This window comes from Capricornis sumatraensis, unplaced genomic scaffold, assembly GCF_032405125.1.
Source record: "Capricornis sumatraensis isolate serow.1 unplaced genomic scaffold, serow.2 scaffold39, whole genome shotgun sequence".
Lineage (NCBI taxonomy): Eukaryota > Metazoa > Chordata > Mammalia > Artiodactyla > Bovidae > Capricornis > Capricornis sumatraensis.
Genome location: NW_027184649.1, coordinates 1 through 66696, shown reverse-complemented (window position 1 = coordinate 66696; position 66696 = coordinate 1). Strand labels below are relative to the sequence as shown.

The 66696-nt window shown below is 58.2% G+C and overlaps 9 protein-coding genes, 1 long non-coding RNA gene and 1 pseudogene across 10 annotated transcripts; 9 read left to right on the top strand and 2 right to left on the bottom strand.

Annotated features, from left to right (window-relative positions):
* Window positions 1–1058: 1058 nt before the first annotated feature.
* On the bottom strand, window positions 1059–3981 carry LOC138072441 (uncharacterized). Its single transcript, XR_011144321.1, has 3 exons — window positions 3552–3981; window positions 3268–3376; window positions 1059–3119 (listed from the first exon to the last, which is right to left on the bottom strand). It is a non-coding gene; the product is annotated as an uncharacterized lncRNA (long non-coding RNA).
* A 13482-nt stretch (window positions 3982–17463) lies between these two features.
* LOC138072442 (WW domain-binding protein 11 pseudogene) lies at window positions 17464–19344 on the bottom strand (annotated as a pseudogene).
* A 6495-nt stretch (window positions 19345–25839) lies between these two features.
* LOC138072440 (ubiquitin carboxyl-terminal hydrolase 17-like protein 6) lies at window positions 25840–27441 on the top strand. The gene has a single exon (XM_068963515.1). The coding sequence runs from the start codon at window positions 25840–25842 to the stop codon at window positions 27439–27441; it is 1602 nt and encodes a 533-aa protein (XP_068819616.1).
* Window positions 27442–30472: 3031 nt separating this feature from the next.
* On the top strand, window positions 30473–32074 carry LOC138072439 (ubiquitin carboxyl-terminal hydrolase 17-like protein 6). The gene has a single exon (XM_068963514.1). It carries the CDS (start codon window positions 30473–30475, stop codon window positions 32072–32074), a length of 1602 nt encoding a protein of 533 aa, XP_068819615.1.
* Window positions 32075–35103: 3029 nt separating this feature from the next.
* LOC138072438 (ubiquitin carboxyl-terminal hydrolase 17-like protein 6) lies at window positions 35104–36705 on the top strand. The gene has a single exon (XM_068963513.1). It carries the CDS (start codon window positions 35104–35106, stop codon window positions 36703–36705), a length of 1602 nt encoding a protein of 533 aa, XP_068819614.1.
* Window positions 36706–39734: 3029 nt separating this feature from the next.
* On the top strand, window positions 39735–41336 carry LOC138072437 (ubiquitin carboxyl-terminal hydrolase 17-like protein 6). Its single transcript, XM_068963512.1, has one exon. The coding sequence runs from the start codon at window positions 39735–39737 to the stop codon at window positions 41334–41336; it is 1602 nt and encodes a 533-aa protein (XP_068819613.1).
* A 3029-nt stretch (window positions 41337–44365) lies between these two features.
* Window positions 44366–45967, top strand: LOC138072436 (ubiquitin carboxyl-terminal hydrolase 17-like protein 6). Its single transcript, XM_068963511.1, has one exon. The coding sequence runs from the start codon at window positions 44366–44368 to the stop codon at window positions 45965–45967; it is 1602 nt and encodes a 533-aa protein (XP_068819612.1).
* Window positions 45968–48997: 3030 nt separating this feature from the next.
* On the top strand, window positions 48998–50599 carry LOC138072435 (ubiquitin carboxyl-terminal hydrolase 17-like protein 6). Its single transcript, XM_068963510.1, has one exon. It carries the CDS (start codon window positions 48998–49000, stop codon window positions 50597–50599), a length of 1602 nt encoding a protein of 533 aa, XP_068819611.1.
* A 717-nt stretch (window positions 50600–51316) lies between these two features.
* On the top strand, window positions 51317–55230 carry LOC138072434 (ubiquitin carboxyl-terminal hydrolase 17-like protein 6). Its single transcript, XM_068963508.1, has 5 exons — window positions 51317–51473; window positions 51622–51737; window positions 52168–52227; window positions 53539–53622; window positions 53788–55230. The coding sequence occupies exons 1-5, from the start codon at window positions 51317–51319 to the stop codon at window positions 55228–55230; spliced, it is 1860 nt and encodes a 619-aa protein (XP_068819609.1).
* Window positions 55231–58260: 3030 nt separating this feature from the next.
* LOC138072433 (ubiquitin carboxyl-terminal hydrolase 17-like protein 6) lies at window positions 58261–59862 on the top strand. Its single transcript, XM_068963507.1, has one exon. The coding sequence runs from the start codon at window positions 58261–58263 to the stop codon at window positions 59860–59862; it is 1602 nt and encodes a 533-aa protein (XP_068819608.1).
* Window positions 59863–60579: 717 nt separating this feature from the next.
* LOC138072432 (ubiquitin carboxyl-terminal hydrolase 17-like protein 6) lies at window positions 60580–64493 on the top strand. The gene is made up of 5 exons (XM_068963506.1): window positions 60580–60736; window positions 60885–61000; window positions 61431–61490; window positions 62802–62885; window positions 63051–64493. Exons 1-5 carry the CDS (start codon window positions 60580–60582, stop codon window positions 64491–64493), a joined length of 1860 nt encoding a protein of 619 aa, XP_068819607.1.
* Window positions 64494–66696: the final 2203 nt, after the last annotated feature.

Below are 66696 nucleotides of genomic sequence, written 5' to 3'. Positions count from 1 at the left end.
TCATAGTTTTACTGGAGAGCTTTACTGAAGCCTAGTATGGGGGTTTTGAGGGTTTGTCCAAGACTGAGGAACAAACAATAATCTTCAGATCTCCACCCACCCTGGTAAATAGGCATGAAAGTGAAAGGGAAAGTCCCACAGTCACGTCTGACTCTTCGCTTTCCATGGACTGCAGCCTGTCCCACTCCATGGAATTCTCCAGGCAAGAGTCCTGGGGTGGGTTGCTCTTCCTTCTCCAGGGGATCTTCCCAACCAGGGGATCGAGTCCAGGTGTCCCACATTATAGGCGGATTCTTTACCAGCTGAGCCACCAGGGAAGCCCAAATAGGCATGAGAGCGACCCAAACCGAAAATATCACCTCCAGTGGCATTTCTCCTAAAAGCACTGAAGTGGACCAATCAGCATTGCTAGATGGTAAGACGGGTAAGTGAAGGTCAAGGACATTGGCATCAAGAAGGACCTGGGAGAGGTGCGTGTGCAGGGCTGGCTCGTTACAGGGTTACACGTGTGTCACAGCCGACAGGCCTCTGCCTCTCGAGTCAGGACACTTCCTGACTGAGCCCGTGGGTGTTGGCGCTGCTGTGACCTACATGAAATCGATGCTCCAATTCCAAGTGTGGGTTAAAAAGCGGTCACTGTGGGTTGGTGGTGGTGTTTCCCAAATTAAGCTGCTGACCGACTGGAAGGTCACAGAGGAGGTGTCCATCAGCGGAGAGAAGGCCTGCTCCATCCATGGTGAGGAGATGAAAAGTGGCCTCGGGACACTCTTCCCCGCAGACTGCAGACGCTGGGCTTGGGGGGACCCGAGGGGCCTCCTCGCCTCAACCCAGGGCCAACCCGCCACCCTCCTTCCTGTAGCTGTCCCCACGCCCCCCACACTCCCCATGCCTGCCCACCCCTCCTCCACCCCCCACCCCGCCTTCCTCTAATCCAGCCACCCTCGGCCCATCCTTCCCTACTGGACCCTCCCACCTGCCAAGACCCCAGGGCCGGGCCTTCACCCTGCACAGCTCTGGGCCCGGGGATGTCAGGGGGGCCTGGTCCCCCACTCCGGGCCGCCCCCTCCCTCACCTGCGTCCCCTGCGGGGCACCAGGCCGCCCTGACCCATCACTGTCTGACCGTCTCCCTCGCGGGGTGGCTCATCCACTCCTGTGTCTCCCGCTGAGGACCCCACATTACCCCTAGGTGCCCAACCCCTGCTCACACTCCTGCTGACTGTGACTCTGAAATCCGGGGACAGCTGTCCTATGACCCTGCCACTCCCAGCTCCATGGTGTCACCAAACCTCACGGTGAAGTGGATGAACCAGTGGGAGGTGTTTCTCACTTAATCACAGACACGCCCACCTGACCATGTGTAACAAGACCCCACACAAGTTCTGATGATAGTTGAGGGTGAAATGCATGTTCTGGTGCCATTTTTTGGCATTTTAACCATTTTTCTCTCTCTTTCATCTGGGAGGTTTTCCTCTTCTGTTGACTTTTTCTCAGGTTCTCTCCAGATTCATCTCTGAGGGAGTGTCCTTTGCTTCGTGCTCTGAAAAGTTCCTCTGACTTTACTCTTTACCTCACTCAAGGTAGGGCTTGACGTCCGGGTTGGAGCAGGACTGTGGCCCTGTGGTCGCTCTGCCTGGGGTTTTCTGCCAATCAGGGCCTGTTTGGGCCGCTGAGACGATCCTGGCTTGTTTCCGCTCATCCATCAGGTGCTGCTGCCAGTTGACTGGGGTTTACGAGTAATGACGTCTGTGTTGCTCGTACTTGGAGCTGCCCCATCGTGGGGTGCAGCCCACTCTGTCCCTGGGGCCCCATTCCCGTTAGAATGTGTAGAATTGGTTCAACTGTCCCTGCAAAGAGTCGATGTGACTTAGCAACTGAACGGCAGCAAGAGGAGGGGAGCCCAGCTCTCAGCTGGTGTGTTTTTAGCTCCATTTTGGAAAAAGAAAGACAAGATGGAGAGAAGCATAGCTGTCACCCTGAGAAGTATCAAGGCAGCGATGGAGGTTTTAAATGACAGAGAAGTTGGTGTCCACACTGGGGGTACCACACGGCTGGCATTCAGAGGGAAGGTGCTGGAGACCATCACCCTCTTTGCAATTCAGCGACCCCACAGGCAGGTCAGCCGAGTGGCCCCTGCTTGCCGCTCACTCCTGCCGTCTGGGGTGAAGCCTGGGGCTGCAGTTGCATTTGCCCATCAGGCGGCCGTAACAGAGTGTTATGGATGTAGTGTGAACAACACACATTTCCCGTCTCCCGTCCTGGAGGCTGGAACCCAAGACCCAGGTGTGGGCAGGACCAGTCCCCCTGAGGCCTCTCCCCTTGGCCTGTGGACGGCCAACTCCTGCCCGTGTCCTCTCTTGGCCACCCTGTGTGTGTGGGTCTCTTATGTCTTGACCTCCTCTTCCCACAAGGACACCGGGTCTATTGGATCAGGGCCCACCTGAATGGCCTCATTTAACCCAATTCTCTGTTCAAAGACCTTGCTGTCACAGGCAGGCCCGACGGGAGGTGCTGGGGGCAGGGCTGCCACACATGTGTCTGAGGGGCAGAATCTGGGCATCACGCCAGCCAGAGGCATTGCAGCCTTTGTGTGAAAGTGAGAGACCGGTATCCCCCACGGTTCTGGGGTTGAGCTCCCGGGGCAGAACAACGGCCTGCCTGAGGACTGAAACACTTGCGCCTACAGCTCCTGGGGAAGGAAGTGGATTTGGAACACGAGTTGGGACCTGGCTTAGTGTGTGGATGGCACCCACAGGCCGAGCAGACCCGCTCCAAAGTGGCCATGTCCTGGCGCCCTGCACTAAGCCAGGGCTCCCAGAATGAAGCCTCTCCCAAGTTCCTGTTAGGGCATGTCTGCCAAGCAGAGGGTTTGTGATCCACGTGGTGATGGTTGGAGCTGGAGGTACAGTGCAGACTTGTGGGGACTGAGCACAGATGTGGGCAGGATGAGATGACACGCTCAGACGCGTCTATGCACAGGTCAGCACACGAGTGTCCCTTCAGGCATCGATGGCTCGCTCCGAGTATCTTGGAGGTCCTTGGTGTTTATTTACTGGACACCTTCCACCATTGCCTCAGACACATCAGCCGCAGCTGTGGGTGTTTGGGACCGCCTGATTTTCTGTAACAGCAAAGAACATCTGCGGTTCACGCTACTTCTGCGTTATTCCCACATCTGCCCCCTTTGCCCTGGGATCACTAGATCTTCCCTGCTTACACCTCGGCCTCCCTCGTCGAGGGGGTGCGTCTGCCCAAGTGAGCTCTGTTACCTCTGATCAGCCCGAGAGGCGGTGCGGTTCTGAGAACTCCGGCCCGGACAAGAGCAGTGGAGGGGTGCGGACGTGGCCTTGGATCTGTCATCCCAGGAACAGACGTTGACTGTGGAATGGTGAAAGTGCCTGACTTTGACCCGGACTCTGACTCTGACCCCAAGCCTAACCCTTCCGATCTCATCTGCCCCATGGACACACAAGCTCCTCTTTAGTGGGGAAGACTTTTACTTTGAAAAATACTCTGATAGTAGGTAAGGTTCCGTTACTCAAGAAATACCTGCCTTCAGGCCGTGTGTGAAGCATTTCGGGGGCGCATCAGGTGAGCCGGTGAAGCAGGCTTGGGGATTGCCCGGCCTTGTAATGTTCCTTCACTGGTCCAGGTGCGCGCCCAGCGTGGATGGGTACAGAGAGAGCTTTCCCGCAGAGGCTCCAGTTGGCGGAGGCGACTCACCGTCCTTGCTGGGCGGGCGGAGGGTGTTCAGGAGGGCGGGACGCGGCCGGGGAAGGCGTGCGGGCGGTCACAGGCCCGTCGGCCGGGCGCCCTCTCCCCTGACCTCCGAGTCTCCGCCGCAGACACGGCTGAGCTCACCCGCCCCTCCCGCCGGCAGGAGGAAGGCGCCCGGAAAACGTCCGCTTTGGGGAACTCTGTTTCTGGGGTCCGTCTACCTGAGGGCAGCCTCGGGGTCCGTCAGGGCTCTGTGCCCGCCCCCGCTTCCCTCCGACCAGCGCTCGGCCCGCCGGCAGCCGCGGCCTCTCCGCGGTCCGCTCCGCGCTCGCCCCGCCTCCGCGCTGCCGGCACCGCCCCTCCCCGCGCCCCCGGCTCCGCCCCCGGCTCCGCCCCCGGCTCCGCCCCCGGCTCCGCCCCCGGCTCCGCCCCCGGCTCCGCCCCCGGCTCCGCCCCCGGCTCCGCCCCGGCTCCGCCCCCGGCTCCGCCCCGGCTCCGCCCCGGCTCCGCCCCGGCTCCGCCCCGGCTCCGCCCCGGCTCCGCCCCGGCTCCGCCCCGGCGTCTTCGGGTGGGGAGGGAGACCAGGGGGCGCTTCTGCCCGCCCTGGGGTCTCGGCGTGAGTCTGGGCTCTCTCCCCGGCTCTGCGCCGGGCCTCCCAGCGCAGGGGCGGGCCGGCTCCCTGCGGCCGGCTCTGGGGGCCTCGCTGGCTGCTTCCCGCCCCTCAGGCCTCTCAGCTTCAGGGATGTGACATGAACGCCCTTTGTGGTGAGAAAGGAAGCGGAGGAGAGAGAGGAAAGGCTCACCCCGTGACCAGGAAAGCTGCAGTCGCAGGAGAGGGGAGGGGCCTCCCGGGAGGGCGGTGGGCAGGGGCGGGGTGCGGCCACGCAGTGTGGGCCCTGCCAGGCACCTGGCGTCTCAGGCCCCGTGCCCCTGCTGTGACGTCCGCTGGTCCCACTGAGACCCCACACGCTGCAGCCGTGGGCCCGGGCCAGACCGGGCGGGGGTGGGGGTCCCTCGGAGGGGCAGACCGGACGCTGTCGTTCTCCCAGGCTCTTGCTTCTCCTCTCGGCACTTCCCTCTGTCACCTGTTTATGAATCTTGTCTCCCCAGACCCCCTCCCCGCCCCCCGCACCCCAAGCCAAGCCCAGGCAGCATCTCAGGGAGGGGGCAAGGCCACCGGTTACCACAGTCACAGTACCCGCATCTCAGCTCAGCGGCCACGGTGACTGGCAACAAGATGACGTCATGACCTCTGACCCCTCAGCAGGAGGCCCTGCGTTGGAGGGAAGGAGAGTTGCTGACGTCAGTGGGCGGTGGTCAGGCTAACTGGCCTGGAAGTGAGCCTGGGGACCTGCAGGAAGGGGGAGCGGTGATCCCTGGCTCCCCTGAGCTGTAGACGCTCTCCTTGCCCACCTCCCGGTCATGTCCCCATCCCCCCCCCACCCCCCACCCCCCCATAACGGGCTGAACCTGGGCCTGTTCCACTTCCCCCGGCTCATGAGGCTCATCAGGGGCTCATATCAGCCCCCAAGGGCCAAGATCAGCAGAGGGGGGACACAGTCCTGCCTTTTACTAGTGAGTACACGTCAAATTATCGAGATGATTAAGTGCTCACAACAAATGCCTGGAGGATCGAGCGGCTTTCTGTAGGGCGCGTCCTCCTGCTTCAGGGGAGGAAGGCCCATCCCCGGCTTCCTGCTGCCCCGCATCTGTTTGTGAGCTTTGCACCTCCTCCGGGCTCTGGCATCTGTCACCTCCATGCAACACGGTACGGCACGCTAATCCGTGCCTAGTGTGATAATTTGTGCAGTTTTTTAAAAAGAATTGTCTGCTCGTGTCCTCTGCCCGTTTTCCACTGAGGATTTGTGCTTGCTTCACACTTGCACACGTGATTATAAACACCTGCTTCAAGGGCAGCCCACGATACTGCATTTGATGGTGAAACTCTTTAAACTTCATATTTCGAGTTGACGGTGACAGGAACACACGTGCTGCCCTGCTGACCTTGTCACTCGAGGAGAACAGGGTTTCTGGAGGCGATTAGCAAGTGAACACTGAGGGTCTCAGTGCATTTGAACTACCCCTGCACCCAAAAAGATTTGAGCCGGTTTTCCATAAAATGCTCCTGTAAATAAATACACAAAAATAGAAATGCATACTGAAAATTACTAGAGAGGGTGAGAAGATGCCAACATCAAAACCACGCCAGAAGCAGGTTCCTGCAGTTGACGTTCAGATTAGTTCTAAAATTTTTAGCTATCAAGGCAAAGACACATCATCCTCAACTGCAAGTGCATTCATTTCTAAATTCGTTGCACCAATGAAGCTTCGGCCCAATTCTCATAAAGACTGGGAAAGTGACTTTAATCCTTCTAGAAAGTATCAGAGCCACCATGCTCTCTGGTGTTTAACTTTTTCCAGGCAACGCAGCTCTCTGTGCCCTCTGGCAGCCCTCTGGCTTCATCTGACCTGAGCAGGCACACTGGTTCTTCAAGGGTGATTTTGTTTCTATTTATTTTTGGTTATATTATGTTGGCTTGAAGCACTGAGCAGATCTCCTGGGACAATTAAGCCATGTTCATTAAGAAAGATTTAGCTGAGTCACCAATATTCTTATCTGGGCTCTGAAAGAATGCGGACTATAGCACTATGTGGAAAAGGCTGAGGTCAGGATCGTCTAACAGGAATACTCGCATGAATGGCTGGCAACTTTTTTTACTAAGAATGAGAATGCATGGCCTCTGTCGCTGCATATTGTATGTTAATTATCACCTTTTTTTAAACTAAAAATGCTTGATTGTTAATGAAAGTAAAGAGACAAGACCCTTGGGTGTTATTAATGGCTCTGAAGAACTCATAATCTGTTGGTATGCTTACATTTTAAAGATCAAAACTTATAATGAAAGCAGATAAGAAAAGAGGCATATTCGTGTTTATCCAATTAAATCAATTTCTCTTTTTTGTCTTTAACTATCACAGGGGTCAAACCCTATGGTTTTCCCAGTAGTCACGTACAGATGTGAGAGTTGGCCCCTAAAGAAGGCTGAACACTGAAAACTGATGCTTTTGAACTGTGGTGTTGGAGAAGACTCTTGAGAGTCCCTTGTACAGCAAGGAGATCAAACCAGTCAATCCTAAAGGAAATCAACCCTGAATATACATTGGAAGGACTGATGCTAAAGCTCCAATACTTTGGCCACCTGATGGGAAGACCTGACTCATTGGAAAAAACCCTGATGCTGCGAAAGACTGAAGGCAGGAGGAGAAAGGGACGATAGAGGAGGAGGAGATGGTTGAATGGCATCACTGACTTAATGGACATGTGTGGGGCCCTAAATGGGAAACCTTGAAAAAAGAAGGGCTAGCTTTGCGGTTTAGAGCTAAGATGGCGCCTGGCGGAAGAGATGAGGGTGTGGCCTAAGTTATTTGTTAAAACTTTTGATTGGCGCTCTTGATTTCCATGCACGTGGACAGCTTGTGATCACCATAGACTCTTGTTACAATGAAGCACATAACGACTTGACCTTTAACGTGATTGGTGCAACTATGGCATATTACAATTTGACATTTAACTTGATTGGTGCAACCCTCGGAAAACCCCCTTGCTTGCCTATATAAAACAAGAGTTTGTGGCAATAAAGCGGAACTACTTAGACGGAACCCTGGTCGAGGAGGGGCTGGGTTGGCGGACAGCAGGCTCACTTCTCCTCGGGACCCCCCGGCTTTGCTGAGGGAAGTTCCACTGCCTCTCTTTCTGCGGAGCGCCCCCTGCAGACATGAACTTGAGTAAACTCTGGGAGATGGAGAAGGACAGGGAAGCCTCACATGCTGCAGTTCATGGGGCTCAGAGTCAGACATGACTCAGCAAGTGATCAAGCGTCAGCAAACTATGAATCCTGGCCTGAATCGAGTCCATCGGTATTTGTGTAAATAAAGTTTTATTGACACTCAGCCATGCTTGTTGGTCGTATCCCCTGTGCTACTATGAGCTTCAAGGGCAGCCCTAAGCTGTTGTGACCGAGACCACATGGACCTGGAGAAGTTTACACCTGGCCCTTTGCAAGAAACCGTGCTGCCCCAGCTTCATCATGTAGCTTTCATAGCTAATCTAAGATTTTCCTGCACTTACCCTAATCTAGCACTGGAAATACAAAGGTGAGGGAAAGCCCCTCATGGGCTCCCTCAGGCCCTGAGAGAGACACGGTCAGACCCCTCCCACATGCGGCTGAGCACAGTGGTGGTGAGCATGAGGAGCAGAGGGTCCTGGGTGGCACAGAGGGCTGACAGGCTAGTGAGGGGCTGGGGACACCTCTGTTTAGAGTTTCAGGGTGAGCAGGCATTCTCCAGAAGACGATAACAGGCTGGAGCAGAACGTCCCAGTGTCTCAGCTCTGGGGGCAGGGAGAGACCCTGGGGCACTCGAGGAGTGGAAGAGGGGAGCTGGAGCCTGGAGACAGCCTGAGCTCAGGGCAGGACAGAGATGGTAAAGGCTGAGGCTGAGTCCCACAGAGCCAACTGATCATGGTGAGGACATTATTCAGACCAAAAGGAAGTCATGGAAGGTTTTTAGGTGCAGGCCTGATGTGACCAAGCATCACTGTGAAGTGTTACTCCTCGCTGCAGTGAGAAGAGTGGATGGCGGTTCGTGAGCGCTGATACGGGCGGGTCGTTTTCTACTGCAGTAGTCCAGGCAGGAGGACATCATCCCTGGACTGAGCAGGCTCGGAGCTGCAGAGAGGGGATGACTCTTGCTGCTCATCCCTCCCTCCATCCTTTCATCATCCACATACCCATCTACGCATCCGTGGACCCACACACCGACCACCCTCTGTCCACCCACCCACCCATCCAGCTGTTCATAGTTTCACCATCCACCCACCATCCTCCATCCACCCACCCACCATCCTCCATCCACCCACTCACCCTCCTCCATCCACCCACTCACCCTCCCACCATCCTCCATCCACCCACTCACCATCCTCCATCCACCCACCCACCATCTTCCATCCACCCACTCACCCTGCTTCTACACTCACCCATCCATCCACCCTCCGCCCACCCACCCACCCACCCATCTATCCCCTAGTGCCAACCAGGTCCTCCCACATGAGCTGCCCACATCTGCCCCACATGGCCCTGGCACAGGGCCATGCACCTCTGTGGAGGGGGAAGGGGCTGAGGTGATGGCAGAGACCCAGAGGCTGGTGCTGGCCCTTCACGGACTGGATGGTGTCTGGGGTCAAACTGGAGTGGCCAGAGCCCACACCTCTGAGGTCAGCCTCTGTGCAGTCCCTGTGGGCACGTGTACTGCAGAAATACAGACCCAGGGCTGACCCCTTTGTCAGAGGCAGCAGGAAATAGGGTGTATCAGAACCAATAGGCTCTACTGTCTATCATCGATCAATTATCTATTATCTGTCTAGAGACTGCTTTATGGTAAGGAAATAGCCCACCCAACTGTAGGGCTGGCAAGTAAGAAATCTGCAGGGAAGACCAGCAGCTGGAGACCCGGGGACAAGCTGATGCTGCAGCTGGAGTCAGGCTGTGGTTGGGCACAGACCCCTCTTCCTTGGGGAAGCTCAGTGTTTCCTCATAAGGCCTTCAGCTGACTCGAGGAGGCCCCCACGTTATGGAGGATGACCTGCTCTACTCAAAGTCTGCAGACTTAATTATCAGTTCCATCTAAAAACATCTTCATGGTGACGTCTAGGTGGTGTTTGACCCCAAACAGTCCTGCGGTGCTACGGTCTGAATGTTCGTGTCCACCCAAATTCATACATTGGGCTCCTAACCCCCAGAGTAATAGTGTAAGGAGGTGAGGACTTGGGGAGGTGATGAGTCATGAGGATGGGGCCCAGTGAATGGGGTTAGTGCCCTTAGAAAAGAGACCCCAGGGAGGTTACTGGGAGAGGCCAGCATCTGCAACTGTGAGGCCAGCCTTCACAGGAACCCAACCAGGTCAGCACTTTAATCTCAGGCATCCAGCCTCCAGGTTGTGAGACTTAACTGCTGTTTATAAATATCTAGCATATATAGCTTGCCACAGAAAGACACACAGCCTAGCCAAGGTGACATAAAATAAACCATCAGGCATGGGTTTAATTGCCACCCGATTTTTACATTTTCCCAATGGATCAAAAGTTTTCTTTGGGCTGGATTATTCTCCAGCCTGAGGTTGGTACCTTGGCGGGGACACATCAGTGAAGTGTGAGTGACAGGTGGGGGGTGGGTGGTCCAGCCCTACAGCCACGGTCCTTCATGGTGATGCTCTCTTCCAGGACTGAGCTCTGAGCCCTTGGCCACCACCTATGGCCAGCACAGGGCGAGGGGAGGGGAAAGCCTGAGGAGACGCCCACCTGCCTGCACTGGGTGGAAGGGGGCCTGGAGGTGTGTAGCTGGGCCACACTGTCCTGTTCAGAACATCTCACCCCAGTGGTGCCTCTGCAGCCCACGTGGAACAGTGCAGATTCCAGAAGTTATAAACATATTTTGTAGCAGTGACATTTAGAAAGCAGGAGGCGTTTAGCTTGTGCTCACAAAGAGAAGATGCTTTATTGTTGATGATTATCTGTTCTCCTTTTTTTTTTTTTGCCAAGAAATAAAATAGGAAAGTATTAAAACCTTTCCAGTTTTGTATTTTATCTGAGGATTCATCTGTGAAGAAACACTGAATAAATTGTCTTTGCAACCAAAGGAAAGACTCCTTATCTCCTTGCGTTTGGAGTAATTACCCTGTGTCTTGCATTATGGTATTAGGAAATGGACCAGAAAGCATGCTGATTGAATATCATTTTAGAAACAAGCTCATAGGATGTGTTTGGCACCCAGCTCTGCTCACTGAAGCAGTTTGGCAGGAGGGACAGGACCTCCTCAAGGGTGGGAAGTCGTGGCTGGAGCCTGGGAAGGCCGCATGCAGACCACATGCTGGTGGGGAGGTTTCCTGAGGCTCTGGTTCCACTGCCATGGACAAGGGTGGGAGCCCGGGAACTCAGAGTAGATCCTCGCAGCCCTGGCTCCTAAGCCAAGAGACACAGAAGCACAGAGACAGAGAGAGTGAGACAGAGACAGGGAGAGGGGCTCCCAGGGGCTCTGTAACCAGGAGAGCGACCCCATTCGTGGGGCTCCACCCACACGACCTCCGCACCTCCCCAAGGCCCCACCTCGTGACAGCAGGGCCCTGCCCACCGCAGCATAGCTGCGGGTCCGGTGCCTCCCGCTGCCCTTGCCCGAGGCGTGGTGAGAGCCCAGCTGGAGAGGGAAGGCACAGCCCTGTCCCCAAGCTCACGCACGGCTGTGTCCCCAGGGACGCTCTCAGCTCAGTTTGCTCAGTCTGGAATCTGAGATCACGTAATTAAAAGCAGAAAAGCAGATGGTATACACGGAGATGTCAAGGGCTTCTCCCGTGGCTCAGATGGTAAAGAATCTGGCTGCAATGCAGGAGACCCAGGTTCAATCCCTGGGTCAGGAAGATCCCTGGAGAAGGGAATGGCAACGCACGCCAGTATTCTTGCCTGAATTCCATGGACAGAGGCATCTGTTAGGATACAGTCCGTGGGGTTGCAAGAGTCTAATAAAACTAAACCACGACCCCACCACACCAAGATTTCACCATTATTACACAGTTGAGGGTGTGGGTCTCTCAAAGGAAAAATATATGCAAAGATATATCTGACTTAAATGAAACCATTTTTTGTTTTCAGGGTAAAAAATGTGAGGTGTCAAAACATGCCTGAATTCACATCTGTAAGATCTCTTTTGAGACCTCAGTTTTTCTTGATTATTAAAGCTGTCACTTTAAACAAAGAATTAAACAAGAGATAAAGATTGAAATTTTGCCCACAGGGAAATAAAAGCACTCTGAAAAGGATTAAGAGACTCTTCTCTTCACACTTTGGTCTATTAGGGGCCAGGCGCAGGCGTCTGCTTCTGTGTGCGGGGTGGCCACAGAGGGTCAGTGGAGACGTGGCCCTGCCTGCGGTCCAGCTCCGCCCAGCGCAGCGGTGTGTCCCGGGCAGCCCAGGCTGGAGAACCGGGCTGCGGGGGCTGCGGGGGCTGCGGGGGCTGCGGGTGGGGTGGGGTGGGGGCAGGCCGGTAGGTCGGCCTCACCATCAGGACAGAGACTCTGACTCCCGGAGACAGGACAAGAATCGAGTCACTCTCAGGGGGTGACCGGCTTGGGACCGGGGGCCCAGGACTGGAAGCAGGGGAGGCAGGCAGCTCCCCCTCAGGAGGGGCTCCGGGCAGCGGCCCCGAGGGGGGTCGCCAGGGCTCCTGCCTGGTCTCACACCCTGCGTTCAACCCCAAGGGAGCCGAGGGCTGCCTTCCCTGCGTGTCGATGGCCGCCACCCTCTCCCCGCCCCGCTCCCCAGCCAGGCTTTCCCCCGGGGGATGGGGCGGGGGTCCACTGCGCACGGTCGCCTCCTCCCGGGACAGGCCTTTCCCTGGTAGGGACCAGCCGGCTGGCTGCTCCAAAGCCCCCAGGTGGGCTGGGACTGCTCCCACCCGGGGCAGCGGGGCGGGGAAGGCAGGACCCCGGCTGGACCGCGCAGCCGCCTTATCACTTCAGTTACTGTCAAGACTCTCCCAGACTCGGAGGCCTGGCCTGGGGTCTCCGTTGTGCTCGGGGTGGCCTGTGCCTCCCCGAGGATTGAGGAGCTGGGGGTTCCCCAGGCACCTGGACTCACCTGGAGCCTGACCACAGATGCCAGGTCCCCCCAGGCAGGGACCACAGGTGGGAGCTCTAGGTGAGACCCGCTGGTGTGGAAGGGATGCGGAGGAGCAGAGTGCAGAGCGGCCTGGGGCCCTCACTTCTCAGGGGCTCACACTAGTGTGTGAAGGCACACCGGTCACTTCCTAGGCCTGTGGAGAATCATAGGGAAAATCCCGCGCCTTGGCGGCTGGTGCTCCTCTAACTGAGTCCGCAAAGGGGCCTCACAAGGCCCTTCTGGCGGAATTCCTTTCTGCTTCTCCAGCAGCTACTCCACATGGCCAGGCTGCCCCACTCCCAGGTTCTTTCCCGACTCAGGCAGCGCAGAAGCCAGTCTCTCCTCTCACAGAGGAGATCGTCTGACCCACTGGCTCCATCTCCTCAGCCTGCAAAGACCTGCAAGCTTTTCCTCCCGGGCATGAGAGGCTGTTTCTGTCTCCTTCTCAAGGATACCTGTCCCACATCCTCTCCCACCCTCCCCCCATGCTCCTACCGCGGCTGACTCGCATTCTGTCTCTAATTGCACTTTTCAGTTCGGTCGCTGAGTCATGTCCAACTCTTTGCGACCCCGTGGACTGCAGCACACCAGGCTTCCCTGTCCTTCACTGATCCTGAAGTTCGCTCAAACTCATGTTCATTGAGTGTGTGATGCCATCCAACCATCTCCTCCTCTGTCGTCCCCTTCTCCTCCTGTCCTCAATCTTTCCCAGCATCAGGATCTCCCAATGAGTCAGCTCTTTGCATCAGGGGGCAAAAGTACTGAAGTTTCAGCTTCAGCATCAGTCCTTTCAATGAATATTCAGGGTTGATTTCTTTTAGAATTGACTGGTTTGATCTCCTTGCTGTCCAAGGGACTCTCAAGAGTCTTTTCCAAGACTCAGCCTTATTTATGGTCTAGCTTTCACATCCATACATGACTACTGGAAAAACCATAGCTTTGACTATATGGACATTAGTCAGCAAAGTGATGTTTCTGCTTTTTAATATGCTATCTAGGTTGGTCATAGCTTTTCTTCTAAGGAGCAAGGGTCTTTTAATTTCATGGCTGCAGTCACCATCTGCAGTGATTTTGGAGCCCAAGAAAATAAAGTATGTCACTGTTTTCATTGTTTCCCCACCTATTTGCCATGAAGTGATGGGACCAGATGCCATGATCTTAGTTTTCTGAGTGTTGAGTTTCAAGCCAACTTTTTCACTCTCCTCAGTCACTTTCATCAAGAGGCTTTTTAGTTCCTCTTCACTTTCTGCCATAAGGGTGGTGTCATCTGCATATCTGAGGTTATTGATATTTCTCCCGGCAATCTTGATTCCAGCTTGTGCTTCTTCCAGTCCAGCGTTTCTCATGATGTACTCTGCATATAAGTTAAATAAGCAGGGTGACAATATACAGCCTTGACGTACTCCTTTTCCTATTTGGAACCGGTCTGTTGTTCCATGTCCAGTTGCTTCCTGACCTACATACAGATTTCTCAAGAGGCAGGTCAGGTGGTCTGGTATTCCCATCTCTCTCAGAATTTTCCACAGTTTCTTGTGATCCACACAGTCAAAGGCTTTGGCATAGTCAATAAAGCAGAAATACATGTTTTTCTGGAACTCTCTTGCTTTTTCCACAATCCAGCGGATGTTGGCAATTTGATCTGTGGTTCCTCTGCCTTTTCTAAAACCAGCTTGCACATCAGGAAGTTCATGGTTCACGTATTGCTGAAGCCTGGCTTGGAGAATTTTGAGCATTACTTTACTAGCATGTGAGATGAGTGCGATTGTGCTGTAGTTTGTGCATTCTTTGGCATTGCCTTTCTTTGGGATTGGAATGAAAACTGACCTTTTCCAGTCTTGTGGCCACTGCTGAGTTTTCCAAATTTGCTGGCATATTGAGTGCAGCACTTTCACAGCATCATCTTTCAGGATTTGAAAGAGCTCAACTGGAATTCCATCACCTCCACTACTTTTGTTCGTAGTGATGCTTTCTAAGGCCCACTTGACTTCACATTCCAGGATGTCTGGCTCTAGATGAGTGATCACACCATCGCAATTATCTGGGCCGTGAAGATTTTTTTGTATAGTTCCTCTGTGTATTCTTGCCACCTCTTCTTAATATCTTCTGCTTCTGTTAGGTCCATACCATTTCTGTCCTTTATCGAGCCCATCTATGCATGAAATGTTCCCTTGGTACCTCTGATTTTCTTGAAGAGATCTCTAGTCCTTCCCATTCTGTTCTTTTCCTCTATTTCTTTGCATTGATCACTGAAGAAGGCTTTCTTATCTCTTCTTGCTATTCTTTAGAACTCTGCATTCAGATGTTATATCTTTCCTTTTCTCCTTTGCTTTTCCTTTCTCTTCTTTCCACAGCTATTTGTAAGGCCTCCCCAGACAGCCATTTTGCTTTTTTGCATTTCTTTTCCATGGGGATGGTCTTGATCCCTGTCTCCTGTACAATGTCGTGAACCTCACTCCATACTTCATCAGGCACTCTATCTATCAGATCTAGGCTCTTAAATCTATTTCTCACTTCCACTGTATAATCATAAGGGATTTGATTGAGGTCATACCTGAATGGTCTAGCAGTTTTCCCTACTTTCTTCAATTTAAGTCTGAATTTGGCAATAAGGAGTTCATGATCTGAGCCACAGTCAGCTCCTGGTCTTGTTTTTGTTGACTGTATAGAGCTTCTCCATCTTTGGCTGCAAAGAATGTAATCAATCTGATTTCAGTGTTGATCATCTGGTGATGTCTATGTGTAAAGTCTTCTTTTGTGTTGTTGGAAGAGGGTGTTTGCTATGACCAGTGCATTTTCTTGGCAAAACTCTATTAGTCTTTGCCCTGCTTCATTCCGCGTTCCAAGTCCAAATTTGCCAGGTGTTTCTTGACTTCCTACTTTTGCATTCCAATCCCCTATAATGAAAAGGACATCTTTTTTAGGTGTTAGTTCTAAAAGGTCTTGTAGGTCTTCATAGCGGAGAAGGCAATGGCACCCCACTCCAGTACTCTTGCCTGGAAAATCCCATGGATGGAGGAGCCTGGAAGGGTGCAGTCCGTGGGGTCGCTGAGGGTCGGGCATGACTGAGCAACTTCACTTCCACTTTTCACTTTCATGCACTGGAGAGGGAAATGGCAACCCGCTCCGGTGTTCTTGCCCGGAGAATCCCAGGGACGGGGAAGCCTGGTGGGCTGCTGTCTATCGGGTTGCACAGAGTCGGACACGACTGAAGCGACTTAGCAGCAGGTCTTCATAGAACCGTTCAACTTCAGCTTCTTCAGCGTTATTGGTTGGGGCATAGACTTGGATTACCGTGATATTGAATGGTTTGCCTTGGAGACGAACAGAGATCATTCTGTCATTTTTGAGATTGCATCCAAGTACTGCATTTCGGACTCTTTTGTTGACCATGATGGCTACTCCATTTCTTCTGAGGGATTCCTGCCTGCAGTAGTAGATACAATGGTCGTCTGAGTTAAATTCACCCATTCCAGTCCATTTTAGTTCGCTGATTCCTAGAATGTCGACATTCACTCTTGCCATCTCTTGTTTGACCACTTCAAATTTGCCTTGATTCATGGACCAGACATTCCAGGTTCCTAGGTAATATTGCTCTTTACAGCATCGGACCTTGCTTCTATCACCAGTTACATCCGCAACTGGTATTGTTTTTGCTTTGGCTCCATCCTTTCATTCTTTCCAGAGTTATTTTTCCACTGGTATCCAGTAATGTGTTGGGCACCTACTGACCTGGGGAGTTTCTCTTTTGGTATCCTATCATTTTGTTTTTTCATACTGTTCATGGGGTTCTCAAGCCAAGAATACTGAAGTGGTTTGCCATTCCCTTCTCCAGTGGACCACATTCTGTCAGACCTCTCCACCATGACCCGCCCGCCCTGGGTTGCCCTGAGGGCATGGCTTAGTTTCATTGAGTTAGACAAGGCTGTATTCCTAGTGTGATTGTATTGACTAGTTTTCTGTGAGTATGGTTTCTGTGTGTCTGCCCTCTGATGCCCTCTTGCAACACCTACCATCTTACTTGGGTTTCTCTTACCTTGGGCGTGGGGTATCTCTTCACGGCTGCTCCAGCAAAGCACAGCCACTGCTCCTTACCTTGGACGAGGGGTATCTCCTCACCACCGCCCTTCCTGACCTTCAATGTGGGATGGCTCCTCTAGGCCCTCCTGCGCCCATGCAGCCACCGCTCCTTGGACATGAGGTCGCTCCTCCCGGCTGCTGGCCCTGGCCTCAGGCGTGGGGTTGCTCCTCTCGGCCACTGGCCCTGGCCTCGGATGCAGGGTTGTTCTAGATTATTGATGTTCCTACCAGAAATCTTGATTCCAGCTTGTGCTTCATCTAGTCCGGCATTTCACATGATGTACTCTGCGTATAAGTTAAATAAGCAGGGTGACAATACACAGCCTTGATGTAGTTCGATGTTCCATGTCTGGTTCTAACTGTTGTTTCTTTCTTTCTTTTTTTTTGGTGTAGAACATTTATTTATTCATTCCATGGAACACTCAAAGTTTAGGTCAGAGGGAGTTTTAATCAAAGAATCATGCATTTTCTTCCCACATATATTGCTTTGTATTAGGAAATGACATTGTGATCCATTTCACTACAATATTGCAAAATATTTACAAGGAAATATTAAAAATAACTCAAACATGAAAGGCAAGATGGGGTGAAATAAATTGGTTTTTCCAGAAATCTCTACTCCAGTGCCCACAGCACACAATAAGAGAGCCAAAACAAGTAACAAAGTTCCCCTTGATCCCAAATTTCTGAGGAATTGGAGTAGGGGAAGCAATCTGATGAAAATGGTGGTATGAAAGGGGATGGATGTTATTAGCAGCACTGCTTCTATAACCAATTTATTTTGCATGAAATACCCTCTCTTTTATATGCAGTAAATTCTGAACAAGGCTAAACTTTAAGATATTCCTTGGAATGAAATTAAAAATACCCTGACAGTGAAAGCAACTCTTCCACCTAAGCTGAGTAAGAGCCTCTTTCTCCATGAACTACTGATGTGAACAGAAGGCTGATCTAGCATCCAAAGCTGTCACAGCAGCCCTTCCATCTCTTTCATGAAAGCCTCGTGGACATCGTCCTTAGTCTGCACCGACACGGGAACAGATGGGCCAGATTTGGGTGCTGTTTTGGAGAGAGGCACAGCAGAATCATCCTCCGACTTTCTCTGGGCAGCAGCAGCAGCCCCTGTATTCTCCTGACGCACCCACAGTGCGGCTGGCACGAATTGTGTGATCTCTGCCTTGGGATTAGTGATCTGTGGCTTGGCACTGACGGTTGCCATGGCTTTTGTCTCGATGGTGGCTGCGCTTGTGTCATCTGCCTTGGGTCACTGGATCAAGTTGAGGGGAGCACTTAGAACCCCCGGCTTGGGTAAGGGAGCTGGTGGGAAGAGCCCTGGTGGGGCAGGTCCAAGAGGAGGCACCAGAGGTGGGCGCATCATGCCAGGACGGGGTGGAGGGACACCTGGAGGTGCAGGGGGAGGTAGCCGTGGTGGGGGTCCCCGAGGAGGAGGGCCAGGAGGCGGACCTGGGGGTGGACCTGGAGGTAAAAGGCGGGGAAGAGGCCCTCAGAGTCCTGGCACTCCAGGCAGTCTCAGGAACGGAGGAGCTCCTGGATGTGGTCCAGGAGGAAGGCCTGCAGGTGGTCCAGGTGGCCGTAAAGGTGGAGCAGGTGGTGGTCCAAGCAGAGGTGGTCCTGGCATGGGGGGTGCTTGTATCTGAGACGGAGCAACAGACTGTGGAGGGGCTTTGCTGCCGGGAAGCTGCAGACGTGCTGTCAGAGAGAGATTCCTCCTTATGCTGTTTCTGTGATTGCTTTTCCGCTTGGGGAGCATCCCAATCTTCGTCATCATCCTCTGAAAATTCCTCGACTTCTCGTCCCTCCTCAGGGATTTCCTGACCTGCCATTCGAAGCATCATGGCTAGGAGAGGAGTCAGCTCCTTCGTGTTCTTCTTCTTCCTAGATTTTCCAGGCACATCTGCAAACCGTACAATGAGACCTGGTTTTTTTCTTTCTTCACTGTTGTCTCTCTCTGTGTCATCACGGTGCACAAATGCATCCCCTTCACTTTCTCCATCTGATCTGTCACTGTCGCTGTCTTCAGGACTGTCGTCATGCTTATCCTGGTCCGTGTCTTCAGGATAGCCATCGTCTTCACTGGAGCTAGAAACATCATCGTCATGACCCCGCTGAGCAAGTTCAGGACTATATAACACGTCTTCATCTCGCCTCCGAGCGGGAAGATCCAGGGCAAAGCCCACTTTGCAGCCATACATTTGTAAGACTTGAGGAGGAGGTGGACCCGGGGGAGGACCTCGAGGTTTCCTGCCAGGGGGCAAACGTGGAACGCCATGTCCAAGAAGAGGAAGTATAGAAACTGCCCGAGTTGGAGGTCCATAGGCTGAGGTCTTCTTAAGGATGGAGGGTGGCTGGGCCCCAGGAAGTGGAATGTCCTGGATCAAGATGTTGGAAGGAGCATGCAGCATGTCTGGCAGAGGAATACTCTCCACTTCCACATGCTGGGCATTCTTGACAGCATCAAACCGTTGGCTAAGTTGAGCCCTCTTCTGTTCATGTTCTACTAGCTTTCTGAATTCTTTGTAAAAACCTGGATTCTCTTTCTCATAGAGTCATAGAATACGTTCAAATGCTTCATGTAGCTTTTTACACTGCTCTTTCAGCACTTTCTCATTTAACTGTGGCTGCTGCACTGGGTCAAACTCCATTTCATCCAGTTTTTCCATGTCCCGGATAATTCGTTTAGGATCCTTCATTTTTAAAACTGCAGCTCGTGCCATGGTGCGCTGCCTCTTGTTCTTCTTGAAGCCTCTTTCCGAGCTTCTTTTCTGGCTCGGTCTGCAGGGTTCGTGATATTCCCACTTTTGGTGGAGGAAGTGGCTCTCTGCCCCATGCTGACAATGTGTTTGATTTACTTGCTTGTTTAAAAAATAAAACCTAAAACACACTTCTACTGGGCTCCTGGGGCTGAGAGAAGCGGGGAGGGGATGAATCTCGGCCCGTTTGATTTCGTAAGGGCCTTCCCCTCTGCTTTTCAGTCAACCATCCAACCACCGCCATCCTGAAACCTCCTGTTGCTTCTTGACCTACACACAGATTTCTCAGAAGGCAGGTAAGGTTGTCTGGCATTCCCATGTCTTTAGGAATTTTCCACAGTTTGTTATGATCCACACAGTCAAAGGCTTTAGTGTAGTCAATAAAGCAGACATTTTTCTGGAATTCCCTTGCTGGGAATGGTCCAACGGATGTTGGGAATTTGATCTCTGCTTCCTCTGCCTTTTCTAAATCCAGCTTGCACATCTGAAAATTTTTGGTTCACATACTGTTGAAGCCTAGCTTGGAAGATTTTGAGCATTACTTTGCTAGTGTGTGAAATGAGTACAATTGTGTGGTAGTTGGAACATTCTTTATCATTGCCCTTTTTTGGGATTGGAATGAAAACTGACCTTTTCCAGTCCTGTGGCCACTGTTGAGTTTTCTAAATTTGCTGGCATATTGAGTGCAGCACTTTCACAGCATCATCTTTTAGGATTTGAAAGAGCTCAGCTGGAATTCCATCACCTCCACTAGCTTTGTTTGTAGTAATGCTTCCTAAGTCCCACTTGACTTCACACTCCAGGATGTCTGGCTGTAGGTGAGTGACCACACCATCGTGTTTGTTTGGATCATTAAGACCTTTTTTGTACAGTTCTTCTGTGCATTGTTGCCACCTCTTCTTAATACCTTCTTCTTTTGTTAGATCCATACCATTTCTGTCCTTTATTGGGCTCATTTTGCATGAAATGTTCCCTTGGTATCTCTAATTTTCTTGAAGAGATCTCTAGTCTTTCCCATTGGATTGTTTTCCTCTATTTCTTTGCATTGCTCAATTAAGAAGGCTTTCTCTCTCCTTGCTATTCTTTGAAACTCTGCATACAGATGGGTGTATCTTTCCTTTCCTCTTTGCCTTTCGTTCCTCTATCTCAGCTTTACTCAGCACTTCTCAGTAAACATGGGAATTTGCACAGGACACTTCTTCCCACCCATGCCTCCAGCCACCGTCACGGCTGGCAGTCTGGCTGACAGCCAGGCCAGGAGAACATCAGTCCATGCCCCTCAGCCCCTGGTTCCAGGTAGAACCTGAGCAGCTCTGGTCCCCAAGTCCCTGCCTCCATGGGGGATAATGTTCTATACGATGGCCTACACTGCAGGTCCTTGCCTCACTGTGTAGTGTCATGCCTAAGGTCTTGTTCATAGCCTGGCTCCATGGCCAGCCTGTGTCCACCCTTACAGCTTTGTGGATGCTCTCTGGTGTACACACTCACTCATCCACCCGCCACCCACCTTGCTTCTAGCTAAACTCAGGAGGTTTGTGTTTTCTAGACAATGTCCACTTGAAATATGTGTTTGACCTTTAAGGCCTTCAAAGTGACCTGCAAAAGATCACAGACACACAAATGGGGGAAACACAATGATGACATTTAGCTACTAAATCAAAGAGCAAAGGAAAAGAAAGGGGGTTTTAGGAAATTTGTCTATCATCCATCTCTCACTCATCATGCACCATCTGTCATCTAACAATCTATTCAGCAACCCATCTGCCTATCCACCTCTGCTCCTAACCAGACACCTCTATACACCCACCATCTAATAACTGTGCCAGAGGCTTCTGGATAATTCCACTCTGATGCTTTCTGAAGGCCCTTATACCCCCACCCCCCCCCCGCCCCAACCTCTCCTTGACTTGACGTGCTGGAGGGTGTTGGTAGCCCAGGTGTGCAAAGTGCAGGGGAGATGGATGTTGCCCAGAGTCTCCCCTACCCTCTGGGATGGTGGTGCTGCCCTAGCTGGAGGCCTTGAGGCACCTCAGGGAGCCTGGCCCCTCTGCAGACAGGCTTCTGTGATGTATCAGGTTCGCTTCCCTTGGGTCATTCCCACATTCTTCCCGGGGTGTGCAGTTCCCACGGGAAACTGAGCTGAGGGTGAGAGCTCAGCCTCCTGGAAACCCTGGGACAGGAGGTCCAGGTTGAGGCCTGCGCTCAGACACCAGGGTTCCCCAACCATGGAGCCTGCCATGGACAGGGTCCACACCAGTCACGTGCCCTCAGCCACACCAGACTCAGCCAGGAGATGGCAGCCGATGGTCCCGGCAAGGGAGGGTCAGAGGCACAGCCAGACCTAGCCGCGTCTGTTACTCACCTGCAGGAGAGCCTCATCTGCCTCCCAGGCGGCTCCTGGCATTGCCCAGTGTGCTCGGACAGAAGCCAGAAAATACGTTCTCAGTTGGAACAGGCTCTATTATTTATGAAGTTCTATTTAATATTTGAAAATCAAAAGCTTGGAAAGAAAACATCCAACAGGGTCTCAGGGTAAACAAACAGGCCCTCTGATGCCACGCTTCGGGGCCTCAGCCGTGGGGTTGGAGTGGGGCCCATGGGAGGCAGCAGAGGCCTCGGGAGGTGGGAGAGCCTGTGCTGACACCCAGGTGAGCCTCCCAGGGTCTGTGTCAAAACTAAACACTCCAAGTTAACTTTTGGAACTCACAGCACCCCTCATGGGTAAGGACTTTTGCATTTAATTTAGAAAAATTTACTCCTAGTCCTAAATACTACATCAATTTTCTTTGCAAAGTGGAAGAAAGTACTTGTGGAGGCTGGAGCCGAGGCTGCTGGCCTCTATGTGAGTGTAGCTCCGAGATAACCAACCAGTGTGTCTACACTGGGGCAGGCTTATCTCCACCGGTATAGGTGGCCTACACGGGGGCCAGCGTGACTACACCGGGGCAGGTGTGTCTACACTGGGTCAGACACAACTATAGGAGGGCAGGCATGCCTACGCTGGGGCAGGCACCTCTCCACGAGGGCAGGCAGGTCTCCCCGGGGCAGGTCCTTCCCTTGCTTGCTGTACATTCTTTCGCAGGAGTTCTGCGTTTGGGGAAAGTTTAAAGCTACATCTTCCAGACAAATGAGAGCCAGCCGAGGTTGGATGCAGCTCCCGGGATGTTGGAAAGCTCCCAGGCCCCGCAGGACCAGCGAGCAGCTGAGCCGGGCCACAGCGCTGATGGTGGTGCTGCGCTCAGGAGGGAGGTCGCAGTGTGTCCACTGCCAGAGACAACCTAGGGCTCCAGGACCACTCTGGCCACCGTGACCGCCCTTGGCATGGAGGAGCCCTGAGCAGGCAGGCGGCAGACAGAGCCACCTGTGGGAGTGTGGCCTTTGGGAAGGAGGCTGACACCCCCAGGGAGGGGGCTGGCCCTCCCCTGCAGGTCGCCCCACAGACCCGCAGACTGAGGGTGGAGCACGGGGAACCAAGGTTCCTGGGGCACCGTGAGCCCCTCCTGCCCTTGGCGCACCCACCTCCACTCTCATCCCCACCCCAACCCACCCTACCAGCACAGTTCAGATGCCCATTCTGTGTCTAAACTCTGAACCTGCTCCTTCTTCCATCCTGTCTCCCACCTCCCCCAGGCCACCTCCCAAAGACACCGGGGTCCCTTGGGTGTGGGGTGAGTGGGCCCCCCCACGGGCTGCAGCCACGAGGAGGCATTTGGCCTCAGCTGGAAGCCCCTCCAGGTCACACGGAGACCTTCATGCTTCATCCAGCTCGGTATTTCTCATGATGTACTCTGCATATAAATTAAATAAGCAGGGTGACAATATACAGGCTAGACGGACTCCTTTTCCTATTTGGAACTAGTCTGTTGTTCCATGTCCAGTTTTAACTGTTGCTTCCTGACCTACATACAGATTTCTCAAGAGGTCAGGTGGTGGTATTCCCATCTCTTTCAGAGTTTTCTACAGTTTATTGTGATCCACACAGTCAAAGGTGTTGGCATAGTCAATAAAGCAGAAATAGATGATTTTTTGGAACTCTCTTGCTTTTTCTATGATCCAGCGGATGCTGGCAATTTGATCTCTGGTTCCCCTGCCTTTTCTAAAACCAGCTCAAAAATCTGGAAGTTCATGGTTCACATATTGTTGAAGCCTGGTTTGGAGAATTTTGAGCATTACTTTACTAGTGTGTGAGATGAGTGCAGTTTTGCAGTAGTTTGAGCATTCTTTGGCATTGCCTTTCTTTGGGATTGGAATGAAAACTGACCTTTTCCAGTCCTGTTGCCACTGCTGAGTTTTCCAAATTTGCTGCCATATTGAGTGCAGCACTTTTGCAGTATCATCTTTTAGGATTTGAAATAGCTTTGTAGGACTGGCTGAAGAAGCACAAGCCCTATTTGCTGCATAAAAACCAGTACAGACCTACACATATAAAGATTAAGTAAGGAGGGAAAGATTATCCCACACAATGAAAATCAAAAGAGGTGGAGTGGCAAATTGTTATACCAAATTTAAAATAACAAAAGACACTGCAAGTTAAATGACATTTCAGTTGAAGAAGAAAATTGTTAACATATGCACTCAAAAGTATATACCTACAGAGACACAAAGGGGAAACTGGAGTAACTAAAAAAGAAACACCTACACCAATAAGAATCAAAACAGAAAAACCCTTTACACACACTGGGATGTAAATTGTATCTTCAGTACATTGCACCCAAATGGGAATAATTATTAGGTGCATAATTTTCCAGAAGTCAATTTGGGGATCACTTAGTAAATTTAATAAAATTTTGTATCAAGATATTTTTGACCAACATGTGAGCAAAGGCATTAAGTACAGAAAAGGAGCACCAAAAACAATGATGAAAATTACTGGAAAAAAGGGGAATGAAAAAATTCATAGCTGATAGACAGACTAAAGGGAAACTAAAAGCCCCTAACAACGGATAAAGCAATCTCAATAACCAGAAAAGAGCTCAGAGCAAAGAAAGAAATGAAAAGGATTTAAAGATAAAGGTAATAAAAAATAAAGACAATAATGAAGAAAGCAAATAAGCAAAACTATACTTGAAGATTACAGAAATAATAAGATCACAATGAATCAGGACTATTTGACGTAAATGACAACTTCAGGAGAAAAGGATATGTGTTTAATAAGTTCAACCTCAAAGAATGAAAGACATCCAGAAGCTGTAACAAAAATTACCAAGCTCTGAGACCCCCAAATGTGGTGAAACTCTCCTGAAAGAAAAAGGCTGGTCTTCACAGGTGAATTCTTCAGGTCACTTTGAAAGCTCTTAGAATGCATGTGTAGAAACAGCTCCCAAAACAAAGCACAATCTGTCCTGGCCAATGGCCACAAATTTAGAATATTACAGGAAATACACAGATGAAAATAGATCAAATTCAACAATAATATAGAACAAAAATGCAAATACACATACTAATCAAGTTTTAAGAGAGGCCACAGATCCTTCTAACAATCTCAACATACTTTTTGGAGTAAACTACAGCAATAATCAGAAGAAAAGAATGAATGCAGGTTGGAAAAAGGAAACAGTGGGACAGGAAACCCTTGAGATGCTATCAAAATTGTGTGTAAGTTAATGAAGCAAAATGTCCCAGGATAGAAATATAGCAGATGTCTCTTTTCCAAATTGCACTTAATGAAGAGAAACAATTAAGAATCAAATCACATTACCAATTACAACATAATAATACAGCTAGGGACAAAGGAGCTGTGAGGGAGAGACAAAAATTACATGCTCAAGGTTGGGAGAATAAAATACTGTGGAAAATGTTATATATAACCTCAAACAATTATCATGGGCAATTTTTCACAAGATTTAAGGCAACGGAGACATAAAAGGAGCTGAAGCAATGAATCCAAAGTTGCAGCAAGACTATGCCTTTCGGAATGAGCTCGCTTTGGGGCTTGGCCAACGGCCCTGAAGGGAGAAAAGCACATGTGCCCCTCTCCCGGCAGCTTTTGGTGCCAGGACCCTGAACGCTAGGAGAGTGTCCAGTGAGAAAGCATAGAAATCGGAGTGGACCTCACTGGAGAGCAAAGTTGAGGCAAGGGTTTCTTGTTGTGTGGGGAGGGGTTGTCCTCTGGCAGGGGTCTGGGGTGGGGAGACCCCTAAAGGGGGGAGGGTAGGTGGGCAGACATATGTTTGCACAAGTGTGTTAGGATGTGAATGGTGAGCCCACGGCATCCCTCTGCAGCGCGCATTTGTGTGCTGAACTTGGAAGGCCCGCAGTGAATCTCTAGCGGGCAAGGCTGGAAGGCCCAACGGCCCCGAGTCATTTGCATCCGGAACCCTTTGGTCCAGGGGGCCAGGTCGGAAGTGCGTGCGGGGCTTCGTCACGGGGAATTCCCCGAGAAAAGTGTCGGTGGTTGGATGGCGGGAGTGGGAGTGGGCAGGCCCTCGGCCGCCTCGGCGAATGAGGAGCTTGCACGTGCGGGGGTGGGGCTGTGGGAAAGCCCCCAAAGGACCGAGGGGGCGGGGCCAAGGCCCTTTTTGGAGACGACGGTGTGAGGGAAGGAGGCATCGGCGTGCAGCTGCAGGTAGGAGATGGAAACCCTCGTGGGCCTTGTTTGCAGAGCCCCGGGGGCTGCTTCTGAGCACGGGGGAGGTGCGTGTCCGGCTCCCTTCAACGTCTCAGCCGGAGGGCAAGGTTGTCGGGCCAGCGCCGCTGGTGCGGATGCCCTTCGGGGACCCTCTGTCCCCGAGGGGCCGTCGCCGGCAGTCGGGCGCCCCCAGCGGGGTGACTTGGCTCCTGGGTCAGTGGGGCTGGCGCCTGGCCAGAAAGTCGCCCTGAGTTGGAGGGGGCCGTGGGGGGCGGGCGCTGGGCTTCAGAATCTGGGGAACACCTGCTACGTGAATGCGGCGCTGCAGTGTCTGAGCCACACGCCGCCCCTGGCCAGCTGGCTGGTGTCCCGGCAGCACGCCACCCTCTGTGCGGCCGGCAGCCCCTGCACGCTCTGTGCCATGCGAGCGCACGTGACCCGAGCCCTCCTTCACGCGGGAGAGGTGATCCGGCCCCGCAAGGACCTGCTGGCGGGCTTCCACAGACACCAGCAGGAAGATGCCCACGAGTTTCTGATGTTCACTCTGAATGGCATGCAGCAAGGGTGCCTGAGTGCACCCCAGCCGTCGGGCCACGCCTCCGAGGACACCAGCGTCGTCCGTCAGATCTTCGGCGGGACGTGGAGGTCTCGGATCCAGTGTCTCCACTGCCTCGGTGTCTCGGACACGTTCGACCCTTATCTGGACGTCAGCCTGGATATCACGGTGGCTCAGAGTGTGGAGCAAGCTCTGAGAGAGCTGGTGAAGCCCGAGAAGCTGGAGGCGGAAAATGCCTATGACTGTGGCGTTTGTCTCCGGAAGGTGCCTGCCACCAAGAGGTTGACTTTGCACAGCACGTCCCAGGTCCTGGTGCTGGTGCTGAAGCGGTTCACACAGCTGAGCGGGGCCAAAAGGGCTCAGGAGGTGCGCTATCCCCAGTGCCTGGACGTGCAGCCCTACACGTCTGAGGGGAAGGCAGGGCCACTGGGCTACGTGCTCTATGCCGTGCTGGTGCACTCCGGGTGGAGCTGTGAGCGAGGACACTACTTTTGTTACGTCCGAGCGGGCAACGGCCAGTGGTATAAGATGGACGATGCCAAGGTGACCGCCTGTGACGAGACTGCTGCCCTGAGCCAGAGCGCCTACGTCCTGTTCTACGCCCGGGAGGGTGCGTGGGAAGGGGGCGCTGGGCGAGGGGCAGCGGCCCCCCACGGGGCTGACCCCACAGACCCCGGGCAGCCTGCAGGAGACGCCAGCGGCAGAGCTCCTGGGTCGCAGGAGTCCCCGGGGGACACAGAGGCCGAAGGGATGAGCTTAGAGCAGTGGAGACGCCTGCAAGAACACCACCGACCGAAGCCGGCCTTGGAGCTGCGCAAGATCCAGGCTGCCCTGCCTGCCGGCGCAGTCGTGATTCACCGGTCCAGACACGGAGATGGGAGAAACCGCCCGCCGCCCGCACAGGAGCACCACCGGCTCGACCGGCCCAGCACGGACAGCCCGCTTCCGGGGCCGACGGACGTCGGCCACGGCCCTCGCGCCAGCGGGAGGGCCAGAGCGACCAAGGGGAGGAACAAGAAGCCGCGGCCATCTCTGGGGCTGTGGCGGTAGGCCGGCTCTGACGCACGTGCGTGCAGACGCCCAGGCACACTCTGCGTGCGGCACGCCCTGGGCGACGCAGCAAGAGTGCCGACGAGGAGCGAGTTCCTCTCTGGCGGTGAGGACGATGCGGCCTCCTGGGCAAAGGCGGGGCCTGGAGTGAGCCCGGGGTCTCGGTGGTCCCTGGGAACGGGTTCGTTCCTGAGCGGCTCAGCCCTCGAGGGCTGGCTCTGCTGGGAAGTCGCCGGAGCGAATGGGGTGCGTGAGCGGGTCTGAGCACGGTGCGAGGGCCTGCCACTTCTGCGAGGGTGGGGGAGTCCTGTCTGGTTGGGACTCTGGGTGTGGCTTTGCCTTTCTTCCCCCGTCTCCAGTCCCTGGCCGCACCGCCGGCCTCTGGTGAGTGACGCGGCCTGGAGACGCCTCACAGAACGCTCACAGCCGGCCGAGCAAGGAGACGATCTCCGGAGCCCTTCGGCGGGGAGGTGCAGGGAAGAGCGGGTGCAGGTCCACGCACCGTGTGCTTCCGGCCGGCCAGGCTCTCGAAAATGCCCCAAACGTCGAGCAGCGTCCGGGGGGAAGAAGGGCCAGCAGTCTTTATGGGTGGCTGCCCTCGGGAGGCCTCGTGCTACTAGGCAGAGTGTCCGGCAGGAATGAGGCGGGGATCCGTGCGTCCCCGGCAGGACGCTGGTCCGCACAGTTCCCTGGGGCTCCATTTCCGGTGCAAGGAGCATGCTGGAGAAGCGCCGAGTGCCAAACAGGAGAAGCGATCCACGATGCCATGAGCACCACCACCGGCACCGCCAGCACCGACACGAAGGCCGAGGGGAGAAAGGCGAGCCAGCTAGTCCCAAAGAAACCTCTCCACCAGCAGTGCACCGGGGCCTAGGTGGAGATCCGTCGCGCAGCGTTCATTTCTGAAAGCAAAGGTCCTCCCCGCCCTGAGGAAAGACCCGAGCCTACCCTAGGTTGGGATAGCAAGACAACTGGACTTCCGACTCAGCCCGGCCTGCCTGGCAGTCCGTTGTCTCTTCCAGCTGGGCCCCGGACAAACGCCGCTGGACGCGAGGAGATGCGGCCGGCCTCCAAAGTGCCCGGGGCGGTGGGGAAACTGTCCTCCCCTGGCTGCTTTCTCGACTGCCTCGTGATTCCCGTGACCCGGTGGTGGAGGGGCGCCTGAGGACCCTTATCGATCACCTCTCGCGTTTCATTTCTGTTTCTTGGCTGCCGGCTGCGAACCCCAAACCCTCCAGCAAAGGGCAGACCGGGAATGTGCGGTTTAACATCTCAGACCTCGAGGGACAACTCTGGCTGCTGACTGCGCCAGTCGGCCTGGCAAGGAACAGAGAACGTTCCGATGGCTCGTTCCCCCCGCATGGTTCCCTACAGCACACCATGCCCTCCACACGTGGAGAGGAAAAAGAATGATGAGCAGTATCTTCCCCCAAGAACACGAACAAGCGTGCCCCGCGCGAGGACGTGGAGCCACCCACAGCCCTCCCTCATCATCACCACCCGTCTTCCTCCGCCCCATCGTCTCCAACGGCCTTGCTGCTTGCCCCACCCGCCCCCCTCCGGAGAAGAGGGAGAAGGAGAAGGAGGAGAAGGAGAAGAACGGCGACGGGAGCGGCGTGGCAGAGCGAGTGGGAAGGTGGCCTCACGCTGGGGGAAATCCGTGCAAAAGCGAGAAAGATACTGGCTGATCTCGCTTCTCTGTGCCATGGGAAGGAGGCAAGAGGACAGCAAGGGTGTGAGCCCCTGGGCGACAAAGCACAAAGCGGTAGGGTCCTGGGATGGGATGGGGAAGCGGGAGGTGGGAGGGGTGCAACAGGCTAAGGAAGAAAGCGGGGTCAGGGCCATTCTTTCCTAGTAAGGATCGACGGGATCAACGCTTCAGCTACGTATGGGAAACACGCGGACCGTGAAACCCCCATCGTCCCGGAAGGCAAGCATAATGTCCAGGACGGGAGAGCAAACAGACACACCCGTCCCACACCGAGAAGGAAAGCGACAGTCATCCTCCTCCAGGAGGGAAACCTTTTTTATACCTTGACTTATAGTGCGTTTTAAGCCCTGGAATTGGAAAGACGACTGTATGAGTCAATTATTGTATATAAAATAGAGAAAGAGAATAAAAGCAACAAAAAAAATAACAAAATGAACACAAAATTAGTAAAAAAAATAAAAAAAATAAAAAAAAGGAAACAAACAAACAAACAAAAAAAAAAAAACAGAAAACCCCCCCAAAAAAACAAAGAAAGCAACGACAACAACAACAACAACTATCAAAACAAATGGAAGAAGGAAAAGGAAGGGCGAAAGGCAATGGAGACATAAAAGGAGCTGAAGCAATGAATCCAAAGTTGCAGCAAGACTATGCCTTTCGGAATGAGCTCGCTTTGGGGCTTGGCCAACGGCCCTGAAGGGAGAAAAGCACGTGTGCCCCTCTCCCGGCAGCTTTTGGTGCCAGGACCCTGAACGCTAGGAGAGTGTCCAGTGAGAAAGCATAGAAATCGGAGTGGACCTCACTGGAGAGCAAAGTTGAGGCAAGGGTTTCTTGTTGTGTGGGGAGGGGTTGTCCTCTGGCAGGGATCTGGGGTGGGGAGACCCCTAAAGGGGGGAGGGTAGGTGGGCAGACATATGTTTGCACAAGTGTGTTAGGATGTGAATGGTGAGCCCACGGCATCCCTCTGCAGCGCGCATTTGTGTGCTGAACTTGGAAGGCCCGCAGTGAATCTCTAGCGGGCAAGGCTGGAAGGCCCAACGGCCCCGAGTCATTTGCATCCGGAACCCTTTGGTCCAGGGGGCCAGGTCGGAAGTGCGTGCGGGGCTTCGTCACGGGGAATTCCCCGAGAAAAGTGTCGGTGGTTGGATGGCGGGAGTGGGAGTGGGCAGGCCCTCGGCCGCCTCGGCGAATGAGGAGCTTGCACGTGCGGGGGTGGGGCTGTGGGAAAGCCCCCAAAGGACCGAGGGGGCGGGGCCAAGGCCCTTTTTGGAGACGACGGTGTGAGGGAAGGAGGCATCGGCGTGCAGCTGCAGGTAGGAGATGGAAACCCTCGTGGGCCTTGTTTGCAGAGCCCCGGGGGCTGCTTCTGAGCACGGGGGAGGTGCGTGTCCGGCTCCCTTCAACGTCTCAGCCGGAGGGCAAGGTTGTCGGGCCAGCGCCGCTGGTGCGGATGCCCTTCGGGGACCCTCTGTCCCCGAGGGGCCGTCGCCGGCAGTCGGGCGCCCCCAGCGGGGTGACTTGGCTCCTGGGTCAGTGGGGCTGGCGCCTGGCCAGAAAGTCGCCCTGAGTTGGAGGGGGCCGTGGGGGGCGGGCGCTGGGCTTCAGAATCTGGGGAACACCTGCTACGTGAATGCGGCGCTGCAGTGTCTGAGCCACACGCCGCCCCTGGCCAGCTGGCTGGTGTCCCGGCAGCACGCCACCCTCTGTGCGGCCGGCAGCCCCTGCACGCTCTGTGCCATGCGAGCGCACGTGACCCGAGCCCTCCTTCACGCGGGAGAGGTGATCCGGCCCCGCAAGGACCTGCTGGCGGGCTTCCACAGACACCAGCAGGAAGATGCCCACGAGTTTCTGATGTTCACTCTGAATGGCATGCAGCAAGGGTGCCTGAGTGCACCCCAGCCGTCGGGCCACGCCTCCGAGGACACCAGCGTCGTCCGTCAGATCTTCGGCGGGACGTGGAGGTCTCGGATCCAGTGTCTCCACTGCCTCGGTGTCTCGGACACGTTCGACCCTTATCTGGACGTCAGCCTGGATATCACGGTGGCTCAGAGTGTGGAGCAAGCTCTGAGAGAGCTGGTGAAGCCCGAGAAGCTGGAGGCGGAAAATGCCTATGACTGTGGCGTTTGTCTCCGGAAGGTGCCTGCCACCAAGAGGTTGACTTTGCACAGCACGTCCCAGGTCCTGGTGCTGGTGCTGAAGCGGTTCACACAGCTGAGCGGGGCCAAAAGGGCTCAGGAGGTGCGCTATCCCCAGTGCCTGGACGTGCAGCCCTACACGTCTGAGGGGAAGGCAGGGCCACTGGGCTACGTGCTCTATGCCGTGCTGGTGCACTCCGGGTGGAGCTGTGAGCGAGGACACTACTTTTGTTACGTCCGAGCGGGCAACGGCCAGTGGTATAAGATGGACGATGCCAAGGTGACCGCCTGTGACGAGACTGCTGCCCTGAGCCAGAGCGCCTACGTCCTGTTCTACGCCCGGGAGGGTGCGTGGGAAGGGGGCGCTGGGCGAGGGGCAGCGGCCCCCCACGGGGCTGACCCCACAGACCCCGGGCAGCCTGCAGGAGACGCCAGCGGCAGAGCTCCTGGGTCGCAGGAGTCCCCGGGGGACACAGAGGCCGAAGGGATGAGCTTAGAGCAGTGGAGACGCCTGCAAGAACACCACCGACCGAAGCCGGCCTTGGAGCTGCGCAAGATCCAGGCTGCCCTGCCTGCCGGCGCAGTCGTGATTCACCGGTCCAGACACGGAGATGGGAGAAACCGCCCGCCGCCCGCACAGGAGCACCACCGGCTCGACCGGCCCAGCACGGACAGCCCGCTTCCGGGGCCGACGGACGTCGGCCACGGCCCTCGCGCCAGCGGGAGGGCCAGAGCGACCAAGGGGAGGAACAAGAAGCCGCGGCCATCTCTGGGGCTGTGGCGGTAGGCCGGCTCTGACGCACGTGCGTGCAGACGCCCAGGCACACTCTGCGTGCGGCACGCCCTGGGCGACGCAGCAAGAGTGCCGACGAGGAGCGAGTTCCTCTCTGGCGGTGAGGACGATGCGGCCTCCTGGGCAAAGGCGGGGCCTGGAGTGAGCCCGGGGTCTCGGTGGTCCCTGGGAACGGGTTCGTTCCTGAGCGGCTCAGCCCTCGAGGGCTGGCTCTGCTGGGAAGTCGCCGGAGCGAATGGGGTGCGTGAGCGGGTCTGAGCACGGTGCGAGGGCCTGCCACTTCTGCGAGGGTGGGGGAGTCCTGTCTGGTTGGGACTCTGGGTGTGGCTTTGCCTTTCTTCCCCCGTCTCCAGTCCCTGGCCGCACCGCCGGCCTCTGGTGAGTGACGCGGCCTGGAGACGCCTCACAGAACGCTCACAGCCGGCCGAGCAAGGAGACGATCTCCGGAGCCCTTCGGCGGGGAGGTGCAGGGAAGAGCGGGTGCAGGTCCACGCACCGTGTGCTTCCGGCCGGCCAGGCTCTCGAAAATGCCCCAAACGTCGAGCAGCGTCCGGGGGGAAGAAGGGCCAGCAGTCTTTATGGGTGGCTGCCCTCGGGAGGCCTCGTGCTACTAGGCAGAGTGTCCGGCAGGAATGAGGCGGGGATCCGTGCGTCCCCGGCAGGACGCTGGTCCGCACAGTTCCCTGGGGCTCCATTTCCGGTGCAAGGAGCATGCTGGAGAAGCGCCGAGTGCCAAACAGGAGAAGCGATCCACGATGCCATGAGCACCACCACCGGCACCGCCAGCACCGACACGAAGGCCGAGGGGAGAAAGGCGAGCCAGCTAGTCCCAAAGAAACCTCTCCACCAGCAGTGCACCGGGGCCTAGGTGGAGATCCGTCGCGCAGCGTTCATTTCTGAAAGCAAAGGTCCTCCCCGCCCTGAGGAAAGACCCGAGCCTACCCTAGGTTGGGATAGCAAGACAACTGGACTTCCGACTCAGCCCGGCCTGCCTGGCAGTCCGTTGTCTCTTCCAGCTGGGCCCCGGACAAACGCCGCTGGACGCGAGGAGATGCGGCCGGCCTCCAAAGTGCCCGGGGCGGTGGGGAAACTGTCCTCCCCTGGCTGCTTTCTCGACTGCCTCGTGATTCCCGTGACCCGGTGGTGGAGGGGCGCCTGAGGACCCTTATCGATCACCTCTCGCGTTTCATTTCTGTTTCTTGGCTGCCGGCTGCGAACCCCAAACCCTCCAGCAAAGGGCAGACCGGGAATGTGCGGTTTAACATCTCAGACCTCGAGGGACAACTCTGGCTGCTGACTGCGCCAGTCGGCCTGGCAAGGAACAGAGAACGTTCCGATGGCTCGTTCCCCCCGCATGGTTCCCTACAGCACACCATGCCCTCCACACGTGGAGAGGAAAAAGAATGATGAGCAGTATCTTCCCCCAAGAACACGAACAAGCGTGCCCCGCGCGAGGACGTGGAGCCACCCACAGCCCTCCCTCATCATCACCACCCGTCTTCCTCCGCCCCATCGTCTCCAACGGCCTTGCTGCTTGCCCCACCCGCCCCCCTCCGGAGAAGAGGGAGAAGGAGAAGGAGGAGAAGGAGAAGAACGGCGACGGGAGCGGCGTGGCAGAGCGAGTGGGAAGGTGGCCTCACGCTGGGGGAAATCCGTGCAAAAGCGAGAAAGATACTGGCTGATCTCGCTTCTCTGTGCCATGGGAAGGAGGCAAGAGGACAGCAAGGGTGTGAGCCCCTGGGCGACAAAGCACAAAGCGGTAGGGTCCTGGGATGGGATGGGGAAGCGGGAGGTGGGAGGGGTGCAACAGGCTAAGGAAGAAAGCGGGGTCAGGGCCATTCTTTCCTAGTAAGGATCGACGGGATCAACGCTTCAGCTACGTATGGGAAACACGCGGACCGTGAAATCCCCATCGTCCCGGAAGGCAAGCATAATGTCCAGGACGGGAGAGCAAACAGACACACCCGTCCCACACCGAGAAGGAAAGCGACAGTCATCCTCCTCCAGGAGGGAAACCTTTTTTATACCTTGACTTATAGTGCGTTTTAAGCCCTGGAATTGGAAAGACGACTGTATGAGTCAATTATTGTATATAAAATAGAGAAAGAGAATAAAAGCAACAAAAAAAATAACAAAATGAACACAAAATTAGTAAAAAAAATAAAAAAATAAAAAAAAGGAAACAAACAAACAAACAAAAAAAAAAAACAGAAAACCCCCCCAAAAAAACAAAGAAAGCAACGACAACAACAACAACAACTATCAAAACAAATGGAAGAAGGAAAAGGAAGGGCGAAAGGCAATGGAGACATAAAAGGAGCTGAAGCAATGAATCCAAAGTTGCAGCAAGACTATGCCTTTCGGAATGAGCTCGCTTTGGGGCTTGGCCAACGGCCCTGAAGGGAGAAAAGCACGTGTGCCCCTCTCCCGGCAGCTTTTGGTGCCAGGACCCTGAACGCTAGGAGAGTGTCCAGTGAGAAAGCATAGAAATCGGAGTGGACCTCACTGGAGAGCAAAGTTGAGGCAAGGGTTTCTTGTTGTGTGGGGAGGGGTTGTCCTCTGGCAGGGATCTGGGGTGGGGAGACCCCTAAAGGGGGGAGGGTAGGTGGGCAGACATATGTTTGCACAAGTGTGTTAGGATGTGAATGGTGAGCCCACGGCATCCCTCTGCAGCGCGCATTTGTGTGCTGAACTTGGAAGGCCCGCAGTGAATCTCTAGCGGGCAAGGCTGGAAGGCCCAACGGCCCCGAGTCATTTGCATCCGGAACCCTTTGGTCCAGGGGGCCAGGTCGGAAGTGCGTGCGGGGCTTCGTCACGGGGAATTCCCCGAGAAAAGTGTCGGTGGTTGGATGGCGGGAGTGGGAGTGGGCAGGCCCTCGGCCGCCTCGGCGAATGAGGAGCTTGCACGTGCGGGGGTGGGGCTGTGGGAAAGCCCCCAAAGGACCGAGGGGGCGGGGCCAAGGCCCTTTTTGGAGACGACGGTGTGAGGGAAGGAGGCATCGGCGTGCAGCTGCAGGTAGGAGATGGAAACCCTCGTGGGCCTTGTTTGCAGAGCCCCGGGGGCTGCTTCTGAGCACGGGGGAGGTGCGTGTCCGGCTCCCTTCAACGTCTCAGCCGGAGGGCAAGGTTGTCGGGCCAGCGCCGCTGGTGCGGATGCCCTTCGGGGACCCTCTGTCCCCGAGGGGCCGTCGCCGGCAGTCGGGCGCCCCCAGCGGGGTGACTTGGCTCCTGGGTCAGTGGGGCTGGCGCCTGGCCAGAAAGTCGCCCTGAGTTGGAGGGGGCCGTGGGGGGCGGGCGCTGGGCTTCAGAATCTGGGGAACACCTGCTACGTGAATGCGGCGCTGCAGTGTCTGAGCCACACGCTGCCCCTGGCCAGCTGGCTGGTGTCCCGGCAGCACGCCACCCTCTGTGCGGCCGGCAGCCCCTGCACGCTCTGTGCCATGCGAGCGCACGTGACCCGAGCCCTCCTTCACGCGGGAGAGGTGATCCGGCCCCGCAAGGACCTGCTGGCGGGCTTCCACAGACACCAGCAGGAAGATGCCCACGAGTTTCTGATGTTCACTCTGAATGGCATGCAGCAAGGGTGCCTGAGTGCACCCCAGCCGTCGGGCCACGCCTCCGAGGACACCAGCGTCGTCCGTCAGATCTTCGGCGGGACGTGGAGGTCTCGGATCCAGTGTCTCCACTGCCTCGGTGTCTCGGACACGTTCGACCCTTATCTGGACGTCAGCCTGGATATCACGGTGGCTCAGAGTGTGGAGCAAGCTCTGAGAGAGCTGGTGAAGCCCGAGAAGCTGGAGGCGGAAAATGCCTATGACTGTGGCGTTTGTCTCCGGAAGGTGCCTGCCACCAAGAGGTTGACTTTGCACAGCACGTCCCAGGTCCTGGTGCTGGTGCTGAAGCGGTTCACACAGCTGAGCGGGGCCAAAAGGGCTCAGGAGGTGCGCTATCCCCAGTGCCTGGACGTGCAGCCCTACACGTCTGAGGGGAAGGCAGGGCCACTGGGCTACGTGCTCTATGCCGTGCTGGTGCACTCCGGGTGGAGCTGTGAGCGAGGACACTACTTTTGTTACGTCCGAGCGGGCAACGGCCAGTGGTATAAGATGGACGATGCCAAGGTGACCGCCTGTGACGAGACTGCTGCCCTGAGCCAGAGCGCCTACGTCCTGTTCTACGCCCGGGAGGGTGCGTGGGAAGGGGGCGCTGGGCGAGGGGCAGCGGCCCCCCTCGGGGCTGACCCCACAGACCCCGGGCAGCCTGCAGGAGACGCCAGCGGCAGAGCTCCTGGGTCGCAGGAGTCCCCGGGGGACACAGAGGCCGAAGGGATGAGCTTAGAGCAGTGGAGACGCCTGCAAGAACACCACCGACCGAAGCCGGCCTTGGAGCTGCGCAAGATCCAGGCTGCCCTGCCTGCCGGCGCAGTCGTGATTCACCGGTCCAGACACGGAGATGGGAGAAACCGCCCGCCGCCCGCACAGGAGCACCACCGGCTCGACCGGCCCAGCACGGACAGCCCGCTTCCGGGGCCGACGGACGTCGGCCACGGCCCTCGCGCCAGCGGGAGGGCCAGAGCGACCAAGGGGAGGAACAAGAAGCCGCGGCCATCTCTGGGGCTGTGGCGGTAGGCCGGCTCTGACGCACGTGCGTGCAGACGCCCAGGCACACTCTGCGTGCGGCACGCCCTGGGCGACGCAGCAAGAGTGCCGACGAGGAGCGAGTTCCTCTCTGGCGGTGAGGACGATGCGGCCTCCTGGGCAAAGGCGGGGCCTGGAGTGAGCCCGGGGTCTCGGTGGTCCCTGGGAACGGGTTCGTTCCTGAGCGGCTCAGCCCTCGAGGGCTGGCTCTGCTGGGAAGTCGCCGGAGCGAATGGGGTGCGTGAGCGGGTCTGAGCACGGTGCGAGGGCCTGCCACTTCTGCGAGGGTGGGGGAGTCCTGTCTGGTTGGGACTCTGGGTGTGGCTTTGCCTTTCTTCCCCCGTCTCCAGTCCCTGGCCGCACCGCCGGCCTCTGGTGAGTGACGCGGCCTGGAGACGCCTCACAGAACGCTCACAGCCGGCCGAGCAAGGAGACGATCTCCGGAGCCCTTCGGCGGGGAGGTGCAGGGAAGAGCGGGTGCAGGTCCACGCACCGTGTGCTTCCGGCCGGCCAGGCTCTCGAAAATGCCCCAAACGTCGAGCAGCGTCCGGGGGGAAGAAGGGCCAGCAGTCTTTATGGGTGGCTGCCCTCGGGAGGCCTCGTGCTACTAGGCAGAGTGTCCGGCAGGAATGAGGCGGGGATCCGTGCGTCCCCGGCAGGACGCTGGTCCGCACAGTTCCCTGGGGCTCCATTTCCGGTGCAAGGAGCATGCTGGAGAAGCGCCGAGTGCCAAACAGGAGAAGCGATCCACGATGCCATGAGCACCACCACCGGCACCGCCAGCACCGACACGAAGGCCGAGGGGAGAAAGGCGAGCCAGCTAGTCCCAAAGAAACCTCTCCACCAGCAGTGCACCGGGGCCTAGGTGGAGATCCGTCGCGCAGCGTTCATTTCTGAAAGCAAAGGTCCTCCCCGCCCTGAGGAAAGACCCGAGCCTACCCTAGGTTGGGATAGCAAGACAACTGGACTTCCGACTCAGCCCGGCCTGCCTGGCAGTCCGTTGTCTCTTCCAGCTGGGCCCCGGACAAACGCCGCTGGACGCGAGGAGATGCGGCCGGCCTCCAAAGTGCCCGGGGCGGTGGGGAAACTGTCCTCCCCTGGCTGCTTTCTCGACTGCCTCGTGATTCCCGTGACCCGGTGGTGGAGGGGCGCCTGAGGACCCTTATCGATCACCTCTCGCGTTTCATTTCTGTTTCTTGGCTGCCGGCTGCGAACCCCAAACCCTCCAGCAAAGGGCAGACCGGGAATGTGCGGTTTAACATCTCAGACCTCGAGGGACAACTCTGGCTGCTGACTGCGCCAGTCGGCCTGGCAAGGAACAGAGAACGTTCCGATGGCTCGTTCCCCCCGCATGGTTCCCTACAGCACACCATGCCCTCCACACGTGGAGAGGAAAAAGAATGATGAGCAGTATCTTCCCCCAAGAACACGAACAAGCGTGCCCCGCGCGAGGACGTGGAGCCACCCACAGCCCTCCCTCATCATCACCACCCGTCTTCCTCCGCCCCATCGTCTCCAACGGCCTTGCTGCTTGCCCCACCCGCCCCCCTCCGGAGAAGAGGGAGAAGGAGAAGGAGGAGAAGGAGAAGAACGGCGACGGGAGCGGCGTGGCAGAGCGAGTGGGAAGGTGGCCTCACGCTGGGGGAAATCCGTGCAAAAGCGAGAAAGATACTGGCTGATCTCGCTTCTCTGTGCCATGGGAAGGAGGCAAGAGGACAGCAAGGGTGTGAGCCCCTGGGCGACAAAGCACAAAGCGGTAGGGTCCTGGGATGGGATGGGGAAGCGGGAGGTGGGAGGGGTGCAACAGGCTAAGGAAGAAAGCGGGGTCAGGGCCATTCTTTCCTAGTAAGGATCGACGGGATCAACGCTTCAGCTACGTATGGGAAACACGCGGACCGTGAAACCCCCATCGTCCCGGAAGGCAAGCATAATGTCCAGGACGGGAGAGCAAACAGACACACCCGTCCCACACCGAGAAGGAAAGCGACAGTCATCCTCCTCCAGGAGGGAAACCTTTTTTATACCTTGACTTATAGTGCGTTTTAAGCCCTGGAATTGGAAAGACGACTGTATGAGTCAATTATTGTATATAAAATAGAGAAAGAGAATAAAAGCAACAAAAAAAATAACAAAATGAACACAAAATTAGTAAAAAAAATAAAAAAATAAAAAAAAGGAAACAAACAAACAAACAAAAAAAAAAAACAGAAAACCCCCCCAAAAAAACAAAGAAAGCAACGACAACAACAACAACAACTATCAAAACAAATGGAAGAAGGAAAAGGAAGGGCGAAAGGCAATGGAGACATAAAAGGAGCTGAAGCAATGAATCCAAAGTTGCAGCAAGACTATGCCTTTCGGAATGAGCTCGCTTTGGGGCTTGGCCAACGGCCCTGAAGGGAGAAAAGCACGTGTGCCCCTCTCCCGGCAGCTTTTGGTGCCAGGACCCTGAACGCTAGGAGAGTGTCCAGTGAGAAAGCATAGAAATCGGAGTGGACCTCACTGGAGAGCAAAGTTGAGGCAAGGGTTTCTTGTTGTGTGGGGAGGGGTTGTCCTCTGGCAGGGATCTGGGGTGGGGAGACCCCTAAAGGGGGGAGGGTAGGTGGGCAGACATATGTTTGCACAAGTGTGTTAGGATGTGAATGGTGAGCCCACGGCATCCCTCTGCAGCGCGCATTTGTGTGCTGAACTTGGAAGGCCCGCAGTGAATCTCTAGCGGGCAAGGCTGGAAGGCCCAACGGCCCCGAGTCATTTGCATCCGGAACCCTTTGGTCCAGGGGGCCAGGTCGGAAGTGCGTGCGGGGCTTCGTCACGGGGAATTCCCCGAGAAAAGTGTCGGTGGTTGGATGGCGGGAGTGGGAGTGGGCAGGCCCTCGGCCGCCTCGGCGAATGAGGAGCTTGCACGTGCGGGGGTGGGGCTGTGGGAAAGCCCCCAAAGGACCGAGGGGGCGGGGCCAAGGCCCTTTTTGGAGACGACGGTGTGAGGGAAGGAGGCATCGGCGTGCAGCTGCAGGTAGGAGATGGAAACCCTCGTGGGCCTTGTTTGCAGAGCCCCGGGGGCTGCTTCTGAGCACGGGGGAGGTGCGTGTCCGGCTCCCTTCAACGTCTCAGCCGGAGGGCAAGGTTGTCGGGCCAGCGCCGCTGGTGCGGATGCCCTTCGGGGACCCTCTGTCCCCGAGGGGCCGTCGCCGGCAGTCGGGCGCCCCCAGCGGGGTGACTTGGCTCCTGGGTCAGTGGGGCTGGCGCCTGGCCAGAAAGTCGCCCTGAGTTGGAGGGGGCCGTGGGGGGCGGGCGCTGGGCTTCAGAATCTGGGGAACACCTGCTACGTGAATGCGGCGCTGCAGTGTCTGAGCCACACGCCGCCCCTGGCCAGCTGGCTGGTGTCCCGGCAGCACGCCACCCTCTGTGCGGCCGGCAGCCCCTGCACGCTCTGTGCCATGCGAGCTCACGTGACCCGAGCCCTCCTTCACGCGGGAGAGGTGATCCGGCCCCGCAAGGACCTGCTGGCGGGCTTCCACAGACACCAGCAGGAAGATGCCCACGAGTTTCTGATGTTCACTCTGAATGGCATGCAGCAAGGGTGCCTGAGTGCACCCCAGCCGTCGGGCCACGCCTCCGAGGACACCAGCGTCGTCCGTCAGATCTTCGGCGGGACGTGGAGGTCTCGGATCCAGTGTCTCCACTGCCTCGGTGTCTCGGACACGTTCGACCCTTATCTGGACGTCAGCCTGGATATCACGGTGGCTCAGAGTGTGGAGCAAGCTCTGAGAGAGCTGGTGAAGCCCGAGAAGCTGGAGGCGGAAAATGCCTATGACTGTGGCGTTTGTCTCCGGAAGGTGCCTGCCACCAAGAGGTTGACTTTGCACAGCACGTCCCAGGTCCTGGTGCTGGTGCTGAAGCGGTTCACACAGCTGAGCGGGGCCAAAAGGGCTCAGGAGGTGCGCTATCCCCAGTGCCTGGACGTGCAGCCCTACACGTCTGAGGGGAAGGCAGGGCCACTGGGCTACGTGCTCTATGCCGTGCTGGTGCACTCCGGGTGGAGCTGTGAGCGAGGACACTACTTTTGTTACGTCCGAGCGGGCAACGGCCAGTGGTATAAGATGGACGATGCCAAGGTGACCGCCTGTGACGAGACTGCTGCCCTGAGCCAGAGCGCCTACGTCCTGTTCTACGCCCGGGAGGGTGCGTGGGAAGGGGGCGCTGGGCGAGGGGCAGCGGCCCCCCTCGGGGCTGACCCCACAGACCCCGGGCAGCCTGCAGGAGACGCCAGCGGCAGAGCTCCTGGGTCGCAGGAGTCCCCGGGGGACACAGAGGCCGAAGGGATGAGCTTAGAGCAGTGGAGACGCCTGCAAGAACACCACCGACCGAAGCCGGCCTTGGAGCTGCGCAAGATCCAGGCTGCCCTGCCTGCCGGCGCAGTCGTGATTCACCGGTCCAGACACGGAGATGGGAGAAACCGCCCGCCGCCCGCACAGGAGCACCACCGGCTCGACCGGCCCAGCACGGACAGCCCGCTTCCGGGGCCGACGGACGTCGGCCACGGCCCTCGCGCCAGCGGGAGGGCCAGAGCGACCAAGGGGAGGAACAAGAAGCCGCGGCCATCTCTGGGGCTGTGGCGGTAGGCCGGCTCTGACGCACGTGCGTGCAGACGCCCAGGCACACTCTGCGTGCGGCACGCCCTGGGCGACGCAGCAAGAGTGCCGACGAGGAGCGAGTTCCTCTCTGGCGGTGAGGACGATGCGGCCTCCTGGGCAAAGGCGGGGCCTGGAGTGAGCCCGGGGTCTCGGTGGTCCCTGGGAACGGGTTCGTTCCTGAGCGGCTCAGCCCTCGAGGGCTGGCTCTGCTGGGAAGTCGCCGGAGCGAATGGGGTGCGTGAGCGGGTCTGAGCACGGTGCGAGGGCCTGCCACTTCTGCGAGGGTGGGGGAGTCCTGTCTGGTTGGGACTCTGGGTGTGGCTTTGCCTTTCTTCCCCCGTCTCCAGTCCCTGGCCGCACCGCCGGCCTCTGGTGAGTGACGCGGCCTGGAGACGCCTCACAGAACGCTCACAGCCGGCCGAGCAAGGAGACGATCTCCGGAGCCCTTCGGCGGGGAGGTGCAGGGAAGAGCGGGTGCAGGTCCACGCACCGTGTGCTTCCGGCCGGCCAGGCTCTCGAAAATGCCCCAAACGTCGAGCAGCGTCCGGGGGGAAGAAGGGCCAGCAGTCTTTATGGGTGGCTGCCCTCGGGAGGCCTCGTGCTACTAGGCAGAGTGTCCGGCAGGAATGAGGCGGGGATCCGTGCGTCCCCGGCAGGACGCTGGTCCGCACAGTTCCCTGGGGCTCCATTTCCGGTGCAAGGAGCATGCTGGAGAAGCGCCGAGTGCCAAACAGGAGAAGCGATCCACGATGCCATGAGCACCACCACCGGCACCGCCAGCACCGACACGAAGGCCGAGGGGAGAAAGGCGAGCCAGCTAGTCCCAAAGAAACCTCTCCACCAGCAGTGCACCGGGGCCTAGGTGGAGATCCGTCGCGCAGCGTTCATTTCTGAAAGCAAAGGTCCTCCCCGCCCTGAGGAAAGACCCGAGCCTACCCTAGGTTGGGATAGCAAGACAACTGGACTTCCGACTCAGCCCGGCCTGCCTGGCAGTCCGTTGTCTCTTCCAGCTGGGCCCCGGACAAACGCCGCTGGACGCGAGGAGATGCGGCCGGCCTCCAAAGTGCCCGGGGCGGTGGGGAAACTGTCCTCCCCTGGCTGCTTTCTCGACTGCCTCGTGATTCCCGTGACCCGGTGGTGGAGGGGCGCCTGAGGACCCTTATCGATCACCTCTCGCGTTTCATTTCTGTTTCTTGGCTGCCGGCTGCGAACCCCAAACCCTCCAGCAAAGGGCAGACCGGGAATGTGCGGTTTAACATCTCAGACCTCGAGGGACAACTCTGGCTGCTGACTGCGCCAGTCGGCCTGGCAAGGAACAGAGAACGTTCCGATGGCTCGTTCCCCCCGCATGGTTCCCTACAGCACACCATGCCCTCCACACGTGGAGAGGAAAAAGAATGATGAGCAGTATCTTCCCCCAAGAACACGAACAAGCGTGCCCCGCGCGAGGACGTGGAGCCACCCACAGCCCTCCCTCATCATCACCACCCGTCTTCCTCCGCCCCATCGTCTCCAACGGCCTTGCTGCTTGCCCCACCCGCCCCCCTCCGGAGAAGAGGGAGAAGGAGAAGGAGGAGAAGGAGAAGAACGGCGACGGGAGCGGCGTGGCAGAGCGAGTGGGAAGGTGGCCTCACGCTGGGGGAAATCCGTGCAAAAGCGAGAAAGATACTGGCTGATCTCGCTTCTCTGTGCCATGGGAAGGAGGCAAGAGGACAGCAAGGGTGTGAGCCCCTGGGCGACAAAGCACAAAGCGGTAGGGTCCTGGGATGGGATGGGGAAGCGGGAGGTGGGAGGGGTGCAACAGGCTAAGGAAGAAAGCGGGGTCAGGGCCATTCTTTCCTAGTAAGGATCGACGGGATCAACGCTTCAGCTACGTATGGGAAACACGCGGACCGTGAAACCCCCATCGTCCCGGAAGGCAAGCATAATGTCCAGGACGGGAGAGCAAACAGACACACCCGTCCCACACCGAGAAGGAAAGCGACAGTCATCCTCCTCCAGGAGGGAAACCTTTTTTATACCTTGACTTATAGTGCGTTTTAAGCCCTGGAATTGGAAAGACGACTGTATGAGTCAATTATTGTATATAAAATAGAGAAAGAGAATAAAAGCAACAAAAAAAATAACAAAATGAACACAAAATTAGTAAAAAAAATAAAAAAATAAAAAAAAGGAAACAAACAAACAAACAAAAAAAAAAAACAGAAAACCCCCCCAAAAAAACAAAGAAAGCAACGACAACAACAACAACAACTATCAAAACAAATGGAAGAAGGAAAAGGAAGGGCGAAAGGCAATGGAGACATAAAAGGAGCTGAAGCAATGAATCCAAAGTTGCAGCAAGACTATGCCTTTCGGAATGAGCTCGCTTTGGGGCTTGGCCAACGGCCCTGAAGGGAGAAAAGCACGTGTGCCCCTCTCCCGGCAGCTTTTGGTGCCAGGACCCTGAACGCTAGGAGAGTGTCCAGTGAGAAAGCATAGAAATCGGAGTGGACCTCACTGGAGAGCAAAGTTGAGGCAAGGGTTTCTTGTTGTGTGGGGAGGGGTTGTCCTCTGGCAGGGATCTGGGGTGGGGAGACCCCTAAAGGGGGGAGGGTAGGTGGGCAGACATATGTTTGCACAAGTGTGTTAGGATGTGAATGGTGAGCCCACGGCATCCCTCTGCAGCGCGCATTTGTGTGCTGAACTTGGAAGGCCCGCAGTGAATCTCTAGCGGGCAAGGCTGGAAGGCCCAACGGCCCCGAGTCATTTGCATCCGGAACCCTTTGGTCCAGGGGGCCAGGTCGGAAGTGCGTGCGGGGCTTCGTCACGGGGAATTCCCCGAGAAAAGTGTCGGTGGTTGGATGGCGGGAGTGGGAGTGGGCAGGCCCTCGGCCGCCTCGGCGAATGAGGAGCTTGCACGTGCGGGGGTGGGGCTGTGGGAAAGCCCCCAAAGGACCGAGGGGGCGGGGCCAAGGCCCTTTTTGGAGACGACGGTGTGAGGGAAGGAGGCATCGGCGTGCAGCTGCAGGTAGGAGATGGAAACCCTCGTGGGCCTTGTTTGCAGAGCCCCGGGGGCTGCTTCTGAGCACGGGGGAGGTGCGTGTCCGGCTCCCTTCAACGTCTCAGCCGGAGGGCAAGGTTGTCGGGCCAGCGCCGCTGGTGCGGATGCCCTTCGGGGACCCTCTGTCCCCGAGGGGCCGTCGCCGGCAGTCGGGCGCCCCCAGCGGGGTGACTTGGCTCCTGGGTCAGTGGGGCTGGCGCCTGGCCAGAAAGTCGCCCTGAGTTGGAGGGGGCCGTGGGGGGCGGGCGCTGGGCTTCAGAATCTGGGGAACACCTGCTACGTGAATGCGGCGCTGCAGTGTCTGAGCCACACGCCGCCCCTGGCCAGCTGGCTGGTGTCCCGGCAGCACGCCACCCTCTGTGCGGCCGGCAGCCCCTGCACGCTCTGTGCCATGCGAGCTCACGTGACCCGAGCCCTCCTTCACGCGGGAGAGGTGATCCGGCCCCGCAAGGACCTGCTGGCGGGCTTCCACAGACACCAGCAGGAAGATGCCCACGAGTTTCTGATGTTCACTCTGAATGGCATGCAGCAAGGGTGCCTGAGTGCACCCCAGCCGTCGGGCCACGCCTCCGAGGACACCAGCGTCGTCCGTCAGATCTTCGGCGGGACGTGGAGGTCTCGGATCCAGTGTCTCCACTGCCTCGGTGTCTCGGACACGTTCGACCCTTATCTGGACGTCAGCCTGGATATCACGGTGGCTCAGAGTGTGGAGCAAGCTCTGAGAGAGCTGGTGAAGCCCGAGAAGCTGGAGGCGGAAAATGCCTATGACTGTGGCGTTTGTCTCCGGAAGGTGCCTGCCACCAAGAGGTTGACTTTGCACAGCACGTCCCAGGTCCTGGTGCTGGTGCTGAAGCGGTTCACACAGCTGAGCGGGGCCAAAAGGGCTCAGGAGGTGCGCTATCCCCAGTGCCTGGACGTGCAGCCCTACACGTCTGAGGGGAAGGCAGGGCCACTGGGCTACGTGCTCTATGCCGTGCTGGTGCACTCCGGGTGGAGCTGTGAGCGAGGACACTACTTTTGTTACGTCCGAGCGGGCAACGGCCAGTGGTATAAGATGGACGATGCCAAGGTGACCGCCTGTGACGAGACTGCTGCCCTGAGCCAGAGCGCCTACGTCCTGTTCTACGCCCGGGAGGGTGCGTGGGAAGGGGGCGCTGGGCGAGGGGCAGCGGCCCCCCTCGGGGCTGACCCCACAGACCCCGGGCAGCCTGCAGGAGACGCCAGCGGCAGAGCTCCTGGGTCGCAGGAGTCCCCGGGGGACACAGAGGCCGAAGGGATGAGCTTAGAGCAGTGGAGACGCCTGCAAGAACACCACCGACCGAAGCCGGCCTTGGAGCTGCGCAAGATCCAGGCTGCCCTGCCTGCCGGCGCAGTCGTGATTCACCGGTCCAGACACGGAGATGGGAGAAACCGCCCGCCGCCCACACAGGAGCACCACCGGCTCGACCGGCCCAGCACGGACAGCCCGCTTCCGGGGCCGACGGACGTCGGCCACGGCCCTCGCGCCAGCGGGAGGGCCAGAGCGACCAAGGGGAGGAACAAGAAGCCGCGGCCATCTCTGGGGCTGTGGCGGTAGGCCGGCTCTGACGCACGTGCGTGCAGACGCCCAGGCACACTCTGCGTGCGGCACGCCCTGGGCGACGCAGCAAGAGTGCCGACGAGGAGCGAGTTCCTCTCTGGCGGTGAGGACGATGCGGCCTCCTGGGCAAAGGCGGGGCCTGGAGTGAGCCCGGGGTCTCGGTGGTCCCTGGGAACGGGTTCGTTCCTGAGCGGCTCAGCCCTCGAGGGCTGGCTCTGCTGGGAAGTCGCCGGAGCGAATGGGGTGCGTGAGCGGGTCTGAGCACGGTGCGAGGGCCTGCCACTTCTGCGAGGGTGGGGGAGTCCTGTCTGGTTGGGACTCTGGGTGTGGCTTTGCCTTTCTTCCCCCGTCTCCAGTCCCTGGCCGCACCGCCGGCCTCTGGTGAGTGACGCGGCCTGGAGACGCCTCACAGAACGCTCACAGCCGGCCGAGCAAGGAGACGATCTCCGGAGCCCTTCGGCGGGGAGGTGCAGGGAAGAGCGGGTGCAGGTCCACGCACCGTGTGCTTCCGGCCGGCCAGGCTCTCGAAAATGCCCCAAACGTCGAGCAGCATCCGGGGGGAAGAAGGGCCAGCAGTCTTTATGGGTGGCTGCCCTCGGGAGGCCTCGTGCTACTAGGCAGAGTGTCCGGCAGGAATGAGGCGGGGATCCGTGCGTCCCCGGCAGGACGCTGGTCCGCACAGTTCCCTGGGGCTCCATTTCCGGTGCAAGGAGCATGCTGGAGAAGCGCCGAGTGCCAAACAGGAGAAGCGATCCACGATGCCATGAGCACCACCACCGGCACCGCCAGCACCGACACGAAGGCCGAGGGGAGAAAGGCGAGCCAGCTAGTCCCAAAGAAACCTCTCCACCAGCAGTGCACCGGGGCCTAGGTGGAGATCCGTCGCGCAGCGTTCATTTCTGAAAGCAAAGGTCCTCCCCGCCCTGAGGAAAGACCCGAGCCTACCCTAGGTTGGGATAGCAAGACAACTGGACTTCCGACTCAGCCCGGCCTGCCTGGCAGTCCGTTGTCTCTTCCAGCTGGGCCCCGGACAAACGCCGCTGGACGCGAGGAGATGCGGCCGGCCTCCAAAGTGCCCGGGGCGGTGGGGAAACTGTCCTCCCCTGGCTGCTTTCTCGACTGCCTCGTGATTCCCGTGACCCGGTGGTGGAGGGGCGCCTGAGGACCCTTATCGATCACCTCTCGCGTTTCATTTCTGTTTCTTGGCTGCCGGCTGCGAACCCCAAACCCTCCAGCAAAGGGCAGACCGGGAATGTGCGGTTTAACATCTCAGACCTCGAGGGACAACTCTGGCTGCTGACTGCGCCAGTCGGCCTGGCAAGGAACAGAGAACGTTCCGATGGCTCGTTCCCCCCGCATGGTTCCCTACAGCACACCATGCCCTCCACACGTGGAGAGGAAAAAGAATGATGAGCAGTATCTTCCCCCAAGAACACGAACAAGCGTGCCCCGCGCGAGGACGTGGAGCCACCCACAGCCCTCCCTCATCATCACCACCCGTCTTCCTCCGCCCCATCGTCTCCAACGGCCTTGCTGCTTGCCCCACCCGCCCCCCTCCGGAGAAGAGGGAGAAGGAGAAGGAGGAGAAGGAGAAGAACGGCGACGGGAGCGGCGTGGCAGAGCGAGTGGGAAGGTGGCCTCACGCTGGGGGAAATCCGTGCAAAAGCGAGAAAGATACTGGCTGATCTCGCTTCTCTGTGCCATGGGAAGGAGGCAAGAGGACAGCAAGGGTGTGAGCCCCTGGGCGACAAAGCACAAAGCGGTAGGGTCCTGGGATGGGATGGGGAAGCGGGAGGTGGGAGGGGTGCAACAGGCTAAGGAAGAAAGCGGGGTCAGGGCCATTCTTTCCTAGTAAGGATCGACGGGATCAACGCTTCAGCTACGTATGGGAAACACGCGGACCGTGAAACCCCCATCGTCCCGGAAGGCAAGCATAATGTCCAGGACGGGAGAGCAAACAGACACACCCGTCCCACACCGAGAAGGAAAGCGACAGTCATCCTCCTCCAGGAGGGAAACCTTTTTTATACCTTGACTTATAGTGCGTTTTAAGCCCTGGAATTGGAAAGACGACTGTATGAGTCAATTATTGTATATAAAATAGAGAAAGAGAATAAAAGCAACAAAAAAAATAACAAAATGAACACAAAATTAGTAAAAAAAAATAAAAAAATTAAAAAAAGGAAACAAACAAACAAACAAAAAAAAAAAACAGAAAACCCCCCCAAAAAAACAAAGAAAGCAACGACAACAACAACAACAACTATCAAAACAAATGGAAGAAGGAAAAGGAAGGGCGAAAGGCAATGGAGACATAAAAGGAGCTGAAGCAATGAATCCAAAGTTGCAGCAAGACTATGCCTTTCGGAATGAGCTCGCTTTGGGGCTTGGCCAACGGCCCTGAAGGGAGAAAAGCACGTGTGCCCCTCTCCCGGCAGCTTTTGGTGCCAGGACCCTGAACGCTAGGAGAGTGTCCAGTGAGAAAGCATAGAAATCGGAGTGGACCTCACTGGAGAGCAAAGTTGAGGCAAGGGTTTCTTGTTGTGTGGGGAGGGGTTGTCCTCTGGCAGGGATCTGGGGTGGGGAGACCCCTAAAGGGGGGAGGGTAGGTGGGCAGACATATGTTTGCACAAGTGTGTTAGGATGTGAATGGTGAGCCCACGGCATCCCTCTGCAGCGCGCATTTGTGTGCTGAACTTGGAAGGCCCGCAGTGAATCTCTAGCGGGCAAGGCTGGAAGGCCCAACGGCCCCGAGTCATTTGCATCCGGAACCCTTTGGTCCAGGGGGCCAGGTCGGAAGTGCGTGCGGGGCTTCGTCACGGGGAATTCCCCGAGAAAAGTGTCGGTGGTTGGATGGCGGGAGTGGGAGTGGGCAGGCCCTCGGCCGCCTCGGCGAATGAGGAGCTTGCACGTGCGGGGGTGGGGCTGTGGGAAAGCCCCCAAAGGACCGAGGGGGCGGGGCCAAGGCCCTTTTTGGAGACGACGGTGTGAGGGAAGGAGGCATCGGCGTGCAGCTGCAGGTAGGAGATGGAAACCCTCGTGGGCCTTGTTTGCAGAGCCCCGGGGGCTGCTTCTGAGCACGGGGGAGGTGCGTGTCCGGCTCCCTTCAACGTCTCAGCCGGAGGGCAAGGTTGTCGGGCCAGCGCCGCTGGTGCGGATGCCCTTCGGGGACCCTCTGTCCCCGAGGGGCCGTCGCCGGCAGTCGGGCGCCCCCAGCGGGGTGACTTGGCTCCTGGGTCAGTGGGGCTGGCGCCTGGCCAGAAAGTCGCCCTGAGTTGGAGGGGGCCGTGGGGGGCGGGCGCTGGGCTTCAGAATCTGGGGAACACCTGCTACGTGAATGCGGCGCTGCAGTGTCTGAGCCACACGCCGCCCCTGGCCAGCTGGCTGGTGTCCCGGCAGCACGCCACCCTCTGTGCGGCCGGCAGCCCCTGCACGCTCTGTGCCATGCGAGCTCACGTGACCCGAGCCCTCCTTCACGCGGGAGAGGTGATCCGGCCCCGCAAGGACCTGCTGGCGGGCTTCCACAGACACCAGCAGGAAGATGCCCACGAGTTTCTGATGTTCACTCTGAATGGCATGCAGCAAGGGTGCCTGAGTGCACCCCAGCCGTCGGGCCACGCCTCCGAGGACACCAGCGTCGTCCGTCAGATCTTCGGCGGGACGTGGAGGTCTCGGATCCAGTGTCTCCACTGCCTCGGTGTCTCGGACACGTTCGACCCTTATCTGGACGTCAGCCTGGATATCACGGTGGCTCAGAGTGTGGAGCAAGCTCTGAGAGAGCTGGTGAAGCCCGAGAAGCTGGAGGCGGAAAATGCCTATGACTGTGGCGTTTGTCTCCGGAAGGTGCCTGCCACCAAGAGGTTGACTTTGCACAGCACGTCCCAGGTCCTGGTGCTGGTGCTGAAGCGGTTCACACAGCTGAGCGGGGCCAAAAGGGCTCAGGAGGTGCGCTATCCCCAGTGCCTGGACGTGCAGCCCTACACGTCTGAGGGGAAGGCAGGGCCACTGGGCTACGTGCTCTATGCCGTGCTGGTGCACTCCGGGTGGAGCTGTGAGCGAGGACACTACTTTTGTTACGTCCGAGCGGGCAACGGCCAGTGGTATAAGATGGACGATGCCAAGGTGACCGCCTGTGACGAGACTGCTGCCCTGAGCCAGAGCGCCTACGTCCTGTTCTACGCCCGGGAGGGTGCGTGGGAAGGGGGCGCTGGGCGAGGGGCAGCGGCCCCCCTCGGGGCTGACCCCACAGACCCCGGGCAGCCTGCAGGAGACGCCAGCGGCAGAGCTCCTGGGTCGCAGGAGTCCCCGGGGGACACAGAGGCCGAAGGGATGAGCTTAGAGCAGTGGAGACGCCTGCAAGAACACCACCGACCGAAGCCGGCCTTGGAGCTGCGCAAGATCCAGGCTGCCCTGCCTGCCGGCGCAGTCGTGATTCACCGGTCCAGACACGGAGATGGGAGAAACCGCCCGCCGCCCGCACAGGAGCACCACCGGCTCGACCGGCCCAGCACGGACAGCCCGCTTCCGGGGCCGACGGACGTCGGCCACGGCCCTCGCGCCAGCGGGAGGGCCAGAGCGACCAAGGGGAGGAACAAGAAGCCGCGGCCATCTCTGGGGCTGTGGCGGTAGGCCGGCTCTGACGCACGTGCGTGCAGACGCCCAGGCACACTCTGCGTGCGGCACGCCCTGGGCGACGCAGCAAGAGTGCCGACGAGGAGCGAGTTCCTCTCTGGCGGTGAGGACGATGCGGCCTCCTGGGCAAAGGCGGGGCCTGGAGTGAGCCCGGGGTCTCGGTGGTCCCTGGGAACGGGTTCGTTCCTGAGCGGCTCAGCCCTCGAGGGCTGGCTCTGCTGGGAAGTCGCCGGAGCGAATGGGGTGCGTGAGCGGGTCTGAGCACGGTGCGAGGGCCTGCCACTTCTGCGAGGGTGGGGGAGTCCTGTCTGGTTGGGACTCTGGGTGTGGCTTTGCCTTTCTTCCCCCGTCTCCAGTCCCTGGCCGCACCGCCGGCCTCTGGTGAGTGACGCGGCCTGGAGACGCCTCACAGAACGCTCACAGCCGGCCGAGCAAGGAGACGATCTCCGGAGCCCTTCGGCGGGGAGGTGCAGGGAAGAGCGGGTGCAGGTCCACGCACCGTGTGCTTCCGGCCGGCCAGGCTCTCGAAAATGCCCCAAACGTCGAGCAGCGTCCGGGGGGAAGAAGGGCCAGCAGTCTTTATGGGTGGCTGCCCTCGGGAGGCCTCGTGCTACTAGGCAGAGTGTCCGGCAGGAATGAGGCGGGGATCCGTGCGTCCCCGGCAGGACGCTGGTCCGCACAGTTCCCTGGGGCTCCATTTCCGGTGCAAGGAGCATGCTGGAGAAGCGCCGAGTGCCAAACAGGAGAAGCGATCCACGATGCCATGAGCACCACCACCGGCACCGCCAGCACCGACACGAAGGCCGAGGGGAGAAAGGCGAGCCAGCTAGTCCCAAAGAAACCTCTCCACCAGCAGTGCACCGGGGCCTAGGTGGAGATCCGTCGCGCAGCGTTCATTTCTGAAAGCAAAGGTCCTCCCCGCCCTGAGGAAAGACCCGAGCCTACCCTAGGTTGGGATAGCAAGACAACTGGACTTCCGACTCAGCCCGGCCTGCCTGGCAGTCCGTTGTCTCTTCCAGCTGGGCCCCGGACAAACGCCGCTGGACGCGAGGAGATGCGGCCGGCCTCCAAAGTGCCCGGGGCGGTGGGGAAACTGTCCTCCCCTGGCTGCTTTCTCGACTGCCTCGTGATTCCCGTGACCCGGTGGTGGAGGGGCGCCTGAGGACCCTTATCGATCACCTCTCGCGTTTCATTTCTGTTTCTTGGCTGCCGGCTGCGAACCCCAAACCCTCCAGCAAAGGGCAGACCGGGAATGTGCGGTTTAACATCTCAGACCTCGAGGGACAACTCTGGCTGCTGACTGCGCCAGTCGGCCTGGCAAGGAACAGAGAACGTTCCGATGGCTCGTTCCCCCCGCATGGTTCCCTACAGCACACCATGCCCTCCACACGTGGAGAGGAAAAAGAATGATGAGCAGTATCTTCCCCCAAGAACACGAACAAGCGTGCCCCGCGCGAGGACGTGGAGCCACCCACAGCCCTCCCTCATCATCACCACCCGTCTTCCTCCGCCCCATCGTCTCCAACGGCCTTGCTGCTTGCCCCACCCGCCCCCCTCCGGAGAAGAGGGAGAAGGAGAAGGAGGAGAAGGAGAAGAACGGCGACGGGAGCGGCGTGGCAGAGCGAGTGGGAAGGTGGCCTCACGCTGGGGGAAATCCGTGCAAAAGCGAGAAAGATACTGGCTGATCTCGCTTCTCTGTGCCATGGGAAGGAGGCAAGAGGACAGCAAGGGTGTGAGCCCCTGGGCGACAAAGCACAAAGCGGTAGGGTCCTGGGATGGGATGGGGAAGCGGGAGGTGGGAGGGGTGCAACAGGCTAAGGAAGAAAGCGGGGTCAGGGCCATTCTTTCCTAGTAAGGATCGACGGGATCAACGCTTCAGCTACGTATGGGAAACACGCGGACCGTGAAACCCCCATCGTCCCGGAAGGCAAGCATAATGTCCAGGACGGGAGAGCAGACAGACACACCCGTCCCACACCGAGAAGGAAAGCGACAGTCATCCTCCTCCAGGAGGGAAACCTTCTTTATACCTTGACTTATAGTGCGTTTTAAGCCCTGGAATTGGAAAGACGACTGTATGAGTCAATTATTGTATATAAAATAGAGAAAGAGAATAAAAGCAACAAAAAAAATAACAAAATGAACACAAAATTAGTAAAAAAAAATAAAAAAATAAAAAAAAGGAAACAAACAAACAAACAAAAAAAAAAAACAGAAAACCCCCCCAAAAAAACAAAGAAAGCAACGACAACAACAACAACAACTATCAAAACAAATGGAAGAAGGAAAAGGAAGGGCGAAAGGCAATGGAGACATAAAAGGAGCTGAAGCAATGAATCCAAAGTTGCAGCAAGACTATGCCTTTCGGAATGAGCTCGCTTTGGGGCTTGGCCAACGGCCCTGAAGGGAGAAAAGCACGTGTGCCCCTCTCCCGGCAGCTTTTGGTGCCAGGACCCTGAACGCTAGGAGAGTGTCCAGTGAGAAAGCATAGAAATCGGAGTGGACCTCACTGGAGAGCAAAGTTGAGGCAAGGGTTTCTTGTTGTGTGGGGAGGGGTTGTCCTCTGGCAGGGATCTGGGGTGGGGAGACCCCTAAAGGGGGGAGGGTAGGTGGGCAGACATATGTTTGCACAAGTGTGTTAGGATGTGAATGGTGAGCCCACGGCATCCCTCTGCAGCGCGCATTTGTGTGCTGAACTTGGAAGGCCCGCAGTGAATCTCTAGCGGGCAAGGCTGGAAGGCCCAACGGCCCCGAGTCATTTGCATCCGGAACCCTTTGGTCCAGGGGGCCAGGTCGGAAGTGCGTGCGGGGCTTCGTCACGGGGAATTCCCCGAGAAAAGTGTCGGTGGTTGGATGGCGGGAGTGGGAGTGGGCAGGCCCTCGGCCGCCTCGGCGAATGAGGAGCTTGCACGTGCGGGGGTGGGGCTGTGGGAAAGCCCCCAAAGGACCGAGGGGGCGGGGCCAAGGCCCTTTTTGGAGACGACGGTGTGAGGGAAGGAGGCATCGGCGTGCAGCTGCAGGTAGGAGATGGAAACCCTCGTGGGCCTTGTTTGCAGAGCCCCGGGGGCTGCTTCTGAGCACGGGGGAGGTGCGTGTCCGGCTCCCTTCAACGTCTCAGCCGGAGGGCAAGGTTGTCGGGCCAGCGCCGCTGGTGCGGATGCCCTTCGGGACCCTCTGTCCCCGAGGGGCCGTCGCCGGCAGTCGGGCGCCCCCAGCGGGGTGACTTGGCTCCTGGGTCAGTGGGGCTGGCGCCTGGCCAGAAAGTCGCCCTGAGTTGGAGGGGGCCGTGGGGGGCGGGCGCTGGGCTTCAGAATCTGGGGAACACCTGCTACGTGAATGCGGCGCTGCAGTGTCTGAGCCACACGCCGCCCCTGGCCAGCTGGCTGGTGTCCCGGCAGCACGCCACCCTCTGTGCGGCCGGCAGCCCCTGCACGCTCTGTGCCATGCGAGCTCACGTGACCCGAGCCCTCCTTCACGCGGGAGAGGTGATCCGGCCCCGCAAGGACCTGCTGGCGGGCTTCCACAGACACCAGCAGGAAGATGCCCACGAGTTTCTGATGTTCACTCTGAATGGCATGCAGCAAGGGTGCCTGAGTGCACCCCAGCCGTCGGGCCACGCCTCCGAGGACACCAGCGTCGTCCGTCAGATCTTCGGCGGGACGTGGAGGTCTCGGATCCAGTGTCTCCACTGCCTCGGTGTCTCGGACACGTTCGACCCTTATCTGGACGTCAGCCTGGATATCACGGTGGCTCAGAGTGTGGAGCAAGCTCTGAGAGAGCTGGTGAAGCCCGAGAAGCTGGAGGCGGAAAATGCCTATGACTGTGGCGTTTGTCTCCGGAAGGTGCCTGCCACCAAGAGGTTGACTTTGCACAGCACGTCCCAGGTCCTGGTGCTGGTGCTGAAGCGGTTCACACAGCTGAGCGGGGCCAAAAGGGCTCAGGAGGTGCGCTATCCCCAGTGCCTGGACGTGCAGCCCTACACGTCTGAGGGGAAGGCAGGGCCACTGGGCTACGTGCTCTATGCCGTGCTGGTGCACTCCGGGTGGAGCTGTGAGCGAGGACACTACTTTTGTTACGTCCGAGCGGGCAACGGCCAGTGGTATAAGATGGACGATGCCAAGGTGACCGCCTGTGACGAGACTGCTGCCCTGAGCCAGAGCGCCTACGTCCTGTTCTACGCCCGGGAGGGTGCGTGGGAAGGGGGCGCTGGGCGAGGGGCAGCGGCCCCCCTCGGGGCTGACCCCACAGACCCCGGGCAGCCTGCAGGAGACGCCAGCGGCAGAGCTCCTGGGTCGCAGGAGTCCCCGGGGGACACAGAGGCCGAAGGGATGAGCTTAGAGCAGTGGAGACGCCTGCAAGAACACCACCGACCGAAGCCGGCCTTGGAGCTGCGCAAGATCCAGGCTGCCCTGCCTGCCGGCGCAGTCGTGATTCACCGGTCCAGACACGGAGATGGGAGAAACCGCCCGCCGCCCGCACAGGAGCACCACCGGCTCGACCGGCCCAGCACGGACAGCCCGCTTCCGGGGCCGACGGACGTCGGCCACGGCCCTCGCGCCAGCGGGAGGGCCAGAGCGACCAAGGGGAGGAACAAGAAGCCGCGGCCATCTCTGGGGCTGTGGCGGTAGGCCGGCTCTGACGCACGTGCGTGCAGACGCCCAGGCACACTCTGCGTGCGGCACGCCCTGGGCGACGCAGCAAGAGTGCCGACGAGGAGCGAGTTCCTCTCTGGCGGTGAGGACGATGCGGCCTCCTGGGCAAAGGCGGGGCCTGGAGTGAGCCCGGGGTCTCGGTGGTCCCTGGGAACGGGTTCGTTCCTGAGCGGCTCAGCCCTCGAGGGCTGGCTCTGCTGGGAAGTCGCCGGAGCGAATGGGGTGCGTGAGCGGGTCTGAGCACGGTGCGAGGGCCTGCCACTTCTGCGAGGGTGGGGGAGTCCTGTCTGGTTGGGACTCTGGGTGTGGCTTTGCCTTTCTTCCCCCGTCTCCAGTCCCTGGCCGCACCGCCGGCCTCTGGTGAGTGACGCGGCCTGGAGACGCCTCACAGAACGCTCACAGCCGGCCGAGCAAGGAGACGATCTCCGGAGCCCTTCGGCGGGGAGGTGCAGGGAAGAGCGGGTGCAGGTCCACGCACCGTGTGCTTCCGGCCGGCCAGGCTCTCGAAAATGCCCCAAACGTCGAGCAGCGTCCGGGGGGAAGAAGGGCCAGCAGTCTTTATGGGTGGCTGCCCTCGGGAGGCCTCGTGCTACTAGGCAGAGTGTCCGGCAGGAATGAGGCGGGGATCCGTGCGTCCCCGGCAGGACGCTGGTCCGCACAGTTCCCTGGGGCTCCATTTCCGGTGCAAGGAGCATGCTGGAGAAGCGCCGAGTGCCAAACAGGAGAAGCGATCCACGATGCCATGAGCACCACCACCGGCACCGCCAGCACCGACACGAAGGCCGAGGGGAGAAAGGCGAGCCAGCTAGTCCCAAAGAAACCTCTCCACCAGCAGTGCACCGGGGCCTAGGTGGAGATCCGTCGCGCAGCGTTCATTTCTGAAAGCAAAGGTCTTCCCCGCCCTGAGGAAAGACCCGAGCCTACCCTAGGTTGGGATAGCAAGACAACTGGACTTCCGACTCAGCCCGGCCTGCCTGGCAGTCCGTTGTCTCTTCCAGCTGGGCCCCGGACAAACGCCGCTGGACGCGAGGAGATGCGGCCGGCCTCCAAAGTGCCCGGGGCGGTGGGGAAACTGTCCTCCCCTGGCTGCTTTCTCGACTGCCTCGTGATTCCCGTGACCCGGTGGTGGAGGGGCGCCTGAGGACCCTTATCGATCACCTCTCGCGTTTCATTTCTGTTTCTTGGCTGCCGGCTGCGAACCCCAAACCCTCCAGCAAAGGGCAGACCGGGAATGTGCGGTTTAACATCTCAGACCTCGAGGGACAACTCTGGCTGCTGACTGCGCCAGTCGGCCTGGCAAGGAACAGAGAACGTTCCGATGGCTCGTTCCCCCCGCATGGTTCCCTACAGCACACCATGCCCTCCACACGTGGAGAGGAAAAAGAATGATGAGCAGTATCTTCCCCCAAGAACACGAACAAGCGTGCCCCGCGCGAGGACGTGGAGCCACCCACAGCCCTCCCTCATCATCACCACCCGTCTTCCTCCGCCCCATCGTCTCCAACGGCCTTGCTGCTTGCCCCACCCGCCCCCCTCCGGAGAAGAGGGAGAAGGAGAAGGAGGAGAAGGAGAAGAACGGCGACGGGAGCGGCGTGGCAGAGCGAGTGGGAAGGTGGCCTCACGCTGGGGGAAATCCGTGCAAAAGCGAGAAAGATACTGGCTGATCTCGCTTCTCTGTGCCATGGGAAGGAGGCAAGAGGACAGCAAGGGTGTGAGCCCCTGGGCGACAAAGCACAAAGCGGTAGGGTCCTGGGATGGGATGGGGAAGCGGGAGGTGGGAGGGGTGCAACAGGCTAAGGAAGAAAGCGGGGTCAGGGCCATTCTTTCCTAGTAAGGATCGACGGGATCAACGCTTCAGCTACGTATGGGAAACACGCGGACCGTGAAACCCCCATCGTCCCGGAAGGCAAGCATAATGTCCAGGACGGGAGAGCAGACAGACACACCCGTCCCACACCGAGAAGGAAAGCGACAGTCATCCTCCTCCAGGAGGGAAACCTTCTTTATACCTTGACTTATAGTGCGTTTTAAGCCCTGGAATTGGAAAGACGACTGTATGAGTCAATTATTGTATATAAAATAGAGAAAGAGAATAAAAGCAACAAAAAAAATAACAAAATGAACACAAAATTAGTAAAAAAAAATAAAAAAATAAAAAAAAGGAAACAAACAAACAAACAAAAAAAAAAAACAGAAAACCCCCCCAAAAAAACAAAGAAAGCAACGACAACAACAACAACAACTATCAAAACAAATGGAAGAAGGAAAAGGAAGGGCGAAAGGCAATGGAGACATAAAAGGAGCTGAAGCAATGAATCCAAAGTTGCAGCAAGACTATGCCTTTCGGAATGAGCTCGCTTTGGGGCTTGGCCAACGGCCCTGAAGGGAGAAAAGCACGTGTGCCCCTCTCCCGGCAGCTTTTGGTGCCAGGACCCTGAACGCTAGGAGAGTGTCCAGTGAGAAAGCATAGAAATCGGAGTGGACCTCACTGGAGAGCAAAGTTGAGGCAAGGGTTTCTTGTTGTGTGGGGAGGGGTTGTCCTCTGGCAGGGATCTGGGGTGGGGAGACCCCTAAAGGGGGGAGGGTAGGTGGGCAGACATATGTTTGCACAAGTGTGTTAGGATGTGAATGGTGAGCCCACGGCATCCCTCTGCAGCGCGCATTTGTGTGCTGAACTTGGAAGGCCCGCAGTGAATCTCTAGCGGGCAAGGCTGGAAGGCCCAACGGCCCCGAGTCATTTGCATCCGGAACCCTTTGGTCCAGGGGGCCAGGTCGGAAGTGCGTGCGGGGCTTCGTCACGGGGAATTCCCCGAGAAAAGTGTCGGTGGTTGGATGGCGGGAGTGGGAGTGGGCAGGCCCTCGGCCGCCTCGGCGAATGAGGAGCTTGCACGTGCGGGGGTGGGGCTGTGGGAAAGCCCCCAAAGGACCGAGGGGGCGGGGCCAAGGCCCTTTTTGGAGACGACGGTGTGAGGGAAGGAGGCATCGGCGTGCAGCTGCAGGTAGGAGATGGAAACCCTCGTGGGCCTTGTTTGCAGAGCCCCGGGGGCTGCTTCTGAGCACGGGGGAGGTGCGTGTCCGGCTCCCTTCAACGTCTCAGCCGGAGGGCAAGGTTGTCGGGCCAGCGCCGCTGGTGCGGATGCCCTTCGGGGACCCTCTGTCCCCGAGGGGCCGTCGCCGGCAGTCGGGCGCCCCCAGCGGGGTGACTTGGCTCCTGGGTCAGTGGGGCTGGCGCCTGGCCAGAAAGTCGCCCTGAGTTGGAGGGGGCCGTGGGGGGCGGGCGCTGGGCTTCAGAATCTGGGGAACACCTGCTACGTGAATGCGGCGCTGCAGTGTCTGAGCCACACGCCGCCCCTGGCCAGCTGGCTGGTGTCCCGGCAGCACGCCACCCTCTGTGCGGCCGGCAGCCCCTGCACGCTCTGTGCCATGCGAGCTCACGTGACCCGAGCCCTCCTTCACGCGGGAGAGGTGATCCGGCCCCGCAAGGACCTGCTGGCGGGCTTCCACAGACACCAGCAGGAAGATGCCCACGAGTTTCTGATGTTCACTCTGAATGGCATGCAGCAAGGGTGCCTGAGTGCACCCCAGCCGTCGGGCCACGCCTCCGAGGACACCAGCGTCGTCCGTCAGATCTTCGGCGGGACGTGGAGGTCTCGGATCCAGTGTCTCCACTGCCTCGGTGTCTCGGACACGTTCGACCCTTATCTGGACGTCAGCCTGGATATCACGGTGGCTCAGAGTGTGGAGCAAGCTCTGAGAGAGCTGGTGAAGCCCGAGAAGCTGGAGGCGGAAAATGCCTATGACTGTGGCGTTTGTCTCCGGAAGGTGCCTGCCACCAAGAGGTTGACTTTGCACAGCACGTCCCAGGTCCTGGTGCTGGTGCTGAAGCGGTTCACACAGCTGAGCGGGGCCAAAAGGGCTCAGGAGGTGCGCTATCCCCAGTGCCTGGACGTGCAGCCCTACACGTCTGAGGGGAAGGCAGGGCCACTGGGCTACGTGCTCTATGCCGTGCTGGTGCACTCCGGGTGGAGCTGTGAGCGAGGACACTACTTTTGTTACGTCCGAGCGGGCAACGGCCAGTGGTATAAGATGGACGATGCCAAGGTGACCGCCTGTGACGAGACTGCTGCCCTGAGCCAGAGCGCCTACGTCCTGTTCTACGCCCGGGAGGGTGCGTGGGAAGGGGGCGCTGGGCGAGGGGCAGCGGCCCCCCTCGGGGCTGACCCCACAGACCCCGGGCAGCCTGCAGGAGACGCCAGCGGCAGAGCTCCTGGGTCGCAGGAGTCCCCGGGGGACACAGAGGCCGAAGGGATGAGCTTAGAGCAGTGGAGACGCCTGCAAGAACACCACCGACCGAAGCCGGCCTTGGAGCTGCGCAAGATCCAGGCTGCCCTGCCTGCCGGCGCAGTCGTGATTCACCGGTCCAGACACGGAGATGGGAGAAACCGCCCGCCGCCCGCACAGGAGCACCACCGGCTCGACCGGCCCAGCACGGACAGCCCGCTTCCGGGGCCGACGGACGTCGGCCACGGCCCTCGCGCCAGCGGGAGGGCCAGAGCGACCAAGGGGAGGAACAAGAAGCCGCGGCCATCTCTGGGGCTGTGGCGGTAGGCCGGCTCTGACGCACGTGCGTGCAGACGCCCAGGCACACTCTGCGTGCGGCACGCCCTGGGCGACGCAGCAAGAGTGCCGACGAGGAGCGAGTTCCTCTCTGGCGGTGAGGACGATGCGGCCTCCTGGGCAAAGGCGGGGCCTGGAGTGAGCCCGGGGTCTCGGTGGTCCCTGGGAACGGGTTCGTTCCTGAGCGGCTCAGCCCTCGAGGGCTGGCTCTGCTGGGAAGTCGCCGGAGCGAATGGGGTGCGTGAGCGGGTCTGAGCACGGTGCGAGGGCCTGCCACTTCTGCGAGGGTGGGGGAGTCCTGTCTGGTTGGGACTCTGGGTGTGGCTTTGCCTTTCTTCCCCCGTCTCCAGTCCCTGGCCGCACCGCCGGCCTCTGGTGAGTGACGCGGCCTGGAGACGCCTCACAGAACGCTCACAGCCGGCCGAGCAAGGAGACGATCTCCGGAGCCCTTCGGCGGGGAGGTGCAGGGAAGAGCGGGTGCAGGTCCACGCACCGTGTGCTTCCGGCCGGCCAGGCTCTCGAAAATGCCCCAAACGTCGAGCAGCGTCCGGGGGGAAGAAGGGCCAGCAGTCTTTATGGGTGGCTGCCCTCGGGAGGCCTCGTGCTACTAGGCAGAGTGTCCGGCAGGAATGAGGCGGGGATCCGTGCGTCCCCGGCAGGACGCTGGTCCGCACAGTTCCCTGGGGCTCCATTTCCGGTGCAAGGAGCATGCTGGAGAAGCGCCGAGTGCCAAACAGGAGAAGCGATCCACGATGCCATGAGCACCACCACCGGCACCGCCAGCACCGACACGAAGGCCGAGGGGAGAAAGGCGAGCCAGCTAGTCCCAAAGAAACCTCTCCACCAGCAGTGCACCGGGGCCTAGGTGGAGATCCGTCGCGCAGCGTTCATTTCTGAAAGCAAAGGTCTTCCCCGCCCTGAGGAAAGACCCGAGCCTACCCTAGGTTGGGATAGCAAGACAACTGGACTTCCGACTCAGCCCGGCCTGCCTGGCAGTCCGTTGTCTCTTCCAGCTGGGCCCCGGACAAACGCCGCTGGACGCGAGGAGATGCGGCCGGCCTCCAAAGTGCCCGGGGCGGTGGGGAAACTGTCCTCCCCTGGCTGCTTTCTCGACTGCCTCGTGATTCCCGTGACCCGGTGGTGGAGGGGCGCCTGAGGACCCTTATCGATCACCTCTCGCGTTTCATTTCTGTTTCTTGGCTGCCGGCTGCGAACCCCAAACCCTCCAGCAAAGGGCAGACCGGGAATGTGCGGTTTAACATCTCAGACCTCGAGGGACAACTCTGGCTGCTGACTGCGCCAGTCGGCCTGGCAAGGAACAGAGAACGTTCCGATGGCTCGTTCCCCCCGCATGGTTCCCTACAGCACACCATGCCCTCCACACGTGGAGAGGAAAAAGAATGATGAGCAGTATCTTCCCCCAAGAACACGAACAAGCGTGCCCCGCGCGAGGACGTGGAGCCACCCACAGCCCTCCCTCATCATCACCACCCGTCTTCCTCCGCCCCATCGTCTCCAACGGCCTTGCTGCTTGCCCCACCCGCCCCCCTCCGGAGAAGAGGGAGAAGGAGAAGGAGGAGAAGGAGAAGAACGGCGACGGGAGCGGCGTGGCAGAGCGAGTGGGAAGGTGGCCTCACGCTGGGGGAAATCCGTGCAAAAGCGAGAAAGATACTGGCTGATCTCGCTTCTCTGTGCCATGGGAAGGAGGCAAGAGGACAGCAAGGGTGTGAGCCCCTGGGCGACAAAGCACAAAGCGGTAGGGTCCTGGGATGGGATGGGGAAGCGGGAGGTGGGAGGGGTGCAACAGGCTAAGGAAGAAAGCGGGGTCAGGGCCATTCTTTCCTAGTAAGGATCGACGGGATCAACGCTTCAGCTACGTATGGGAAACACGCGGACCGTGAAACCCCCATCGTCCCGGAAGGCAAGCATAATGTCCAGGACGGGAGAGCAGACAGACACACCCGTCCCACACCGAGAAGGAAAGCGACAGTCATCCTCCTCCAGGAGGGAAACCTTCTTTATACCTTGACTTATAGTGCGTTTTAAGCCCTGGAATTGGAAAGACGACTGTATGAGTCAATTATTGTATATAAAATAGAGAAAGAGAATAAAAGCAACAAAAAAAATAACAAAATGAACACAAAATTAGTAAAAAAAAATAAAAAAATAAAAAAAAGGAAACAAACAAACAAACAAAAAAAAAAAACAGAAAACCCCCCCAAAAAAACAAAGAAAGCAACGACAACAACAACAACAACTATCAAAACAAATGGAAGAAGGAAAAGGAAGGGCGAAAGGCAATGGAGACATAAAAGGAGCTGAAGCAATGAATCCAAAGTTGCAGCAAGACTATGCCTTTCGGAATGAGCTCGCTTTGGGGCTTGGCCAACGGCCCTGAAGGGAGAAAAGCACGTGTGCCCCTCTCCCGGCAGCTTTTGGTGCCAGGACCCTGAACGCTAGGAGAGTGTCCAGTGAGAAAGCATAGAAATCGGAGTGGACCTCACTGGAGAGCAAAGTTGAGGCAAGGGTTTCTTGTTGTGTGGGGAGGGGTTGTCCTCTGGCAGGGATCTGGGGTGGGGAGACCCCTAAAGGGGGGAGGGTAGGTGGGCAGACATATGTTTGCACAAGTGTGTTAGGATGTGAATGGTGAGCCCACGGCATCCCTCTGCAGCGCGCATTTGTGTGCTGAACTTGGAAGGCCCGCAGTGAATCTCTAGCGGGCAAGGCTGGAAGGCCCAACGGCCCCGAGTCATTTGCATCCGGAACCCTTTGGTCCAGGGGGCCAGGTCGGAAGTGCGTGCGGGGCTTCGTCACGGGGAATTCCCCGAGAAAAGTGTCGGTGGTTGGATGGCGGGAGTGGGAGTGGGCAGGCCCTCGGCCGCCTCGGCGAATGAGGAGCTTGCACGTGCGGGGGTGGGGCTGTGGGAAAGCCCCCAAAGGACCGAGGGGGCGGGGCCAAGGCCCTTTTTGGAGACGACGGTGTGAGGGAAGGAGGCATCGGCGTGCAGCTGCAGGTAGGAGATGGAAACCCTCGTGGGCCTTGTTTGCAGAGCCCCGGGGGCTGCTTCTGAGCACGGGGGAGGTGCGTGTCCGGCTCCCTTCAACGTCTCAGCCGGAGGGCAAGGTTGTCGGGCCAGCGCCGCTGGTGCGGATGCCCTTCGGGACCCTCTGTCCCCGAGGGGCCGTCGCCGGCAGTCGGGCGCCCCCAGCGGGGTGACTTGGCTCCTGGGTCAGTGGGGCTGGCGCCTGGCCAGAAAGTCGCCCTGAGTTGGAGGGGGCCGTGGGGGGCGGGCGCTGGGCTTCAGAATCTGGGGAACACCTGCTACGTGAATGCGGCGCTGCAGTGTCTGAGCCACACGCCGCCCCTGGCCAGCTGGCTGGTGTCCCGGCAGCACGCCACCCTCTGTGCGGCCGGCAGCCCCTGCACGCTCTGTGCCATGCGAGCTCACGTGACCCGAGCCCTCCTTCACGCGGGAGAGGTGATCCGGCCCCGCAAGGACCTGCTGGCGGGCTTCCACAGACACCAGCAGGAAGATGCCCACGAGTTTCTGATGTTCACTCTGAATGGCATGCAGCAAGGGTGCCTGAGTGCACCCCAGCCGTCGGGCCACGCCTCCGAGGACACCAGCGTCGTCCGTCAGATCTTCGGCGGGACGTGGAGGTCTCGGATCCAGTGTCTCCACTGCCTCGGTGTCTCGGACACGTTCGACCCTTATCTGGACGTCAGCCTGGATATCACGGTGGCTCAGAGTGTGGAGCAAGCTCTGAGAGAGCTGGTGAAGCCCGAGAAGCTGGAGGCGGAAAATGCCTATGACTGTGGCGTTTGTCTCCGGAAGGTGCCTGCCACCAAGAGGTTGACTTTGCACAGCACGTCCCAGGTCCTGGTGCTGGTGCTGAAGCGGTTCACACAGCTGAGCGGGGCCAAAAGGGCTCAGGAGGTGCGCTATCCCCAGTGCCTGGACGTGCAGCCCTACACGTCTGAGGGGAAGGCAGGGCCACTGGGCTACGTGCTCTATGCCGTGCTGGTGCACTCCGGGTGGAGCTGTGAGCGAGGACACTACTTTTGTTACGTCCGAGCGGGCAACGGCCAGTGGTATAAGATGGACGATGCCAAGGTGACCGCCTGTGACGAGACTGCTGCCCTGAGCCAGAGCGCCTACGTCCTGTTCTACGCCCGGGAGGGTGCGTGGGAAGGGGGCGCTGGGCGAGGGGCAGCGGCCCCCCTCGGGGCTGACCCCACAGACCCCGGGCAGCCTGCAGGAGACGCCAGCGGCAGAGCTCCTGGGTCGCAGGAGTCCCCGGGGGACACAGAGGCCGAAGGGATGAGCTTAGAGCAGTGGAGACGCCTGCAAGAACACCACCGACCGAAGCCGGCCTTGGAGCTGCGCAAGATCCAGGCTGCCCTGCCTGCCGGCGCAGTCGTGATTCACCGGTCCAGACACGGAGATGGGAGAAACCGCCCGCCGCCCGCACAGGAGCACCACCGGCTCGACCGGCCCAGCACGGACAGCCCGCTTCCGGGGCCGACGGACGTCGGCCACGGCCCTCGCGCCAGCGGGAGGGCCAGAGCGACCAAGGGGAGGAACAAGAAGCCGCGGCCATCTCTGGGGCTGTGGCGGTAGGCCGGCTCTGACGCACGTGCGTGCAGACGCCCAGGCACACTCTGCGTGCGGCACGCCCTGGGCGACGCAGCAAGAGTGCCGACGAGGAGCGAGTTCCTCTCTGGCGGTGAGGACGATGCGGCCTCCTGGGCAAAGGCGGGGCCTGGAGTGAGCCCGGGGTCTCGGTGGTCCCTGGGAACGGGTTCGTTCCTGAGCGGCTCAGCCCTCGAGGGCTGGCTCTGCTGGGAAGTCGCCGGAGCGAATGGGGTGCGTGAGCGGGTCTGAGCACGGTGCGAGGGCCTGCCACTTCTGCGAGGGTGGGGGAGTCCTGTCTGGTTGGGACTCTGGGTGTGGCTTTGCCTTTCTTCCCCCGTCTCCAGTCCCTGGCCGCACCGCCGGCCTCTGGTGAGTGACGCGGCCTGGAGACGCCTCACAGAACGCTCACAGCCGGCCGAGCAAGGAGACGATCTCCGGAGCCCTTCGGCGGGGAGGTGCAGGGAAGAGCGGGTGCAGGTCCACGCACCGTGTGCTTCCGGCCGGCCAGGCTCTCGAAAATGCCCCAAACGTCGAGCAGCGTCCGGGGGGAAGAAGGGCCAGCAGTCTTTATGGGTGGCTGCCCTCGGGAGGCCTCGTGCTACTAGGCAGAGTGTCCGGCAGGAATGAGGCGGGGATCCGTGCGTCCCCGGCAGGACGCTGGTCCGCACAGTTCCCTGGGGCTCCATTTCCGGTGCAAGGAGCATGCTGGAGAAGCGCCGAGTGCCAAACAGGAGAAGCGATCCACGATGCCATGAGCACCACCACCGGCACCGCCAGCACCGACACGAAGGCCGAGGGGAGAAAGGCGAGCCAGCTAGTCCCAAAGAAACCTCTCCACCAGCAGTGCACCGGGGCCTAGGTGGAGATCCGTCGCGCAGCGTTCATTTCTGAAAGCAAAGGTCTTCCCCGCCCTGAGGAAAGACCCGAGCCTACCCTAGGTTGGGATAGCAAGACAACTGGACTTCCGACTCAGCCCGGCCTGCCTGGCAGTCCGTTGTCTCTTCCAGCTGGGCCCCGGACAAACGCCGCTGGACGCGAGGAGATGCGGCCGGCCTCCAAAGTGCCCGGGGCGGTGGGGAAACTGTCCTCCCCTGGCTGCTTTCTCGACTGCCTCGTGATTCCCGTGACCCGGTGGTGGAGGGGCGCCTGAGGACCCTTATCGATCACCTCTCGCGTTTCATTTCTGTTTCTTGGCTGCCGGCTGCGAACCCCAAACCCTCCAGCAAAGGGCAGACCGGGAATGTGCGGTTTAACATCTCAGACCTCGAGGGACAACTCTGGCTGCTGACTGCGCCAGTCGGCCTGGCAAGGAACAGAGAACGTTCCGATGGCTCGTTCCCCCCGCATGGTTCCCTACAGCACACCATGCCCTCCACACGTGGAGAGGAAAAAGAATGATGAGCAGTATCTTCCCCAAGAACACGAACAAGCGTGCCCCGCGCGAGGACGTGGAGCCACCCACAGCCCTCCCTCATCATCACCACCCGTCTTCCTCCGCCCCATCGTCTCCAACGGCCTTGCTGCTTGCCCCACCCGCCCCCCTCCGGAGAAGAGGGAGAAGGAGAAGGAGGAGAAGGAGAAGAACGGCGACGGGAGCGGCGTGGCAGAGCGAGTGGGAAGGTGGCCTCACGCTGGGGGAAATCCGTGCAAAAGCGAGAAAGATACTGGCTGATCTCGCTTCTCTGTGCCATGGGAAGGAGGCAAGAGGACAGCAAGGGTGTGAGCCCCTGGGCGACAAAGCACAAAGCGGTAGGGTCCTGGGATGGGATGGGGAAGCGGGAGGTGGGAGGGGTGCAACAGGCTAAGGAAGAAAGCGGGGTCAGGGCCATTCTTTCCTAGTAAGGATCGACGGGATCAACGCTTCAGCTACGTATGGGAAACACGCGGACCGTGAAACCCCCATCGTCCCGGAAGGCAAGCATAATGTCCAGGACGGGAGAGCAGACAGACACACCCGTCCCACACCGAGAAGGAAAGCGACAGTCATCCTCCTCCAGGAGGGAAACCTTCTTTATACCTTGACTTATAGTGCGTTTTAAGCCCTGGAATTGGAAAGACGACTGTATGAGTCAATTATTGTATATAAAATAGAGAAAGAGAATAAAAGCAACAAAAAAAATAACAAAATGAACACAAAATTAGTAAAAAAAAATAAAAAAATAAAAAAAAGGAAACAAACAAACAAACA

Excerpts from the sequence above, each read along its gene's own strand:
- LOC138072440 (XM_068963515.1), top strand. The coding sequence starts at position 25,840 with ATGGAAACCCTCGTGGGCCTTGTTTGCAGAGCCCCGGGGGCTGCTTCT.
- LOC138072439 (XM_068963514.1), top strand. The coding sequence starts at position 30,473 with ATGGAAACCCTCGTGGGCCTTGTTTGCAGAGCCCCGGGGGCTGCTTCT.
- LOC138072438 (XM_068963513.1), top strand. The coding sequence starts at position 35,104 with ATGGAAACCCTCGTGGGCCTTGTTTGCAGAGCCCCGGGGGCTGCTTCT.
- LOC138072437 (XM_068963512.1), top strand. The coding sequence starts at position 39,735 with ATGGAAACCCTCGTGGGCCTTGTTTGCAGAGCCCCGGGGGCTGCTTCT.
- LOC138072436 (XM_068963511.1), top strand. The coding sequence starts at position 44,366 with ATGGAAACCCTCGTGGGCCTTGTTTGCAGAGCCCCGGGGGCTGCTTCT.
- LOC138072435 (XM_068963510.1), top strand. The coding sequence starts at position 48,998 with ATGGAAACCCTCGTGGGCCTTGTTTGCAGAGCCCCGGGGGCTGCTTCT.
- LOC138072434 (XM_068963508.1), top strand. The coding sequence starts at position 51,317 with ATGCTGGAGAAGCGCCGAGTGCCAAACAGGAGAAGCGATCCACGATGC. Across the intron at positions 51,738-52,167 it reads TCGACTGCCTCGTGATTCCC|AGGGAGAAGGAGAAGGAGGA; the intron begins GTGACCCGGTGG and ends CCTCCGGAGAAG. Across the intron at positions 53,623-53,787 it reads GCATCGGCGTGCAGCTGCAG|GGGCCGTCGCCGGCAGTCGG; the intron begins GTAGGAGATGGA and ends TCTGTCCCCGAG.
- LOC138072433 (XM_068963507.1), top strand. The coding sequence starts at position 58,261 with ATGGAAACCCTCGTGGGCCTTGTTTGCAGAGCCCCGGGGGCTGCTTCT.
- LOC138072432 (XM_068963506.1), top strand. The coding sequence starts at position 60,580 with ATGCTGGAGAAGCGCCGAGTGCCAAACAGGAGAAGCGATCCACGATGC. Across the intron at positions 60,737-60,884 it reads AGCAGTGCACCGGGGCCTAG|CTGGGCCCCGGACAAACGCC; the intron begins GTGGAGATCCGT and ends TGTCTCTTCCAG. Across the intron at positions 61,491-62,801 it reads GGAGCGGCGTGGCAGAGCGA|CCCCCAAAGGACCGAGGGGG; the intron begins GTGGGAAGGTGG and ends GCTGTGGGAAAG.